The following is a 72089-nucleotide window of genomic DNA, read 5'->3' as shown; positions in this document are numbered from 1 at the left end:
CAGAAACCCTACAGGCCAGAAGAAAATGGCATGATATACTTAATGCAATGAAACAGAAGGGCCTCGAACCAAGATTACTGTATCCAGCATGAATATCATTTAAATATGAAGGAGGGATTAAACAATTCCCAGACAAGCAAAAGTTGAGGGAATTTGCCTCCCACAAACCACCTCTTCAGGGCATCCTACAGGGACTGCTCTAGATGGGAGCACTCCTAAAAAGAGCACAGAACAAAACACCCAACATATGAAGAAGGGAGGAGGAGAAATAAGAAGGGAGAGAAATAAAGAATCATCAGACCGTGTTTATAATAGCTCAACAAGCGAGTTAAGTTAGACAGTAAGATAGTAAAGAAGCTAACCCTAAACCTTTGGTAACCACAAACTTAAAGCCTGCAATGGCAATAAATTCATACCTTTCAATAATCACCCTAAATGTAAATGGACTGAATGCACCAATCAAAAGACACAGAGTAATAGAATGGATAAAAAAGCAAGATCCATCCATATGCTGCTTACAAGAGACTCACCTCAAACCCAAAGACGCGCACAGACTAAAAGTCAAGGGATGGAAAAAGATATTTCATGCAAACAACAGAGAGAAGAAAGCAGGTGTTGCAATTCTGATATCAGACAAAACAGACTTCAAAATAAAGAAAGTAACAAAAGACAAAGAAGGACATTACATAATGATAAAGGGCTCAGTCCATCAAGAGGATATAACCATTATAAATATATATGCACCCAATACAGGAGCACCAACATACCTGAAACAAATATTAACAGAACTAAAGGAGGAAATAGAATGCAATGCATTCATTCTAGGAGACTTCAACACACCACTCACTCCAAAGGACAGATCCACCAGACAGAAAATAAGTAAGGACACAGAGGCCCTGAACAACACACTAGATGGACCTAATAGACATCTACAGAACTCTACATCCAAAAGCAACAGGATACACATTCTTCTCAAGTGCACATGGAACATTCTCCAGAATAGACCACATACTAGGCCACAAAAAGAGCCTCAGTAAATTCCAGAAGATTGAAATCCTACCAACCAACTTTTTAGACCACAAAGGCATAAAACTAGAAATAAACTGTACAAAGAAAGCAAAGAGGTTCACAAACACATGGAGGCTTAACAACACGCTCCTAAATAATCAATGGATCAATGACCAAATCAAAATGGAGATCCAGCAATATATGGAAACAAACGACAACAACAACACTAAGCCCCAACTTCTGTGGGACACAGCAAAAGCAGTCTTAAGAGGAAAGTATATAGCAATCCAAGCATATTTAAAAAAGGAAGAACAAGCCCAAACGAATGGTCTAATGTCACAATTATCGAAATTGAAAAAAGAAGAACAAATGAGGCCTAAGGTTAGCAGAAGGAGGGACATAATAAAGATCAGAGAAGAAATAAATAAAATTGAGAAGAATAAAACAATAGCAAAAATCAATGAAACCAAGAGCTGGTTCTTCGAGAAGATAAACAAAATAGACAAGCCTCTAGCCAGACTTATTAAGAGGAAAAGAGAGTCAACACACATCAACAGAATCAGAAACGAGAAAGGAAAAATCACGACAGACCCCACAGACATACAAAGAATTATTAGAGAATACTATGAAAACCTATATGCTAACAAGCTGGGAAACCTAGGAGAAATGGACAACTTCCTAGAAAAATACAACCTTCCAAGACTGACCCAGAAAGAAATAGAAAATCTAAACAGACCAATTACCAGCAACGAAATTGAAGCGGTAATCAAAAAACTACCAAAGAACAAAACGCCCAGCCCAGATGGATTTACCTCGGAATTTTATCAGACATACAGGGAAGACATAATACCCATTCTCCTTAAAGTTTTCCAAAAAATAGAAGAGGAGGGGATACTCCCAAACTCATTCTATGAAGCTAACATCACCCTAATACCCAAACCAGGCAAAGACCCCACCAAAAAAGAAAACTACAGACCAATATCCCTGATGAACGTAGATGCAAAAATACTCAACAAAATGTTAGCAAACCGAATTCAAAAATACATCAAAAGGATCGTACACCATGACCAAGTGGGATTCATCCCAGGGATGCAAGGATGGCACAACATTCGAAAGTCCATCAACATCATCCACCACATCAACAAAAAGAAAGACAAAACCACATGATCATCTCCATAGATGCTGAAAAAGCATTTGACAAAGTTCAACATCCATTCATGATAAAAACTCTCAGCAAAATGGGTATAGAGGGCAAGTACCTCAACATAATAAAGGCCATCTATGATAAACCCACAGCCAACATTATATTGAACAGCGAGAAGCTGAAAGCTTTTCCTCTGAGATCGGGAACTAGACAGGGATGCCCACTCTCCCCACTGTTATTTAACATAGTACTGGAGGTCCTAGCCACAGCAATCAGATAAAACAAAAAAATACAAGGAATCCAGATTGGTAAAGAAGAAGTTAAACTGTCACTATTTGCAGATGACGTGATACTGTACATAAAAAACCCTAAAGACTCCACCCCAAAACTACTAGAACTGATATCGGAATACAGCAAAGTTGCAGGATACAAAATCAACACACAGAAATCTGTGGCTTTCATATACACTAACAATGAACCAACAGAAAGGGAAATCAGGAAAACAACTCCATTCACAACTGCATCAAAAAAAAAAAAAACGTAGGAATAAACCTAACCAAAGAAGTGAAAGACTTATACTCTGAAAACTACAAGTCACTCTTAAGAGAAATTAAAGGGGACACTAACAGGTGGAAACTCATCCCATGCTCGTGGCTAGGAAGAATTAATATCGTCAAAATGGCCATCCTGCCCAAAGCAATATACAGATTTGATGCAATCCCTATGAAACTACCAGCAACATTCTTCAATGAACTGGAACAAATAGTTCAAAAATTCATATGGAAACACCAAAGACCCCAAATAGCCAAAGCAATCCTGAGAAAGAAGAATAAAGTAGGGGGGATCTCACTCCCCAACTTCAAGCTCTACTATAAAGCCATAGTAATCAAGACAATTTGGTACTGGCACAAGAACAGAGCCACACACCAATGGAACAGACTAGACAATCCAGACATTAACCCAGACATATATGGTCAATTAATATTTGATACAGGAGCCATGGACATACAATGGCGAAATGACAGCCTCTTCAACAGATGGTGCTGGCAAAACTGGACAGCTACCTGTAGGAGAATGAAACTGGACCATTGTCTAACCCCATATACAAAAGTAAACTCAAAATGGATCAAGGACCTGAATGTAAGTCATGAAACCATTAAACTCTTGGAAAAAAACATAGGCAAAAACCTCTTAGACATAAACATGAGTGACCTCTTCTTGAACATAGCTCCCCGGGCAAGGAAAACAACAGCAAAAATGAACAAGTGGGACTGTATTAAGCTGAACAGCTTCTGTACAGCAAAAGACACCATCAATAGAACAAAAAGGAACTCTACAGTATGGGAGAATATATTTGAAAATGACACATCCGATAAAGGCTTGACGTCCAGAATATATAAAGAACTCACACGCCTCAACAAACAAAAAACAAATAACGCAATTAAAAAATGGGCAGAGGAACTGAACAGTTCTCCAAAAAAGAAATACAGATGGCCAACAGACACATGAAAAGATGCTCCACATCGCTAATTACCAGAGAAATGCAAATTAAAACTACAATGAGGTATCACCTCACATCAGTAAGGATGGCTGCCATCCAAAAGACAAACAACAACAAATGTTGGCAAGGCTGTGGAGAAAGGGGAACCCTCCTACACTGCTGGTGGGAATGTAAATTAGTTCAACCATTGTGGAAAGCAGTATGGAGGTACATCAAAATGCTCAAAACAGACATACCATTTGACCCAGCAATTGCACTCCTAGGAATTTACCCTAAGAATGCAGCAATCAAGTATGAGAAAGACCAATGCACCCCTATGTTTATCGCAGCACTATTTACAATAGCCAAGAATTGGAAGCAACCTAAATGTCCATTGATAGATGAATGGATAAAGAAGATGTGGTACATATACACAATGGAATACTACTCAGCCATAAGAAAAGGGCAAATCCTACCATTTGCAACAACATGGATGGAACTGGAGGGTATTATGCTCAGTGAAACAAGCCAAGCGGAGAAAGAGAAATACCAAATGATTTCACTCATCTGTGGAGTATAAGAACAAAGGAAAAACTGAAGGAACAAAACAGCAGCAGAATCACAGAACCCAAGAATGGACTAACAGTTACCAAAGGGAAAGGGACTGGGGAGGATGGGTGGGTAGGGAGGGATGGGGGGAGAAAAAGGGGGGTATTAAGATTAGCATCCATAGGGGGGTGGGAGAAAGGGGAGGGCTGTACAACACAGAGAAGACAAGTAGTGATTCTACAACATTTTGCTACGCTGATGGACAGTGACTGTAAAGGGGTATATAGGGGGGACCTGGTATAGGGGTAAGCCTAGTAAACAAAGTATTCATCATGTAAGTGTAGATTAATGATAAAAAAAAAAAGCAGTTCCTGTGTGGTGACCTCCAATGAGTTCTACACAAGGGTATAAAGGGCATATAAAAGTGTAGGCAAAGGGTCTGTTTGTGTTTATACAGAGGATCAAAGCCTAATTGGGCTACCCCAAAAATGAACTAAGATAGGATATGAAAAAGAACTTCCAACATCAGCACTCTCTGGTAGACTCATGCCAGAAGATGATCATCAAAAAACCCCAACAAAGATCCACACACTGCTACAGGTGTAGATGCGCTCATCCCACCAATTCCTGGACTTGCCATGGGAATGAAGGAGATATCTAAGCTGGCCTGTGCATACAGTAAAACAACAAATTTGACTGGATGTATACTGTTGGAACTCAAACAAGAATTAGGAGAAGTGCAAATTGTAGCACTCCAAAATCTTACAACTACAGACTATTTACTGTTAAAAGAACATATGGGATGTGAACAGTCCCCAGGAATGTGTTGTTTTAGTTTATCTGAATTCTCTCAGACTGTTCAAGTTCAGTTGGACAATATCCACCATATCATAGATAAGTTTTCACAAATGCCTAAGGTGCCTAACTGGTTTTCTTGGTTTCACTGGAGATGGCTGGTAATTACAGGTATGCTTTGGTTATGTAACTGTACTCCTATTATGTTAATGTGTGTGCACAATTTAAGTAGTAGTTTAAAACCTATACATGCTGAAGTTACTCTACAAGAAGATATGTCAAAGAAATAATCAATCTTCCCAGGTTTTCTTCCGCCTGCTACTTCTATAGCTTTTCTTCTTCCTACCTAATTACAACCCTTATATAGAATTCGTGCCACATATCGAATTTACTGAGTATCATAATTCTTCCAAGTGGTAAAGACACCTCAAGACAAATGCTGGGCATAGAAGCCACAGGGCATAAATATGCAAAGAAGTAAAAAGCTAACCTTTTCAAACAATAAGGCTTCTCTCTCACTTATGAACTTTACATTTCCCTTTATGGCCCCGGAAGATGACTGGTTAGCCAGAGACGGGTAAGATTCCTCAAGGGAGGAACAACCTAAGACAGGCACAGTCGCAGGGGGGCCATCAGGTGAGAAAATGGGGATCAGCAGAGGTGAGGCTTAGAACCTCCCCCCTCCTGTTGTGAGAGAAATCTTCTGCATACGTGGATGTTTTATTGCCCTTGTCTAACTCGGATTAACACATAGTCTACAGGCACACACCTGATCATCTACATTTGCTCTCTTACATCACTAAACTATGTTTTCTACCTTTATCTTGTATCTACCTACCACTTCAGCATTTTATTAAAAATAATAATAATAAAGAGAGAAATGTGGTATCCACATATAAATCAAGTATAAAAATCAAATGAATATTCATATTTGAACTGACTCTTTATAGTTCATAATGCATGAGCAAAACCGAAAGCTTCTGTGATGACTGCCCTTGTAATGTTCACCATGTAACTTATTCACTATGTAAGAATTTGTACTCCATGTAAGAACTTGTTCGTTATGCTTCAGAAGATTGGAGACTGACAAAAATTAGGCTTGGGGTGGATTAATGATTGTGCATTGAGCATTGACCCCCCTATACAGAATTTTATTTTTGTTAACAACCATTTGATCAATAAATATGAGAGATGCCCTCACACACAAAAAATACAGAAACAAAAACAAAACAAAACAAAACAAAACAAATATATATATATATATATACACACTTCCAATTGTAAAATAAATAAGTAACCGGGATGTAATGTATAGCATAAGGAATATAGTCAAAATATTGTAACAACTTGGTATGGTGATAGCTGGTACCTAGAATTATCATGTATATAAATGTTGAATCGCTGTGTTGTACACCTGAAACTAATGTAATGCTGTGTGTCAACTACCCTTCAATAAAAAATAATTATCCAGAAAAAAAAAAAAACCAAACAAAATAATAACAAAAACTTTTAGTGAGAGCTCGAATCCTGGCCAAATCAAAATAAACACTGCATTTTATGGAAAAAAAAAAGTGCATATTTAGCATAAATAGGATCATACTTTACATAGATTCTTTGTTTCCTTGTATTTTTCACTATTAGTGTCTGCTAGAACTTTCTGCAGTGATAAATGCCTAATACAGAGGCTTTTAGCTACATTTCAAGAGGCCTGTGTGGCAAAGGGACTAAATTTTAAATTTTATTTAATTTTAATTAATTTAAATGTAAATAGCCCTTTCTGGGTAGTGGCTATCTTATCGAATAGCTCAGATCATATCCTGTCTTTGAACTTCATAAGCTTTTGTAGCACTCAAAATATTGCTTTACTCTTTTCTCATAGGACCTATGCTTCTGTCCACCACCCACCCAGGTCTCTGAGGTCCTGATACTGAAACAGGGGAGCCACCTGTATTGGTAACTTCCTCTGGCCCTCCAGAGAGTGACTGATTACAACAAAAACCTGCAAATCGATCTCTTTAATAGTACCACCAACATAGGTTGGTGATCATCTGGAGGATGATGCCAGTAAGGACAGAGACTCCATTTCTTGAAAACTTAATGTCTTATGTAGATGAACTCTGTTATTTCTGTCAACAACATTATGACTCAATTTTTATGCCCATTTTACAGATAAGGAAACCAAGTCCTGGAGAAGTTCATTATCTTGCTGAGAGCACACAGCTAATTTAGTATTGAAAATGGCATTCCAGCCCTAGTCTGCCTGACACCAGTGTCCATGATCTTGGCCTGTACACATGTTGCTTCTGCCACTCTTCTCCCTATGAGAAGTTGTATAAAGAAATCAAGACATTAAATAGAGGTGGGGAGACAAAAGTTGGCCTCTGTACTAATTTGGGAATGCTAGTGACTATAATGATTAAACCTCCAATTTCGGTGGCTTAATACAGTAAAAATGTATTTATTACTCATATAAAAATCTGATGAAAGTGTTCCTGGTAGGTCTGCATTCAGGGTCCCAGGCTTGACTCATTTCTTGGCTCTACCACTTCCACGAGGAAGGAGGGAGAGAAGAAACCGCGTACCCTCTTAACTGCCTTGGCCGGAAGTGACGCACATCTGATGGCTCACATTCTATTGGCCAGTCCTAGTTACACGGCTTTGCATAGATGAAAGGACACTGGGAAACGTTTTGCCTCCCTGGGCAGCCATTTCTCAGCACCAGTTCAGCACCATGGAAACAGGAGCATAAAAGGTTTGGCCAAAAATTAATTATTTCTACCCCAGTCTCAATGACTGTAAGTTCCTTCTATCCCACAGGTTGTATAGATTCATAATTTAATTTGGATGGTATACATGGGAATTTGATGAAGACTTGAAAGTCCTTTCAGTGTGGCAGTAGTTGGTGTGAGAAATGATCAAGACATAAAATGTCCATGGCAAGCGCACTCTGTGGCTTGGTGTTTCCAGCTTCCGAAAACCAAGAGGGTGGGATCTTCCTTCCATGTTCCGGTCAGTGTGGTCCTTTCCAGCATTCCAAAGGAGGGCAAGATGGGATCCGGAGGCAGCAGCCTTGCTGAGGCTCCATGACTCACTGGGGAGAGAATCATGTACTCAGAGGCATGGCTTTTACATAATGTTTAGAAATAAGCATCTGAGAAGTGTGGAAACATGCCGTCCTGATGTACTCATCTCTGTCGTTAAGCGCTGGCATTATCACCATCTGCCAAATGTGGAAGTTATTTCAAAGTGAGTCACCTGGCATCCAAAACTATTTCTGCACAGAACCCTCACCCGCAACCCATCTCTTGCTGTCAACGAAACGTCTCTGCTGCTTCTTAAGTTCTAAGAAGGCGAGGAGCACATGAGCTCCCCTAAAGTAGCATTTGGTTATTTATCCCAGTTCAAGAACATCAATCTCCTTGGACCTTGTTGGTACACTGGCTCTTCAAGGATGGTGAATTATGTCGCACGGACGTAATTATTCCATATTATTATTTCCAAGTTCCTATGAGCACTAGCTGAATTGGTCCCCTTGGAGTCTCTTTCCCATTTCCTACTCTGTGTTTTTTTGATAGGTAGCAATTTAACCAATGAGAAATGCTATGGGTCAAAACATAACACTGCTTGTCTCATACATCCCCAAATACTCCAAACCTCTCAGGAGTAAAATATCCAAAGTCCCTTTTGCCATTTTGGGGGGATGTTCATTTCTTTTCAAGGTGAGTCACACCATTCCTTTGATATCCTGTAACTTAAATATTGAACTATAAGGTTCACTTCTATTGTACATCTTATGTTAGATTGGTAGGGCAGTGGAAGAGTGGAAAATTGGTTTGTATACAAGCAAATGTATTCTTGTCAAAATAAGGGAGAATGCTCTTAACTATTACAGTCCTGGTTTCTTCAAGTGATCACGTGGTGGTATTTATAACGGCCTCCCTCCACTCCACATTCCATATTGTCTTTGCCCTAAGCAAGCACTTTATTCATGGCTCCTTGCCAGGGCCCCAGCCTTCATTCCGAACCCACTAAGTGTGTAACCCCAAAAGCTGTCAGTTTTAATGTGGAGCCTAGAACATGAGACTGTACTTTAGGCCTGGGCTGCTGACTGGATGGTGTTTGAAGTACAGAATTACTGCATGCCCTTCGAGGAGATGTTGTTTGGAGCTGCTGGTAGACCTCCTCTAGGTGACTCGCAGCAGAAACCTTAGGATCTGGGGGCAAAGCTGTGCAGATAACTATTCTCCTTTTAGAGACTATTTGGGTTTGCTCCTGGTCCACTGGGGACACTGCATGCTTCATCCTGAACCCCCAAGTTACCCCACAACCTGAGCTGACCATAGGAGGTGGGTGTTTCACTGGCTTGTTCTTCATCAGTTGTGAAATATCAGAACATGGGTCAGCCTTTAAGAGCTCAGCCAATTTTGTTACAAGGAATTCTATGAAAATTATTAGTAGACCTGAGTTATGGTCCTCACCTGTACTGCCAGCCATTGGGTGACTTAAATGTCCACCTTCCTTGTCTGTAAGTAAGGGCACTACATGCATGGAGAAAGGATCAGGCAAGCCTGGCATAGAGCAGGATTCAATCAACTGGTTCTCTAGAGCAGTAGATTTGCTCAACAAGAATTTCTCCAAAAGGATTCTGTGGTCATATCAGTTTGCTAAGCTCCATTATGGCAGCTGGTTTCTTGTATGACTTATCATCCTTAATGTTGTAATGCATACATGGTGGGTAGGAGAGGTGAATATCTGTGGGAAGAAAACATACATTGTTTCCTGAACATCACAAAATATATATATCTGTGTGTGTGTATATATATATATATATATATATATCTATATATATATAAAATATAAAATACAAATATATAAACCTCTTTTTATTGTAGACAACTATTAATATCACCTGGAACCAGGCTTCCATGGAATACAGGGTAAAAAATTCTGTTATCTAGCACTGTATTAAAATGATAGAGTTGGTAAGCTGATAAAATTAGTAAGGTCACTGTCTGGATTTATACATGATAATTTTTATAGAATATAGATTTAAGTTTTAAAACAAGCCAAAGATGAAACTACATGTGCATATTGATGACAGGAAAAATTGTATCAAAGTACTTTGAGGCAGAGAGAACATAAGAGATAGGTCATATTTGACAAGTATGGTACTGTTTTTCTATACTTGAGGTCAATGATAATCACTTTAATAAATTAACAAGTGTGAGCCTAGATGTGTGTTTTTTAAACAGTGCCCCAGGTGGCCACTGGTAAGGCCAGGGGTAAGGACAGAATGAGCAGAGCTCTGAGGATGCACCCTCTGTTTTAATTAAAGCAATTCTGCTTTTGCCTGAAAGTAGAGACATAGACTGTAGAGTCAGGAAGTCTGCCTTTAAATCCCACTTCCCACAATCACTGGCAGTATGTCCATGGACTCTCTCTGACCCTCAGAATCTTCTTCTGTCAAATGGAGAAATGAAGGAAACCTTCTTTGTAAGCTTGTGGGCAGAATAAAATGAGATAATCTAGGCAAAGGGCAAAGCACGGACCAGTCATATAGCCACTGACTTAATCAATGGGAACAATTATTAAAATTCTTTCACTGAATGGGTTTCCATGTGAGTGTGTGAGCAAGGAGTGTCACAACTAAAACGCAGGACTAGATAAATAGATAAATAAACTGTGGTCTATCCAGACAACAGAATATTATTCAGCATTAAAAAGACATGAGCTACAAGGCCATGAAAAGACATGGAGGAATCCTAAATGCCCATTACTAAGTAAAATAAGCCAATTTGGAAAGGCTAGTTACTGTATGACTCCACCAATATGGCGTGGTAGAAAAGGTAAAACTACTGAGACAGTAAAAAAGAAAAAAAGAAAAAAGACAGTGATTGCCCAGGGTTAGGGAAAGGGAAGGAGAATGGATGACTAGGCAGAGCACAGAGGATTTTTAGGTCAGCGGAAATACCATGTATGATATTGTAATTATGGACACATGTCATTATACATTTGTCCAAACCCATGGAATGTACACCACCAAGTGTGACCCTAAGGTAATCTCTGGGCTTTGGGTGATTGTGAGTTGTTGGTGTAGGTTCATCAGTTGTAACTCATGTGCCACGCTGGACACTGAGAGTGGGCGAGGCAGTGGGTATATGAGGACAGGGGAGATAACTAGAGAAACTAGAGAGTTGCTACCCAGTTTTGCTGTGAACCTGAAAGTGTCTGCAAAATATAATCTGTTCATTAAAAAAAAATCCCAGCTGGGTGTGCTCTTTCCATGAGTATTGTACACCCGATGGATACACACTGAGTAACAGTGGCATCACAGGGATGATGGCAGTAAAGGAAGAGAAGGGCAGAGACAGCCAACACTGAGCCAACCACTGTATAAGACAGTACTGGATCTGGGTGTGAGATACACAGACTCAAAGCAGCAGTGGCCTGAACAGGAGCCACGTATTTCCCTCTCATGTAAAATCCTCTATATGCTTATCTTTAAAGGGAGTAGCTCATTTGGTCATTATGAAGTCTCAGTGAACTGACCCATGAGAGCTTCCTGGCCGAGGGAAATTCTGCTTTGAACTAAGTAGGATCGGATCTGATTGCTGCTAAGAGAAGTAGAATATCTCCTCCCCCATCTGCCACTCTTTCTTTCCCATTAAAGAAAACAACCCCAGAAATTCTATAACAATACCAAAAGTGAAGATCTTCCCCATTATTTACAAAAAACTTCTTGGCACGGTGGCTAGCATATAATAAATATGCCTCCCCCCCATACCTGCCTTGCATCATTCATCATTTTGATTCTGTTACATGGACCATGAAGTTCCTTAGTGATGTGCTAATGCAGCTTTTTATTTTATTTAATTTTTTTACTCATTAGTCTCTTGGTAGCTGGTTTTGGAGGATGGAATCACTGGACAACCAGGGGGATTAGTGGCTAAGGAAAGGTGGTAAAACAGCAATTTAGGATCTGAGATCAGTGAGGTGTCCCACATTGGTGACCTCTTGGTTAGATGCTTTGCAGGACCTAGTAGTTCCCTAAAATTATTTTTAAGTATCCATTGTCTATTTTATTTATTTATGTATTTATTAAGGTATTATTAATATATACTCTTATGAAGGTTTCATATGAGCAACATTGTGTTTACTACATTCCCCATATTATTAAGTCGCCCCCATACCCCATTGAAGTCACTGTCCATCAGGGTAGTAAGATGCCACAGAGTCACTACTTGTCTTCTCTGAGCTACACTGTCTTCCCAGTGAACCCACACACACCATGTGTACCAATCATAATACCCCTCAATCGCCTTCTCCCTCATTCCCCACCCACTCTCCCCTCCCCCTCCCCTTTGGTAACCACTAGTCCCTTCTTGGATTCTGTGAGTCGGCTGCTGTTTTGTTCCTTCAGTTTTGCTTTGTTGAGACACTCCACAAATGAGGGAAATCATTTGGTATTTGTCTTTCTCCGCCTGGCTTATTTCACTGAGCATAATATCCTCCAGCTCCATCCATGTTGTTGCAAATGGTAGGATTTGTTTTCTTCTTATGGCTGAATAATATTCCATTGTGTATATGTACCGCATCTTCTTTATCCACTCATCTACTGATGGACACTTAGGTTGCTTCCATGTCTTGGCAATTGCAAATAGTGCTGTGATAAACATAGGGGTGCATATGTCTTTTTGAATCTGAGATCTTGTTTTCTCTGAGCAATCTATTGTCTATTTTAAATGATGAGAGCATTTAGCCTCTGCCAAGACAGAGCATGTCTGCATCTTCCAATGTAGGGATAATTCATCCATTAGTAGCCTGGGAGTTGGGGATCTAGTCGGGGCTAATACACTTTCTGTGGATTAACAGCTCCCAACTATCCAGAACACTGGACAAAAGCAAAAGCAGAGATCATTCAGAAACAGTGATACTACATTTTAAAATCAACATTTGATGCCAACCATCATCATTTGGGATGTAGTATTTATTCTGAATAAAATTATTGAAGAAATTCCCAGGATGTACAGCAAGGAGCAGGAAGAGTGAGATCCACGGTGTGGACCATGTCAGGGCTGGTGTGATGCTTGTCCCCTGGCAGCAATGGAGCTCACTCCTTACACACTAGGAGCCAACAGGGTCTTGAAGTGGTGCACAGGAGGAGTCCAGTGCAGCAGACGAACCCCAAACCAAGTGCCTTTTCAACCCCTAAGCATTGTGGACCTGTCTCAGAGTGCCTCCCATACCGCAATTCCATAAGATTATTGCAATTTTGAGCATGGGGAAGCTTTCTTTTTCTTTTTATTTATTCTCTTCCCTCTCTTCTTTCCTTTTCTCTTCCCCCACCAAACATAAATAGGAAGTTATAATGATTTATTGTCACGACTCTGGAGATTCTCCCATACCAAATCCTGTGTGATGAGTTCACACTTTGACAATCACAGTATACAGACTACCAAGAAAAAGATAATAAAGGAAGAAAATTCTTAATGTGGAGAACAGATTCAAGCAGTATTATCGAAAGCCAAAAAAAAAAGCATTTAGATTTTCCAGGGCTTTAACATTTTAAAAAAAGACCCAAGATTTGGAATGATTTATGACCTTGCATGCGTGATAGGGTATTGGCAGTATAGGACTTGAACATTTATTATATACTAATGAGATAAGAGCTGCTGTTCAAAAATACTTATAGTGGTGAAACAATCTATCTCTTGTAAATTTGGGCATCAAGCCGAACCATCAGAGGGCGTGTTTCTTAGATTGTCTTGGTCTCTGAAGGATCCCTTTTATTAAATTATGCTTTGGCATAATGCTCATGGCTTGCATTGAAGAAAAGCCGTAAGAAACAGCTGAAAGTGATTTACTGTTATATTTTCTTTAGAGATGTTGACGATATCTCCATTGCATCAGGCAATATTCCCTTCATGAGGACTCTGGGGAAAGTTCTCTCAGACATTAGGGCCAATAATTCTTTCTCCTGAACAACTGGTACACTGGTATATATTTTATTCACATATATATATGTATATATAAAAAATAATATAATAATAATATATATGAATATATACAGATATGGTAAGTGTGTGTAAAAATCAGTTAAAATATGTTTTGATCTTACATTCAATGGGAAAAATCAGTCTTGAAAAGAGCTGTGTTTTCCTTGTTTCTTTGTACCTGGAAGTTTAGCACTTAATTTGCTTCCTAATTTTAATAATTATACACGGCTGGAAAGCATGCCTTTCAGGATACTAACATTTCATAGCTTTATTTTGTTATTGAATCTTGACTTTTCCTACTCTATTATACTTTAAAGCATGAAAGAAAGCCTTGTGCAGTTGCATGTATTTTTTTTTTATAAGCAGCTTCATGTCTGTTTTAGAATTAGGCTAGGTAGCATTTTACAAATAAATATACCATTTCCAGTATCCTGGAATCCATATGAATAACAAATCATTACAAGTGATGGACATTTTAAAATGCATAAGCCCTGGAAAATCTAAAGACTGTTGACACTTACATCCTGCAGTATTTTCTGTGAAGTCTCTCCAGCTTTCATTTTTAAATCTTGGAGCCAATAAATGGCATTTCTTGATTCCCTTCCCAGCTCAAAACAGTTGGGAAATAGACCCAGGAGATAGACAAATGGAGATAAAAACTGTCATCTCTATTACGGGTAAAGGTGACTGCAGACCATCACTTCAGAACTGTGTCCCAAAGGGCTTGCTAACACTCCACTGAAATGAGCTGGGGCTCCCATGAGGGCAGAGCCTGCTGGACAGCCTACCACCCACAGCAGAACCTGCTCAAATTCACCCTTTCTTCAGGCTACTGGATCCCCAAGAGAATACTCACTCCTTCCCAGGGCTGGGAAGGAGATGAACAGAGACCGGAGGCGTCCCCTGCTGAGGTGTTTCTCAGTGGTGAATGTTGGCATGTTGAGCAGCACAGTTCTTGGCTGAACCGTCTTACACATTGTAAGATCTTTAACATCCTTGAATTGCGGGTCAGTTATTTAACATGTGTCCAATGTACCTCCTTATCCCACAGGGTTGAGGACCTTGCTTGGGAGGAAGCTTCTTCGGGGAAACAGGAGGCCCATGTGTGTGTGTTTGGGGTGGGGTGGGGGGAGTGGGAGAGGGCAGGCATGGAAGTTCCTTGCTAACATTCATGCCTGTGTTATTATTCAATGTCTATGAGCTGTAAAATTATTCACTAATTCCTTGGAACGACAGTGATGCAAGCCGGCATCCCTCTGCCCCTACCTGGCCCCCCCACAAGCATCAGGAGTAGCCATGTAGGATGTGAGCTGGCCTGAAGACTTGCTTCAGCGGCTTCTACCCCTCCGAGTGGTAATTCTCATATGTGACCTCAGGGCCAGTCACCTGGGAGGCTTGGTGCTTCGGATCCTGACAGGAGTCGCCAAAACAAAGGAAGCACAGGTGGGGAAGCGAAAGTGCTCCTGATGTGACTTCTGAGACTAAGTTGCAAAGGCAGTACAGTTTCTGCCTGGCTCTCTCTCGGGGACACGTCCCTTTGGAGTCCTGAGCTGCGGTGGAAGGAGCCCAGCTGCCCTGAAGCCACCACACAGGAGAGACCATCTGAGAAAAAACAGAGACAGAGATGCCTGTGGAGCCCCTGGGGGTCCAACCCCTACCTTTGAACTGCGCCAATGCTGAGAGGAGCAGACAAGCTGCCCCCATTGAATTCTGCCTGAATTGAGGATTTATATGCAAAATTCTGTTCCCTTTAGGGTGGACTCCCTCAAGCTTCTCTTGTCCCCCTTGGGAAAGATGGCTCTTTATTCGAGGGCTTTCCCTCCACCCTTCTCCACCCATCAAATTCCATTTCCCTTCTCCCTTTAGAATTCCCCTACATTTTAGCTGTGCTCCTGGCTCCCTTATTTTGTTTTCCTTTGTAATAATGGCTTCAGTGGTATAAAAAAATATATATATATTTGTCTTCTCAATAGGCCTTGGGAGGCCAAATCCTGTGCTGAGTTGACCAGAAGCCTTGAAAAAGCAATACACACACACACACACACACACACACACACACACACACACACACACACATAAACTCTGAGAAGTCTCTGGGAAGTTCCCTTTGGGAATAAGAGGAAGGCAAGTGCTGCCATTTCCATTGGGGCAAATTCCTGCTGAGCCCACACAGAGGCAAGCCCTTTGAGGAGGGATTCCTTTGTGGGTGGATGTCTGTAAGAACTGGGTTTAAATACTGCGAGTGCAGTGGAGCCCACCCTGGGTCAAGACTGGCACCCAGAGAAAAGAAGAGACATGGTCCACCTTTCTTCAAAGGACCCACTGTCTAGGGCATGAACTTGGGCCAGCAAGGAACCACACCCACAGTCAGCAGCCCTACTGACAGACAAGCCAGGAGCAGGGCTAGCTGCACCTGAAAGCACAGGGTGCCTATATGGGAAATCAATATATTGCAAACTTCTGTAATGGTTGCTTAATAGCCAGTGCCTCCGTTGTCTCTCCTCTCAAGTGTCCCCTCTACCCTGAGCACTTTCACACGGCTCCCTCTCTCCAGTATCAATGGTCTAGTGATCAAAGGTTAATGCCAGGCATGGCAGGGGGCCCAGCACCTTGCACTGGCATTACAGCTGCCTTGTCTCTTGACTGGCTGGTACCCATGCAATACAGGTTAGATGTAAACATGCTATACATTTTAGGTCATACTGAGACAGGGACCATGAGTGTAGTCAGAGTAGGGTGAGGGCCTCTGGAAAAAGACCCCTACCAAAACTCTGTATTAAACAATTAAGCAAAGTCAAAGTCACATTAATTCTCTAAAATAAAATATCAAACTAGGAATATAAACATTCTTCAGTGAGATTAGTTAAGAATAAACAGCCGGGAGTAACTTGGCTTGAATATCCCCAGAAAAGAAAATACCTCAGCATAGCCCATGTCTTCATTGTATCAATTAAGTAAGGCTATTGTAACATTTACTTTAACCTGCTAAAAGCCCAGCTTATCTTCTTTAACTTTACTCATACACTGCTTTTCCTCCTCCAGCCCTAATCAAGTCATATATAACCTGGCAACTAATAAATCAAGCAAGCCCAGTCACAAATAACATAGTAAGAACAAGAAAGATTCCATCTTAAAGATAAGATTGCATTTTAAAATTCAAAAAGAAAAAAATAGGTTTCTTAACATAACAGACAATAACTCAGCCCGCCTTGGGAGCAGGACAGGCAGTCTTGATTGATACCCTCCCAAACCAAGAAGCTGCTATTCTGGGAAAGAATCCAAGCAGTAAATTTCTTGTGTTAACTCTGAAAAATAATCCAGAAAACTGATAAGAAACTTAGTGTCTCTTCAAAGATAAACATTTAGAGACCATTTGGTGGGTCTGCATCCCTAGCCCTTTGTCTCTCAACTGCCTATAAATCCTCTAGACAACGTACTACCACGGGTGCCCTTTTCCCCTCCTGGTGTGAGCCAGGAGCTCTGTCCTCTCACTCTCACTGTATCTCTCAGTAAAAGCCTCTCTCTGACTCTCTTACCATGGGTGTTTGCTAAGTTCATTCTTTGACTCCGCAAGCAAGAACCCCGGCATCAATACCTATAGTGGTGACTAGCTTCTGACAATGATGTCAGTGGTAGCTCAGAACATTAATACCCTGATAAACTCTGGACTGAGAAGTCAGGATGCTTCTTGTGAGAAGTCAAGCAGACTTCCCTCTTGGATTCTGAGGTCTCCTCTGGGATCCTGGCATGCCAAGGTAAAGAGAGCACCCCAAGAGACAGATACCAGACTCCTTTCTAATTTTGATATGTAAGGTTGCAAGCTGGTCCTAATTCAATTTCACAAATAAAGACAGAAAATTGCTACTAACCCAGGGATCATGAGGCAGTTCATAGTGGTTAAATAAGCATAAGAAATTGCATAAGAATTTTTATTAAATTACCAAGTATTTGCCACTGAAGGGTTGGTGTGTAACTGAAAAACAGATCATCAGGAACTATGGTGTTGCTGGCCTGTTTGAAGTTCAGACCATTAGAACAGACACTCCTAAAGGGTTTTCTTTCTTCTGTTTTGCGCACTGATATCCCTGTACTTAGGACAGTGCCTGGCACATAGTACATTCTCCACAAATATTTGTTGAATGCAGCTACAATTTCAAAAAATTCTGAGTTTGTTGTTTGTTTCAGCAGAGGCAAGAAGGTATCAGCAAGAAATACTAAATCTATGTTCTACATGGAAGCATCAGCATCCAGAATCCCTACCTCTTGTGACAATGGTGGGAACCTCTGATGGAGCTTTAAAATCAGTGGTTTCAATTTCCAACCTCTTCTCCTGAGGGCAACTGCAATCTAGTATTTTATGAAGGAGTAGTACCCCAAAGATTTGAAAAAAAATAAGTGTGTCCACATTATTCCAGGTTGGTAATTGAGCTCGGTGAGAGAGCCTTTCATTAAAGGCTCCCTGGGTGACAGGCTCTTGGCAGACCTCAGCTAGACCCAGAACCCATCTCAAGAGGCCAGAGGGATTATGGGTGAGGCGAGAGCCATCAGACTTGATCTCCTGTTGTCAGATATTTCTCTTGGGATCTCGCTTATTTTGCATTCTTCTGTTTGCTTTTCGGAGCCTCAAGAGACAGTGCCTTAATCATTAATTCCCAGCTGTCTGTTTTTTCCCTTCTCTTTCTGAGTCCACCACAACAAAACCCTAAAAGCAAAACACCCAGACAGAACTGGCCGGCCATTTAAATTCAGTAGATTTTAGTTGTTTAAGGACAATCACATTAAATTAAAACAAACAAAAAACACCTCCTTTAATGATGGTTTACCTGAACATTTACTAGTAAGGCTAGTCATGATATGAGTAGTTGTAATTTCTTGAGTACCAATTATGCACCAGCCAAGAACTTTATGTATATAAGTTAACTTTCACGTTGATAACCACTGAGGTTAAGAGAGAAACTGAGGTTGAGAGAGATTGACTTGCTCAGTGGAATGGAGCAGAATCATAAATCCTGATATAAAGGTGCCTATAGTATGTTCAGTGCAAAAAAGGCAAGTTTCACAAAAGCATGTTATACTTACTTAATCTCATCAATAGTAAATATACATGAACACATACACATGCACTCACATAATACATTTGTAAACACATGAGAAAAACATGCAGAAAGCTGCCCAAAGTTTGGTAAAATTACCTACCTTCTGTAAGCCTTGATTTTTACATCTGTAAAGCAGGAGTAGTAAGTCTCCATCACATAGAAAGGATTGAGGGTCAAATGAAACGGGTCTATGTAAAGCATTTAGCACAGTGCCTGACACCAAAATGAGTCCTTGATCTGTTTTTTGCTATTATTATTATTACTACAACTACTACCATTACTAAGGAAAACTCACCAAACTGTTAACTGTTTAGGGAGGTAATGCTAGAGAGACAGGCAGTGAAGCTAGAGAGACAGGCAGGGGCTGGTGATTCGTGTTTTCTGCTTCATACACATCTGGGTTGCTCAAAGTATTTACAACAATCACATGCTGCTTCTATTACATATATTATGTAAATTATTTAAAAAAATACCTCTCACGCCAAAATTTATGCCCCCAAACGTCTTTCTATTCTGCTACAAGCAACCAGGAAAATAATAATGGACTCTTTTCCAAAAAATGTGAAAGGTCTATTCAAGTGCTTCTGTCCCATAGCACATTTTTGGCCCCAGAGCAGTGGGGATCCCAGTGTTGTTAACAAAGTTTTCTTTGGATGCCCTGAATCAGTCTTCCCCCAGCACATCGGCAGAGCAGACCACCTGCCTAGACCTGGTCAATGCCCTGGGTATTTTGGACTGACGTGTGGATCCTGAAAGCTTCCAGGCTGCCTTTGAACTCGGCCTGGCAGCAGATGACAGCCTCCCGGCCTCCCTGACGATCCTGCGGCGCGGTCAGAACACTGGTCCTGCCTCACACAGCCCTGGGGAGACCCTGCCCCGCGCCCGGTTGCCGCCAGCCAACCTGAGGACCTGAGCTGGACAGAAGTTCACTGACCCGGCCGTTACTCCTTCATTCATTGGGGAACATTGACAGACCCGTTCGGTACCAGGACGCCAGACCCGGAGCAAGACGCAGGGGATGCCAAGTTAAGTAAGACAGTCCCTGCCTTCAGAGGGCCTCAGTGGGGTTAATAGTAACAGGGTGAAGGAACCACTTTGTTCTGTTTTTTTCTGAAGCCCCCGAATAAAAGATGTTACAGGTCAACGTGATGCGTGAGATGGCCAAGCAGGACTCGCAAAAGGGATGCTCTGAGATGCTGAAAGCTTCACTCCCAGTGAGGGTAGGAAAGGGACCCACGGGGCTAAATTAACAAAAAAGATAGTGTTTGGAGAGAGCTGTTGAATTGAGTCCTTCCTCCACCCTTTCCCCCAGTGAGGGCTGTGTGGGGGTAGCTCCTTGTCTTCTTAAACCAAGGGACAGAGGCTTTTAAGGGACCCCTTAGGGAGTCTGGGGGATGCCGTGAACTCCTGCCTGTCACCTAAAACACGCAGCCCTGGGGTTGGCCTGGGGTTCCCACTGAGGAGCCAGAGGGTGTTACCACACTGGGGGCTGTCTCATCTCTATGGCTTATGGGGGCAAAGTACAGTGGTGAGTGTTTCTAGGGGACCAGATGTGGGTCACCTGTGGAGAGAAGTGGGGTGGGGCCATCTTATATCTTGTCCTTGGAAGCCTCTTGGTGGGGTTAGGAGACCTCAGCATAAAAAAGTAAACTCCTGGATGCTCCAGTCCTAAAGGAAAGAAGCCTTAAGCCACCTGCTGGAATTGAGGTGCATTCACCTGACTGCAGTGAAGTGCAGGTGAGAGTCCACTAGAGAACAAGTCAGCCTGAAACACCTGCCACGCCCAGAAGGTGCCAGCATCTACTGTGGCGATGTTGGTCAAGCCAACACTTTCTGGTCCACACACCCCACTCCCTGCCTCCACTAGGTCTGGTGCTTCACACGTAGGGAGAACATACGTCCCAGTCTGACCAGGACACTTCTGCTTTACACCTCAAATCCTGGCATAATTATTAACAACACTCCCTTCCCCTCTCAAAAGGGTCCCACTTTGGATGATAAATTACATTTTCATTCTTCTGATGGAAGAATAGGGATAGCCACTGAGGCAGGTGTTACAGATTCAACTGTGTCTCCCAAAAGTGGTATGTTGAAGATCTAATCTCCAGTGCCTGAGAATGTGACCTTATTGGGAAATGAGGTATTTACAGAGGTAATCAAGTTAACATGAGGTCATTAGAGGGGCACTCTCATCCAATAATACATGACTGATGTCCTGATGACAAGAGAATGGAATTTGGACACAGAGACAGACACGCACCCAGGGAGAATGCCATGTGAAGATGAAGACAGAGATGGGGTGGTGCATCTATAAGCCCAGGAAAGCCATTGATTGCCAGCATCCCACCAGAAGCTGGGGGAGAGGCCGGAACGGATTCTCTTCCCAGCCCTCAGAAGGAATCAAACCTGCCCACATCTCCATCTCAGACTTGTATTCTCCAGACAGTGAGACAATACATTTGTGCTGTTTAAGCCACGCAGATCATGGTCCTTTGTTACTGCAGCCCTAGGATGCAAACACACTAGGAAACAGGAGTAGCCAGAATGGTCCTCTGTCCCTTCCCAGATGTCCAGTCGGCAGCTGGCTCAAACTGGGTAGCAGGACGAATTTTCACCTGCAATAACTTTGTTGTTTTTTTCCATGTCTAAAGATTAAGCATATTTGTGACTGAATCTGATGTGTGTGCAGTGATTTAAAGTGACAGCAGGATGTTTTTGTAACACAGGTGGTGTGACTGGGACAGGGGAAGAATGGACATGTGGAGCAATGGCATCCCAAGGGGGCTCTGGGTGTTGCAATAAAAGGGTGCACTGTCTGCAGAGAAGGGAAACTCGGTAATCAACGGGTGACAGTTGATCTGCTTTTTATTACATCTCTCCTGGCAATACTGAATGAAGTCAGTGATAAAACACTCCTTCTGCTTGGGGGTCATTCTCGCTGCTCCCACCTGTTGGAATGCTATTGCCCTAGAGTGGATTTAAAGGCCAGGAAAGTGGGAAATAGAAAACAAAGCAAAAAAAATCTTGTTGAATCTAGTGGTTTTCAGCCAGAGGCAAGTTTGCAGTTTCCGCAAGGACACCTGGCAAGGTCTGGGACGTTTATTCATTGTCACAACTGCAGATGAGGGGCACTCCGAGTGGGTGGAGGCCTCAGCTGCAGCTAAAAATGCTGCACAGGACCACATAGCACACAGGATGGCTGCCCACAGCTCAGAATCCTCTGGCCCCAGGGCCAGTAGTGCTGAGGTAGCCATGCAATGGGTACTAACTGCTCCTAACGTGCTGGTAGGGAGAGCCCAGAGACGACTCCCAGGATCTGTTGTTGTAGAATGTGAACTCTTAGAAGGGGGAACTGTGTCGCTCATTCTCTGTGTAGCATGCCTGTCACAAGAACACACAAAAGGGAATTTCCACACTGGCTCTGGATGTGAAAGTAAGGACCCTGGTATCTAGTGAGCACTTTCTCTGGTCCAGAATCCAGGGCTAAGAGATTTTCTTACATTGTTGCATTGGGCTCTAAGTGACCACCCTGAAAAGTGGGTATTATTTCCATTTTCGGTTCAGAGAGGTGAAGTAATTTGCCAAAAGTCAGAAGTGAATGAGAATGCAAACCCACACGTGCTTGGCTCCCAATGCAAGCTTCCCCCTTGAAACACTAACACTGACTGGGAATTAAATCCAACCCAAACAATGATGATCTGGATGAAGCAGAGGAGAAGCTGAGATGGAGGCAGACAGCTTCCTCCCGAGACGCTGCATCAGGACTTCCTACTGTCAACATGAGATCCTTTCTTCTTCCCTTTACTCTGGCAGGCCCGGAAAGAGAATGTCATCATCAGTACCTCGCAGACCATTGCTAAGGGGGGTAACCTCTGAGATTTAGAGCAAATTCTTATATCAGGTCCACTTACATGCAGATTTTTTCCCCCAATAAATATATTGGCAAGTTTTTTTGAGATCTGTGACAATTTGAAAAAAAAAAAGGTTTCTTTTCTCTACCTTACTTTATTTTAAGGATACAGCTTATGATACTTATAGCATACAAAATATGTGTTAATCAATTATTTATGTTAGCTGTCAGACTGTTAGTCAACAGTGGGCTATTAGTAGTTAAAGTCTGGAGGAGTCCAAAGTTACAGGCAGATTTTCACCTGTGTGGGGGGTCAATCCCTGAAACACCCGAGGTGTTGAAGGGCCTACTGTATTTCCTTTCCCATGTAGGAATCCTTTCCCAAATATTTCAGTCAGATTGCTATGAAATCATAAGGTTTTAGAGATAAGAAGCTCTTAAATTTTACTTTATCCAAACCCTTCACTTTATAGATCAGGAAACTGAAACTCAGAGAGGGGAAATGACTTACCCAAAATCACACTGCTATTCTGGCTTTTTTAAAGCCACAATAAGAACTTTTTATGCAGGTTAAGGCTTTTCCTTCCTAATAAGAGTTGTGTTTTTAATTCCTAGCTGAGTGCTCTTCGCACCCACCCCACACTGCTCTGAATGTCTGTTTTCTATCTTTAGAATTCTCATATGATTGGTTTTTCTTATAATGGAGTTGACTAGGTCAGTTTTAAAATAATGAGGAATATTCCTTCAAAAGAGAACTCCATAACTGGTTTTACCTTCTCTTTTCCTGAGTCTGATGCTCTGCTTTTAAAAAACAGAGCTGACATTATGCCCTTGCAGATTTTGGAGGGCCTATTTATATGACTGGAGTGACATCAATGGCTAATGAATAACTCTGGCTCCTCGACTGACTTGGTCAAAATGCAGAAATGTCCCATGGAGAAGGCCCAGGTGCTGTGACTTTGGGATGCTATGAAGCTGATAATCAGGCCAGTGGGAACATATGGATTCTGTGACACCCATTTTATTCTTTGGCCAAAACTATTATCCTATTACACAAATGTGAAGCTAACAAAAGGTATGCCCGAGAGACAAGATTTCAGAGTCCCCATACTGACTGGCTCAGTTACCTAAAATGGCTTTGTTCATTTAAGTAGTAATGGTCCTTGACCTTCAAAAGGTTGCAGTTGAAAGTCAGTTCCTCTGTTGTGCCTCAGTTTTCCCACAGCTTAAACTAGAATGGTCTTCAGGGATGTATTCAGCTGATTCCATACAATTTTACCTTTCTTATCCAGCAGTCATAAAGCAAACACATCAGTCAGTTTTATCTCTTGTCCCTGTTCTCCCCATCTACATTCCCAGAACACTAGGATTCCTGACCTTTACACATGACTTGTGAATGTATCCTAGCACATGATTTTACAATCTCATTCTTTTAACTTAATTCCAGACAACGTTCAGAGGAATGAATACAGCAATAGGACTGTACACTCCTGAGCTTGACTCCAGCAGATAATGCCTCTTCAGTTAAAACATCAAACAAGGGCAGTATCTTTATCCCTATTTTGCAGATGGAAAAACTGAGCCCCTGAACTGTTAACCAATTGGCCTGAGTTACTATGAAACTTTGTTCCAGAAATAATAAATAGTGAATGTTAATGCTGTACCAGGCACTATTTTAAGAGCTTCATGTGGATTCATTTATTTACTCCTCACAAGAATCCTTTGAGGCAGTTGACAATATTCTCTCTCTATAGTAAATGGAGACATAGAAAGGTTGAGCAACTTGCACATTTCATATATCAGGTGGGTAGAGGAGCTGGTATGAGAATCTTGTCATTTTAACTATGTAGGCTATATGCAGTAAACATACCATCTGGCCTGTCCTTACCTTACTTAATCTAATTCTGTTTTATTTAATCCTCATTCTAATACTGTGAATTGGGTATTATCAGTGGTGTGCTAGTAAATGTCTAACAACCAGCTCTCTGGGGAAGGGGAATCCTGATTTGTAGTGTTTTCCAATTTCCATATGGCTTACTATGGCCAATCTCAGTCTACCAATGTGACATGGATGAACACAGAGTTGGAAAGAAGTGTTCAGTAGCTCCGTTATATGGTATATCCATTATGTGGCTACAATAGATGTAAAAGTTACATGTTCCCATTTTTGCATGTGAGAGAAAACTCTAGGCCCCACATATGTGCATAAGTGTTTATTAGAGTAAAAAAGAGTAAAATGTTAAAATGGGTTACTTCAGAGATGGGCGATTGAGAATGCTAACAGATAAATTGCCTTTTTCTAATCACACCTCTGAATGGTTTGATTTTTTTTATGACCATCATATTGTGCTTTTATAAAAAAAATTATAGTTTTTTTTAAAATGGGAAATTAGAATTGGGAGATAAGAATGACTTACATTACATTAAATGATTTTAGAGGTGAAGAGAATTACAATAATTGTAATGATGGAGGAATGTTCATTTTCTCTTTGAAATCAGTTTGTGGTCTTGCCCACCAGAATGGAAGCTCTGGGATGGTTAACACCTAAGTGGTCCCAGCCACCATCATCACTTAAACTAATGCAACAGCTTTCTAACCCATCTCACTGCTTCTGCTCTTTCCCTCTTTATTAGTTTTCTAGGGCTGCTGTAATACAGGACCATAAACAGAGTGGCTTAACAACACAGAAATACTGTTCTCACTGTTCTGGAGGCTAGAAGTCCAAGATCAAGGTGCTGGCAGGGCTAGTTCCTTTTGAGGCTGTAAGAGAGAATCTGTTCTCTGTCTTTCCACTAGTTCCTGGTGGTTTGTAGGCCATTCCTTGGTGTTTCCTGGCTTGGAGCTCCAACGCTTCAGTGTCTATCTGTCGTCACAGATGACATTATATAAGGACACTGCTTCTTTTGGATTAAGGGCCCACCCTATTCCATCCAATATGACCACCTTCACTGGCCCTATTTCCAAACAAGATCACATTCTGAAGTGCTGGGGGTTAGGACTCCAACATATCTTTTGGGGACATAATTAAGGACACAGTTCAAGTTGCCACAATGCTTTCTTGCAGTCAGTTCTCCATGGAGCTGCCAGAGTGAACTTTTAAAAATATAAATTGATTCCCTCTCCTAGTTCCCCATCACAATAAGAGTAAAATCTGGACTAGGGCCACTATGAACTATTTTCTCTCTTCCCTAGCTCTTTTTCCATCCCCAACTCTTACCACTCCTGCTTGATCGGTCTGAGGCAGCCACACTATTTCTAGAGCATTCCATGCTCCTTCTCCATTCAGGGTTTTTGCTGCTCCTTCTATCTGCAGTGTGCTTCACCAGATGTGTGCCTGTCACTTCCTTAAGTCTCCTCATCCAGAGCCACCTCCTCTGACAGGTCTACACTGATAGCACTAGAGCAGGTGCCACACCTGTGTCCTCTTGTTCAGTTTTCTTTATAATACTTGATACTACAAGGCATTATATCCTGTATTTATTTGTTTATTATATTGCATGTCTCCTCACTAGGATGTAAGCTCCATGAGGTCAGGGATTTTTTCCTTAATTTGAAAGCCCTGCAGATATTTTTATTTACTTTTTAATTAAATTAAACTTTTGAACAGGTAACTCATTTACATGGTTGAAAGTTAAAATGGTATAAAAAGATATCCAGAGAAGCCTCATTCCCATTCCTGCCCCAGCCACCCAGTTTCCCCTACATCCATAGGAAGCCATATTTATTAGTCTTCCCGTATTTCTTTATGGAAATATAATACATATTTGTATATATGTTTATCTGTATGTATTCTTTTCTCATCTTATAACAAAAGTATCATTGTATACATAGTCTACCCTTTACATTTATATTCCTTGAAAATATTTCCTGGGCATTATTCCACATCAGTTTATAGAGAACTTCCTCATTCTCTCTCGCTCTCTTTTTTAACAGCTGCGTGGTATCCCCTTTTTAGAACACACTAGAGTTTATTTAATCAGTTTCCTACTGATAAACACTTGTGGCTTCTCATCTTTTGCTATTCCCAAAAATGTCGGAAGGGACTTTTATTCCATGCTGAATCCCCCAGAGTTTTGAAGCCTTTCTGCACATAGTAGATTGTCAATAAACAATCGTAGAAAGAATGATGAATTAACAATACGAAAGAGGGAGGAGTGGACGCCCAAAGCTGGCCCGAGGGCAGCCCGTCGGTACAGGGTGCTGCGGGGAGGCCCCGCCAGGTGGCGCTGCAGGCAGCCGACGCGCCTGGCCGGGCGGGCCTCGCCGCTCTTGCCGTGGGCGCGGACGGCGGCGCGGATCGAGCGTGGGGGTGGGAGTAGGACGAGTCATATGACCTGCTGGGCTCCCTGGCTCCGGCCGACGCCGCCCGCCCGTGTCTGCCCGCGTAGTGCCGGGGCCCCGAGGAGCCGTTGGGGGGTCCGGGCCGAGGCCCACCTGCGCCGAAGTCGTCGCTCCCGCTGTCCGCCCCGCCGCCCGCCCGCCCGTCCTCCCCGTCGGCCGCCATCATGCTGGCGCTCATCTCCCGTCTGCTGGACTGGTTCCGCTCGCTCTTCTGGAAGGAGGAGATGGAGCTGACGCTCGTGGGGCTGCAGTACTCGGGCAAGACTACCTTCGTCAATGTCATTGCGGTGAGTGCCCTGCCTCCCGCCCGCCGCGGCTCCGCAGCCCGCGGGCCGGCCCGGCGCTCGCCCGAAGGCCCGGGTCGGGTCTCCGCTCAGCGCGGTGGGGCGCGGGCGTCGAGGGGGCAACGCGAGGGTCGGGGTTGGGATTTCCTTCGTGTGGGTGCCCGCGGTCGGCGGCTGAAGGGTTAATTCCAGGTAGTCAGCTTCAGGGGGCTGTGTCCTCCTCGCTGCCGGGGCTTGGAAAGGGTGAAATTGGCCTTGCCACATTTTTAAAGCATTTGGGGGATTGGGGTTTCCTTCGGATTTGCTCTGTGCGGGCAGCTGAAGGGTTAACTCCAGCCCGTCACTTTTCCGAAGGGTGGGATTTGGCGAGGCTGTCAGTCCTGAGAGCTTCGCTCAAGCAGCCACTCGGGACGAAGAGCTCCGTTGTAAGGAAAGCAGGAGACCACTGTGGCTGCTTCCTCAATTTTGTGGGCGGCTGGTCCCCAGTAATTCAGTTATTGCTTTTCACTGGTGTTTTTATGTGTGTGTGTGTTTAGAGCTGACCGTCTTAAGCGAAGGGATAAGATGGATCTGCAGTCAGCATAAAGTTAACTACCTTTAAAAATACGGGTGGCTCTGCTGAAGAGAAGAGCAGGGACTGGGCATTAACGTGGCTTATTCCTGGCCCTGGGAATGGGTGTCTGGGAGGGAAATTGCCCTGGGAATCTATATAAAATGTGGTGTTTATTCAGCGGTGATTGAGTGGAAGGATGATAATTAGATTTTGCTTGTTTGGTTGGAGGGAGGAATAAGAACGATAGGGTCTTGTCAGTCTTTATTTAGAGCCCAGGAGTTGCTGTGACTCAGTCTGAGTTTATACTTGTCAGGGATGAGCTTAATGCTGTTGTAAAGAGAGATGGCAGCAGTTCTTTCACCTTTTAGATGATGGTTGAAATCCTTACTTAATAGGAGAGCTAGCCGTCCAACTGGTTTGGTTACAGGAATGATTCAAACACAGCTTTGTGTTGGAGAAAAAATGACTTGTGACTCTTAGTCCCTGAGTTAATAGAGCAACAGGGATGAGTAAGACTTGGAGAAAAATAGATTAGTAGAAATCCATACTTCCTTTGAGGAATGTTGCGTGTACATACAAAGAAATGTACCTACGTGTTTGGCACTTTGGTATTATGATTTAGATTTTTTGGTTTTTTTTTTTTTTGGCTTGATATGACTATCTTTTCGACAGGTATAGTAGAGTGGGTCATGTATGTACTACCCCTAAAATTAATAAGGAAAAGCTTTGAACTAAGTGTCCATATGATATCTTTTATATGATAATGAAAAGATCAGCCTGAGTGCATCTGAGCCCAGTGTACTGTAACTTTTCTGGTATTCCCTTCAGATAAGAATCGGAGTCTCCTTGTAAAACCTATCCTTTTGACAAGACTGATTTAGTGTATAATGTTGGTTTAAGTACATTACTACAGCCAGTTGTTGTATTTGTTGCAGAGAAGTGATTATGCTTGGAAAACCTGAAGAAGTTTATTAAATCTTTGAGGAACTTCTAAACACATAAGCATGATTTAGTGGACGATGTAGTTTAATACAATTAGCATGAACTTTGAAAGTCAAGAAGCCCTGGGTTTGCAGTCTGGCTCTGCCACTTAGCAGCTTTATATCCTGTTTTAGCCCTTGGCACTTTCTATTAAATGGAGATGATAATATGTTTCTTACAGTTGCTCTGAGGAGTAAATGAAATGACAGGTATTAAGTACTAGCACCATGCCTGCCCCTAGGAAGGGCTAGGTGAATAGTAACTGTGGATGTTACTTGTAGTGACTATACTTGTTTAATGAAAAAACGTTTGAAAAATATTCATCTGGGTGATAGCTTTTGAATCCGTGTATGTATCCAGATGTGGGGTATGGCACTGTATCTATGGATTGTGGCTAGTAATCACATCATGCCGACCCCCTCCCTATTTTTCATTAGATTATTTTGACAGCAAAACTCATAGAAAGCTGAATCAGTGGGTGGGTCTGCTATTACTTAAACATTAGACTATTCCCTGATGTGGTAGGCTCTTATTAAGAAAAAAAAACACTTGTAACTGTAATTGGCTATGGCCTTTAAGATGCTAAAAAAAGAGATATCAGTAAATTTCATAGCTTGTTTTAAAAAAAATCTCAGAGTCCAACCTAATCAGTGATTCTTACAGAATATAATGAGGGTGAGGAAAAGGTTAGTAATTAAAGGTGAGTTTACAGACTTTCAGATGGAAACACTCTGTCCAAAATAGTAAACTTAGCTTTATTTTATTTTTTTAAAAATCAGCTGCACTATTATTTGTCTTCTATATAAAATGTTTGATTTATAGACACGGGAATAATGATGTATTGAGTACTATGTGTCACTTTAGAAAGTTGGCCATTTGTTTACTCAAATTCAACAGGTATGAAAAGCTTCAGATGAGGCCAATTTTCTTTTGGTAAAAATCAACTTTTTGCAAACATAAAATTAAAATGTGGCTGTATCTAAAATTAAAATGTGGCTGTATCTTCTGTCTTAAAAGTTAAGAAAAATTTATGGATGTCATTTAACTCACTCAAAAGGTTTGTTTAGCTGAATTACTTATGTGTATGATTTGGTCTATTGTGAAATTAGGCAGTTTACTTACAAGAGATTCAGTTCTAAAATTCATATTCTTCATGTTTTAAAACTCAAATGATGCTTCATTTTATGTAATATTTTATGTAGAGACACTTAACATACATAGTATTCTCTTTGTTCTAGACATTAAAAAAAACAAAACAAAACACCTCCAGTTTTTTTTTTTTCTGATTAGTATTAGGAAATGAAATACTGCCCTTTGCTGTGTATTCTGGCAGTTATTGCCTAATAAATCATGTGCCCTCTATGTGTAATGTATATTGAGTAATTTTATTTTAACTGAGACTTTTAGAGTATTATAAGATAGTTACTAAGAAATGCTTAATAGGGTTTTCCAAAATGTGATAGGATAAGTTTTATAGACAGTGTGTATTTTTGAAATGAATAGTATTGCAAAAATCTGTCGACATTTTTGTGAAGTGTTGATACCTCAAAGCCATCTGAGAAAATGTTTATTACTGATGAGAATTAGGAAAAGGAGATATTTGGGAAGATGGTAGAAATCTGAACCTAGAATCATTTTTAAAAGAGTTCGTGGAAACCTTAGGTAAGTGGATTAATTGTATACTCATTTTATAGATAAAGCTAGGAGATCCAAAGAGGTAAGTGAAATTTCTATAATAAAGCTAACTAGTGAGCTAAAATTAGAACCCAGGGCCAGTGCACTACTTCCCTTGTCTGCCTCTGTAGATCCTGCTGAGGGTAGAATCATACTGCTGTGATTTGGGAGATCTTAATCCTTTAAGAATCTTTTGTATGTAAATATACTCCTCTTATGAATCTGGATAGCATTTTAAATCCAAATGTCTTAAGCATTATTGACTAACATTTGAGGACAATATGTGTGTATCTACATATATCTATGTATATGGAGACATGAATTAGGGAAAGATATGATAATCTATGAAAAGTATCGTTAGTAGAGTATTATGTTTTGACATTTAGATATTTGGTTAACTGGCATTATTGGGTTATTGAACTACATTTAATATCTTTAAAAAACAGAAATAATTATGTGTGCTCAGAGTGCTTATTCTTTAATTACTTTGGGGTAAGAGTGCCAAAAATAGTTTTAAAAGAAAATATGCTGTGTCTCAAGTCTAAAGTTGAACAAATCTGAACTTTTACTGTAGAAGTTAGCTTTCCAATAAAGTAGTCTTCAAATATAGATTCAGAGTTGTGGAACACGAGGCATACTGCCAAGAAAAATCTTGTCCAACTTCTTTGTCCCCCCAACCCCTTTCCTATTATTTTCCCCATGCAGACCTAGTATTTCAAAAGCCAAATGTTCTCATAAAGAAGCTATTAGAGTGCAATAATGCATTTTAAATTACTGACTTAGAGGATATTTGACAATTTAAAGCACTTATTAAGTTTCTCTAAGATAAAGGGGATGGCACTGAACATGGATACCAAAAGCATTGCACCTATAAAAAATATTTTATTATTGCATATCTTGTGGATGTGCCATAATATATTTGATCATTTCCTCATTATTGGACATTTGAGTGGTTTCCAGGGTTTTGCTGTGGTTGTACATCAATTTGATCTGCCTTCCCTAAGGATGGTTTCCAGAATTGGCACTCCTGGGTCAAAGGACATGAACATATTTCATGTCAAATGGCCAAATGGCTTTCCACAGTGCATTCACCTCTACTTAGAAGGTCTTCTGGACAGGCTTCATATATAAAGTTGGACTTCAGTTATTCACTTTGTTCTTTGGTATTTTTAGTGCAAAACATACTTAGTTTTCTTGAGAAGGTAAAATAAACCAGCAGTATTTTTAAACTATCGTGGTAGATAATTGCTGTTTCTGTTTCATGTTTTACGAGGTACTTCTTTATTTTCAGCAACTGCTAGAATTGAGACTACAGAGAACATAATTCCTTTTTCAATTTTCTTTTTTACTGAATTTTGTAGGCAAGCCATAGAAATACAGCACATCCCCTTTAGCTATTGTGATCTGATTTATCTTAAATTTATTGGTTGATTGCATCAGGAGTTTGGATTCCAGAATTCTGGCATATTTCCATGCAGTCCTTACCTAATTTGTCCTATTATAGTGGGATGCTGCTTTGTTTTTGGGGGTGGGGTGGGGTATGTTAAAATATACTCTTTTCTAAACCATATTTTAAGGAAGTTGCCAAGTAGACTACTTTTTGAGGCTATAGCATGTGAATTAAAAAAAAAAATCATAACTTGAGTGTTATTTTATAATTGTAAAAGTTGATTCATGTTCTTTGAGCTCTTATATGGAAAAAATTAAGGAAAAAAATTTAACCTATTGGGGAATAGGTCAAAATTAAATGATAATTTAAGACATTTAGTATTCCTGAGATGTGACAAATCAAAATTGAAATCTCTGCTGGAATAATCTGAGTTAATTTCTTTCTTCAAAGTCAGAATCACAAGCCTTACATTCTGTAGTGCTATTTTTTTTTTTAGAGTTACACTCTTTCTTAAATTAGACATTGTATCTTGTATTTGGGTCCAGTTTCATAGTTTGTCCAGTTTTATACATTAGAAAAACATTCTTATTTCATGTGTTGAACTTTTTTAAAAATTTAAAAAAATCAGCAAAGCTTTAGGGTTCATTTAAAAATCATCTTTAAGTATATTATATTTTTTAAACATTATACTACTGGCAAAATAATTTTAGGTTTCAAGTATCTAAGTAGTGACATTTCTGCTTCAAAATTGAGGCCTTTCTTCCTAAACTGGCTTAGATTAGAAATCATTTGTTGTAAAAAAGAAACAACCCAAAAAAACCCTTTCATGATGATTGGCAAAATGATATGAAAAATGTTTTTTGTACCTATTTACATGATAACAATTACTTTAACATCTGCCAAAGTAATGATACTGTAAGAATATATTTTTTAGCCTAAGTTTGTTGGCATCTGAATGAACAGTGTTCAAAACAAGGCATATAATGTGCAAGTGCTTCATAAATGTTGGCTGCTAGATTACTGTAATATGATCTTGAGGACAGTGATTTCTGTTTTGTTCACCGGTGTATTCCACATGCCTGAAACAGTGCTTGCACACACTAGGTGGTCAAATATATCTTTTAATGGGCAAACATTTTTATATTAAAAATAGAAATTTAAGAAAAAATGTCTTTGTGAGTCCATATTCATATTTCAGTATGCAAAGTGTACCATAGAAAAAATGAGAGTCCTGGAGTCTCACAGAGTTGAATCTGAATATTGACTTGGCCATATATCATTTGTGTTAGAGTCTTCTTGTTTCATTATATCCTCTTCAGTAAAACATAGATGACCATAGAACTAACTGCCTTGTAGAGTAGTTGTCAGAAACGAATGTGTGCAAAATGCTTAATACAGTGCCTGGCACATAGAAAGCTGTCAAAAAATGGTGACTTTTATGCATCAGGAGTAGTATTAGGTATAATCATTAGCTTTTATGTTCAATTTCCATTTAGATTTCTGTTGACTGTATTTTAAATATTAGTAACTTTTGCTTGGGAAGTAAGCTTTTTCTTATTTTTGTTTTGTTTAATTCTTTGAAAAATTTTGAGCATGTTATTGTTTATCATGTCGGATTTAATTGATAGCAGAAATGGAGTAGTGGAAAAAGTGTTCTGGCCTCCAGGATAGGCTAATAATTTTTGATGGACCTGCTGGTATAGTTCTTCATTATAAAAGATGAAATTCGATCTGGTACAGCTCTCCTTGGTCACTGTATGATTACAGTATTTGTTGTGGAAACAATTCCAAACAGAGGGTTGGAAATGTGAGTTAGCCATTTGCTTGCCCCACTGTCGACTAACAGTAGGACCTGTAGACAAGTCATTCAACTTGTCTTCAGTTTTGACATGGATGAAGAGTGAATGATCCCTGAGAACTTTGCTGTTGCAGAGTCAGTTGTGCTTCCTTGACCTGGAGTTCTTAAGGCAGAGACCAGAGAATTAAAAGTATTAAGGCTCAAAATAAGGTGCCTGTTATAAAATCCCAGGCTCTGTGCAGAAGAAAAACTGAGATTGTTTGCAGCTTTATATAAGGGGTGGAAAGGTAGACTGATCATGACAGGAAGGAAGAGTGGCCTTTAGCAGTAATACCTGCTCTCTAAAATTTAGGTTGCCCTGAACAAGTGTGTGCTTAAATTACAATTTTAAATTTGGACAAGACCATAATATTGCTGTCCATTTGCATGTGTTGTACTTTTTTAACCAGGATTTAAGTTCAGAGTGGGTTTAACCTCTGTTGAGAGCTCTAAATTTGCCAGCCCCTGCAGGCAGCCATAAGCTGTCTGTGTCAGCCCATTCTCTCTCGATGAGAAGTAGGCCCTCTGGACTGCATGCAGGCTGGGCCAGAAAGAGCTTTTGGCAGAAGAGTTTCCTCTCTTAAAGTGGCTTAAGGTCTGAATTATACACTTAACACTGGGCCTGCTTTTTATTTACGTTTTTCTTGTAAGCTCATTTTGTCTGGGGAATGTTTTAATGCAAATATATAGACTTCATCGTTTCTCAGTAGTTCTTATCAGAGGAAAAATGGAGGAGACCCACGTTTATTTTTCCTCAAAACTAGTTGTTTCATTTCACCAGCTTTTGGTTTCTTTACTATTTCTTCATTCTGTTTGATACTATTTATCTTCCTATTGCTTCTTCATTCTTCCTATTTCTTCATTCAGTGCAGAATTTAAAAACTTAACACATTTTTTTCCTACAAAGAATACATATAATCCATACTGTTTAAAAAAATAGTGTAGCTATACAAACAGGAAAAAAATCATCTTTAATACTATTAAGATTTAGTTGTGTTTAATATTAAGGTATATACCCTTTTTTCCCCTTATCTTTCATATGTAAAAAAATATGCTATTTTTTTGAAATATAATTGACACATAACATTATATTAATTTCAGGTGTATAGCAATGTTTCTGTATCTGTATGTTATGAAATGAGCATCACAGTAGGTCTAGTTAACATCCATTATGGCACATAGTTACAGTTCTTTTTGTGTTAAGAACTTTTATGATTTACTCTCTTAGTAACTTCCAGATATACAATATAGCATTATTAACTGTAGTCCCCATGCTGTACATTACATGCCAGGACTTACTTATTTTATACTGGAAGTTTGTACCTTTTGACCCCCTTTACCCATTTTGTCCACCCCCCACAATCTGTTCTCTGTATCTGTTAGTTGAGTTTTTGTTTTTTTTTTAGATTCCACATGTAAGTGCTTTTCTCTGTCTGATTTTTTCACTTAGCATAATGCCCAGTATATGCATTCTTGAGAACAGAGACAGGATCATGCCGTGCATAGTAAATGATCTCATGTGGTCTACTTGATTTATTTACTTTGATCGCTAATAGACAAGTATAGTCAGTTCACAATGAAACTCATGATCTCTTCTTTCTCAGTCCAAGGAACCAACATTTGTCCTTTCCTTAAACATCTAAATTGAGTGGATGTTAACCCTTATATGTATGTTTTAGTTGCAGGCATTATTTTCCACTGTTGAGTGATTGAAATGTTTGTGCCTAGGACTTACGGTTTTATAATTTATTTCAGTGTTCCTGAAAGTTGGCCAAAAGGGTTTTGACCAATTGTTAACCTTTAGGTTTACCTGCATCCTCTCTATAATAGGTTCTTCCTAAGTCAGGATTACTCATGTCACCTCCATGATAGTTTTCACCACACTTGCCACCACAAGAAATTATTTTATTTGTCGTCTTCATGTCTTTTATGAATGTAAATTCCATAGGGTCAGGGCTTTGTCCTTTTTTCAGTGCTTAATCCTACTGCAAAGAAACTGCCTGGCACATATAAACTCTCTAAATGCTCAGTAAATGAATGAGTAAATGTACCAACAGAGTGTATCTATTCTGTATATACTTGAACTATGTACGAAGTATTGTAATAGATGATTCATAAGTGTACCAGACAAGGTTATTTTTGTTAGAGTATGTCCCTCATAGTAGCCATGTGTAGGATAGAAATAATAGATGCATTAACACTGGGACAAAATGCTGTGGGAATCTCTCCACCCTCACCTCACTAAGACATCAGGGGAGTTTTAGAAAGGCAGTTTGCTGACTTCTGGTGGGACTGTGGTGGGAATGGCCCTTGACATGAGCTTTGAGAGTAGAATGGTTTTCATTCATTCAGTGAGTATTCCAGTGTTCTAGGTAGCATAAATATAATGAGAAACAGAACACATGGGTGTTTCCTTCCTTTGTGGAGCTTTCAGTATCATGGATGGAAGGGAAGATACTCAAAAACAAACAGTGGGAGGAGCAAAGACACAAGGACAAGAAATTTTATTGGATTATGTGTAATCTGCACTGGAAAAGAAAACTCCCAAAAGGCTGGAAAAGTAGATTCAGTTCCCAGGAAACCTTGACCGAGTTTGAATCTGTAGGCATGGGGAACCAGTGAAGATTTTTGTTCAGGTGAGTGGAGTAAGTCCTGTGTTTACAAAGGATTAAATTAGTAGCAACATAGAGACCATCAAAAAGGAACTTGGTTAGAAGGTTATTAAAAAGGACTAGTTGAGAGGTAATGAGAAGAGTTAAGGAGTAAGGGAAAGATGAGCTTTATTATTGATATAGAATGAAAAGAACTTAGCAGTTGAATCAGATGTGCAGGGCAAAGTTGAATTTGTGGACATTTTTTAGGGATTTGAGTGAGTGCTGGGGAATATGGTTGTGCTGTCAAGTAGGGGGTAAGGGGTGAAGGGGGAATGGTTTGAGAAGAGAAAGGGGTGAGTTGGGTATACAATGTTTTATATAGCTAACGACATAAAGGGAATGCTGTTAGGGAAGGCATTAGTGCTGTCATATTTAAGTACAATGGGACAAAAACTGGAAGTTAAAATTTCATTAATTAATGCTGTTATCCACAGGAGTAGTAAGAGACTTAGAAATAGTTGAGAATCCAGTCCTGTTCAAAAGAGCTTGGTAGAATATTTTTTTTCTAGTGATTCCTGTAGACTAGCCTACCCACCTGATTATTTGTTTTGCCATTGTTTTGTACATAAGGACTAAGCAAATATTCTCCACTCCTCCAAATCATAGTTGGGCTATCTTGATTTATTTGTCGTGCTTATGTATCTTATTCTGGGACCAGATTGCAGGCTACCCAGAGGAGGTCCTAATAGTAGGCCCTTTGGGCAGCTGAATGAAGGCTGTATATTAAAAAAGGTTCAGACTTGCATCACTCTATTAACAAAACCAGACAAAGATACCACAAAAAAAGAAAATTACAGACCAATATCTCTGATGAACATAGATGCAAAATACTGAACAAAATATTAGCAAACCGAATTCAAAAATACATCAAAAAGATCATCCATCATGATCAAGTGGGATTTATTCCAGGGATGCAAGGATGGTACAGTATTTGAAAGTTCATCGACATCATACACCACGTCAACAAAAAGAAGGACAAAAATCACACAATCATTTCAATAGATGCTGAGAAAGCATTTGACAAAATTCAACATCCATTCATGATAAAAACCCTCAACAATGGGTGTAGAAGGCAAGTAACTCAACATAATAAAGGCTATATATGACAAACCCACAGCCAACATCATACTTAACAAAGAAAAGCTGAAAGCTTTTCATTTAAGATGGGGAACAAGACAAGGATGCCCACTCTCCCCACTTTTAGTCAACATAGTACTGGAGGTCCTAGCCATGGCAATCAGACAACACAAAGAAAAGGCATCCAGATTGGCAAGGAAGAAATTAAACTGTCCCTGTTTGCAGATGACATGATATTGTACATAAAGAATCCACTCCAACCCTACTAGAACTAATATCTGAATTCAAAGTTGCGGGATACAAAATTAATACACAAATCTGTTGCATTCCTATACACTAATGATGAACTAGCAGAAAGAGAAATCAGGAAAACAATTCCATTTACAAAAAACTGCATCAAAAAGAATAAAATACCTAGCAATAAACCTAACAAAGGAGGTGAAAGGCCCATACCCTGAAAACCACAAGACACTCATGAGAGAAATTAAAGAAGACACCAATATATATGGAAATACATTCTGTGCTCATGGATAGGAAGAATTAATATTATCAAAAATATTGATATTGTCAAAATTTAGCCGTCCTGCCTAAAGCATCTATAGATTCAATGCAATCCCTATCAAAATATCAACACCATTTTTCAACAAACTAGAGCAAATAGTTTTAAAATTCATATGGAACCACAAAAGACCCCAAATAGCCAAAGCAATCCTGAGAAAGAAGAATAAAGCTGGGGGATTATACTTACCAACTTCAAGCTCTAGTACAAAGCCATAGTAATAAAAAAAATTTGGTACTGGCTCAAGAACAGACCCATATATCAATGGAATGGAATAGAGAGCCCATATATTAATCCACAAATATATGGCCAATTAATATATGATAAAGGAGCCATGGATGTACAATGGAGAAATGACAGCCTCTTCAACAACTGGTGTTGGCAAAACTGGACAGCTACATGTAAGAAATGAATTACTGTCTAACTCCATACACAAAAGTAAACTCTAAATGGATAAAAGACCTGAATGTAAGTCATGAAACCATAAAACTCTTAGAAGAAAACAAAGGCAGAAATCTCTTGAATATAAACATGAGCAACTTTTTCTTGAACACATCTCCTCGGGCAAGGGAAACAAAAGCAAAAATGAACAAATGGGACTATATATCAAGCTAAAAAGCTTCCGTACAGCAAAGGACACCATCAGTAGAACAAAAAGGCATCCTACAGTATGGGAGAATATATTTGTAAATGACATATCTGATAAGAGTTTAACATCTAAAATATATAAAGAACTCACATGTCTCAACACTCAGAAAGCAAATAACCCAATTAAAAAATGGGCAGAGGATCTGAACAGACAGTTCTCCAAAGAAGAAATTCAGATGACCAACAGGCACATGAAAAGATGCTCCACATCGCTAATCATCAGGGAAATGCAAATTAAAACCACAATGAGATATCACCCCACACCAGTTAGGATGGCCAACATCCAAAAGGCAAGGAACAACAAGTGCTGGTGAGGATGTGGAGAAAGGGGAACCCTTCTACACTGTTGGTGGGAATGTAAATTAGTTCAACTATTGTGGAAAGCAATATGGAGGTTCCTCAAAAAACTAAAAATGGAAATACCATTTGACCCAGGAATTCCACTCCTAGGAATTTACCCAAAGAAAACAAGATCCCAGATTCAAAAAGACATATGCACCCCTATGTTTATTGCAGCACTATTTACAATAGCCAAGACATGGAAGCAACCTAAGTGTCCATCAGTAGATGAATGGATAAAGAAGATGTGGTACATATACACAATGAAATATTATTCAGCCATAAGAAGAAAACAAATCCTACCATTTGCAACAACATGGATGGAGTTAGAGGGTATTATGCTCAGACAGAGAAAGACAAGTACCGAATGATTTCACTCATTAGTGGAGTGTAACAATGAAGCAAAACTGAAGGAACAAAACTGCAGCAAACCCACAGGCTCCAAGAAGGGACTAGTGGTTACCAAAGGGAAAGGGGTTGTGGAGGTTGGGTGGGGAGTGAGGGAGAAGGGGGTTAAGGGGCATTATGATTAGCATACATAATGTAGTGGGGGTGCATGGGGAAGGCAGTATAGCACAAAAAAGACCAAGTAGTGATTCTATAGCATGTTACTACGCGGATGGACAGGGACTGCAGTGGGATGTGTGTGGGAACTTGATAGTATGGGTGAATGTAGTAACCACAATGTTTTTCATGTGAAACTTTCATAAAGATTATAGCAATGATACCTTAATTTAAAAAAAATGGCACAGACTCTTTTGTGGGCTTGGAAGCCTTTGCTATTTAATTTGAAGAGGAATGTTTCTAACCCTGGGAAGTTGTTTAGGTTTGTGTAGTCCTTCTACTGAAGAGAAAATTTGGTGTAATCTCTGTGTTTCAAACATTAAGGATATATCTGATCTTTTGGGATTTAAGTTGGGATTTTTCTTAGGTGGTTGATAAGCACATAGATAGTATGAGACTCAATATCTTACTTCTCTCTTATCAGGTTGTGCCGCTGATTATTTTACTGTATGGTTGAAAAGACAAAGTGTGATCTTCAGTTCTCATATCCTAGGGAGGCGGTTTGATATCTGCTTAGACAGTGTAGTCTGTTGTGGATTTATAGTGCTCGAAGTGCTCACAGACACTGGTTCATCTTGAAGCGTGTGGACATCACCATGAAACAAGACAGGAAATGGCTGTACCACTCACTGTACCTTGTAGTAAGGGTAGTTAACATGAAGAATGTTTCTAGACATCGTTTTGTTTCTTAATGATTCTTTTCTTTTATTTCAAACACAGGGCATTCATTAAAAATCTTTTCATGTATTTAGTTAATGAAATAGTTGACTCTTTTATGAAGTGCTTTCACTAACAGTAAATTGTATGATTCTTTCAGCCCCTATTCTTTGGTAGTTTTTTGATTACCGCTTCAATTTCGTTGCTGGTAATTGGTCTGTTTAGATTTTCTGTTTCTTTTTGGGTCAGTCTTGGAAGGTTGTATTTTTCTAGGAAGTTGTCCATTTCTCCTAGGTTTCCCAGCTTGTTAGCATATAGGTTTTCATAGTAGTCTCTAATAATTCTTTGTATTTCTGCGGGATCCGTCGTGATTTTTCCTTTCTCATTTCTGATACTGTTGATTTGTGTTGACTCTCTTTTCCTCTTAATAAGTCTGGCTAGAGGGCTTATCTATTTTGTTTATTTTCTCGAAGAACCAGCTCCTGGTTTCATTGATTTTTGCTATTGTTTTATTCTTCTCAATTTTATTTATTTCTTCTCTGATCTTTATTATGTCCCTCCTTCTGCTGACCTTAGGCCTCATCTGTTCTTCTTTTTCCAATTTCGATAGTTGTGACATTAGACCGTTCATTTGGGATTGCTCTTCCTTTTTTAAATATGCTTGGATTGCTATATACTTTCCTCTTAAGACTGCTTTTGCTGTGTCCCACAGAAGTTGGGGCTTAGTGTTGTTGTTGTCATTTGTTTCCATATATTGCTGGATCTCCATTTTGATTTGGTCATTGATCCATTGATTATTTAGGAGCGTGTTGTTTAGCCTCCATGTGTTTGTGAGCCTTTTTGCTTTCTTTGAACAGTGTATTTCTAGTTTAATGCCTTTGTGGTCTGAAAAGTTGGTTGGTAGGATTTCAATCTTGTGGAATTTACTGAGGCTCTTTTTGTGTCCTAGTATGTGGTCTATTCTGGAGAATGTTCCATGTGCACTTGAGAAGAATGTGTATCCTGTTGCTTTTGGATGTAGAGTTCTGTAGATGTCTATTAGGTCCATCTGTTCTAGTGTGTTGTTAAGTGCCTCTGTGTCCTTACTTATTTTCTGTCTGGTGGATCTGTCCTTTGGAGTGAGTGGTGTGTTGAAGTCTCCTAGAATGAATGCATTGCATTCTATTTCCTCCTTTAGTTCTATTAATATTTGTTTCAGGTATGTTGGTGCTCCTGTATTGGGTGCATATATATTTATAATGGTTATATCCTCTTGATGGACTGAGCCCTTTATCATTATGTAATGTCCTTCTTTGTCTTTTGTTACTTTCTTTATTTTGAAGTCTGTTTTGTCTGATAGCAGAATTGCAACACCTGCTTTCTTCTCTCTGTTGTTTGCTTGAAATATCTTTTTCCATCCCTTGACTTTAAGTCTGTGGGCGTCTTTGGGTTTGAGGTGAGTCTCTTGTAAGCAGCATATGGATGGATCTTGCTTTTTTATCCATTCTATTACTCTGTGTCTTTTGATTGGTGCATTCAGTCCATTTACATTTAGGGTGATTATTGAAAGGTATGAATTTATTGCCATTGCAGGCTTTAAGTTTGTGGTTACCAAAGGTTTAGGGTTAGCTTCTTTACTGTCTTACTGTCTAACTTAACTCGCTTGTTGAGCTATTATAAACACAGTCTGATGATTCTTTATTTCTCTCCCTTCCTTTTCCTCTTCCTCCCTTCTTCATATGTTGGGTGTTTTGTTGTGTGCTCTTTTTAGGAGTGCTCCCATCTAGAGCAGTCCCTGTAGGATGCCCTGTAGAGGTGGTTTGTGGGAGGCAAATTCCCTCAACTTTTGCTTGTCTGGGAATTGTTTAATCCCTCCTTCATATTTAAATGATATTCGTGCTGGATACAGTAGTCTTGGTTCGAGGCCCTTCTGTTTCATTGCATTAAGTATATCATGCCATTCTCTTCTGGCCTGTAGGGTTTCTGTTGAGAAGTCTGATGATAGCCTGATGGGTTTTCCTTTGTAGGTAACCTTTTTTTTCTCTCTGGCTGCTTGTAATACTTTGTCCTTGTCTTTGATCTTTGCCATTTTAATTATTATGTGTCTTGGTGTTGCCCTCCTTGGATCCCTTGTCATGGGAGTTCTGTGTACCTCTGTGGTCTGAGAGGCCATTTCTTCCCCTAGTTTGGGGAAATTTTCAGCAATTATTTCTTCAAAGACATTTTCTATCCCCTTTTCTCTCTCTACTTCTTCTGGAATACCTATGATTCTTATATTATTCCTTTTCGATTGATCACTCAGCTCTCTTAAAATTCTTTCATTCCTGGAGATCCTTTTATCTCTCTCTGCATCAGCTTCTCTGCGTTCCTGTTCTCTGTTTTCTCGTCCATTAATGGTCTCTTGCATCTCGTCCATTCTGTTTTGAAGTCCTTCCAGAGCTTGTTTTATTTCTGAATTCTCCTTCCTTAGTTCTTGCATATTTCTCTGCAAGTCCATCAGCATGGTTATGACTTTTGTTTTGAATTCTTTTTCAGGAAGACTGGCTAAATCTATCTCCCCAGATTCCTTCTCAGGGGAAGATGTAGCAGATGCCGAAGCTGTCTGGGTTAGTCTTGTCTGGATCATATTTTTTTGCCTTTTCATGTTGACAGGTGCTATTGACTGTCGGCTGGGAGGGCCAAACTTTTCACTTGCTACTGGCCTTTCTTTACTGGGACAACTGCGACCCCTAGTGGCTTGTGTTGGGTAATTGCGTGTAGACTGGGTCTTTGTGTCTTGCCTGGCCGGAAGGGAGAAATTTCCCTTTCTGTGGGCGGAATTTGTCTCAGGCTGCTTCTCTGCTTTCGCAGCGCCCGGTGGGGTAATGGATGGGGGGCCTGCTTGACTGTTTGCCTCTGTGAGGGGTCTCAGAGCTGTTGCCCAGGGAGTTAGTGCACCCGGTTTTCCCTGTAATTTCCAGCTGCTGTACTGTGACCTGGGTTGTTTCCGTCAAGCTGTTAAGTCCCTGTCCCTTTAAGACTTTCAAAAAGCCCCCGCTTTTCTTTGTCACAGGGGCATCAGCTTCGGCACCCGCTCAGAGGTCTTACTCCCTGTTCCCCCAGTATCCAGGGCCCCCTGGGCTCGTACTGTGTCTGTGCTCTGGTGGGGGTGGCTGGGGCTGGGTGTTCAGCAGCCCTGGGCTCCGTCTCCCTCCCGCTGTGCCTATTCTTCTCCCGCCGGGAGCTGGGGGGAGGGGCGCTCGGCTCCCGCCGGGCCGGGGCTTGTATCTTACCCCTTTCACCAGTCGCTGGGTTCTCGCTGGTGTAGCTGCAGTCTGGCCACTGTCCTACGTCTTCTGGTCTCTCTTTTAGGGCTAGTTGTGTTTGTTGTATTTTCAAAAGTATATATGTTTTTGGGAGGAGATTCCCACTGTCCTACTCACGCCGCCATGTTGGCTCCGCCTCTAGTATCTTAATCTCTTCCATCTATTTTTTAACTGGAATTTTTTTTTTTTCATGGTGGTATGAGTTCTTTATTTTGGGTATTAACCCCTTATCAGATATATCATTTGCAAATATTTTCAGTAAGCTGTTCAGTAAGGTGCCGTTTCATTTTGTTGATTGTTTCCTTTGCTGGGCAGGAGTTTTTTAGTTTCATGTCATCCAGTTGTTTATTTTTGCTTTTGTTGTTTTTCCTTGTTGTTTCAGGTTTACAAAATCAGAATATATCATTTATATCAGATATATCATTTGCAAATATTTTCAGTAAGCTGTTCAGTAAGGTGCCGTTTCATTTTGTTGATTGTTTCCTTTGCTGGGCAGGAGTTTTTTTAGTTTCATGTCATCCAGTTGTTTATTTTTGCTTTTGTTGTTTTTCCTTGTTGTTTCAGGTTTACAAAATCAGAAGACCTGTGTCAAGCAGTTTACCACCTAGGTTTTCTTCTAGGAGTTTTATGGTTTCAGGTCTTATGTTTAAATATTTGATGTATTTTGACTTAACTTTTGTGTGTGGTATAATATAGTGGTCCATTTCATTCTTTTTCATGTGGCTGTTAGTTTTCCAGCACCACTTATTGAAGAGACTGTCCTTTACTCATTGTATATTCTTGACTCCTTTGTTGTAAATTAATTGACCACATGTATATGTGTGGTTTTATTTTGGGGCTTTATTCTGTTCCATAGATATATGCAGTACCATTCTATTTTGATTACTGTAGCTCTGTAATAGAGTTTGAAATCAAGGGGCATAATGCTTCCAGCTTTGTTTTTTCTCAAGATTACTTTGACTATTCAGGGTCTTTTGTGGTTTTATTCTCTTTCTTTTATTCTGGGTTTTTAGTGACATTAATATTAGACATTTTTATGTTGTCCTGCAGATCTCTGAGGTTCTGTTCATTTCCTTCCTTTTTTCCTCTCTTCTTCAGCTTGGGATAATTTCTATTGATCTGTCTTTAAATTCATTGAGTTTTTGCCCTGTTATCTCCATTCTTTCATTGAGCTTTTCAGGTGAGTTTTTTTGCTTGTTAAATGTTTTAGTTCTAAGATTTCCATTTGGTTCTATTTTATAGCTTTTATTTACCTGCTGAGACTATTCCATTCATTTCGTCCTTGGAGCATAGTTATGATAGCTAGTCTTTGGTATTTTTAACATTTGAGTCATCTTGCTGTTGGCATCTGTTCAGTGTCTTTACTACTTGCTGGTTGATGAGATTTTCTTGATTCTTCATTTAGTTATTTTGGACAGTTTGAATATTATAAGGCTTTGAGCTTTGTTTAAATCCTGTGGAGAATGTTGATTTGTTGTTTTGTTTTCTTTTGGCAGGCAATTGACCCAGTTAGGTTTTGTCCACAAGATCCAAACTGCCTTTTCTGTGGGCTTTGGTTCTAATGTCAGTCCAGTTTTCAAAGCCTCGGTAATAATAATTGGATCATTTCTGCCTATACCACCCAGGGGTAAACCAGAAATGTGGTTAGTGGTCTACCTAATAGTTTAGTTCTCAAGGCCTTTGGTATGTTGTTTAGGATTAAATTGACATATTACAGTCTGAGGATGAGCCCGGGAGTTCATATACAGCTGTATGGAGTCCATTTCTCTAATTGCTTTATGAATTTCCTCATATTCTCTGGCTCACAGTTGTAATGGTCATTCTACCCCATGTCCCTGCCCCAGTACTCTGGCTAGAAAGATGGGGTTGAGCATCCCAGCTTTGCTTTGTCTTTTTCACGTGTGAATCTGTTTCAGGTGCCAAGAGAATAGAGACCAAAAACCCAACAGGGATTCCATCCTTAATCTCCCTCCTCCACCTTCCACTCCCAGGCACTTTTTTGGACCACAGTTCCTATGGTTAAAGAGGATTCCCTTCACTCTAGGTTCCTGCCTGGCCATAGCTGCCACAAGACTTGGTTTTGTTAGGGGGATATGACAGGAGAGAGGAAAGAAAAACCGAGGGGATTTCTCCTACTTTCTCTGTCCTATACGTCCTCTCCCCCTCATACCATACACACACAGACAGACACCTGTTTCTCAAATCCAAAAGAGAAGGTGCTTTTCTTCAACCTTCTGGGTTCATTCCTGTTATACACATCTGTCAGTTGGGTTGCCTTTGCACCCAGGCCGGGAGATCCTGGAGGAAAGGAAATCACCTACCCCCCCCGCCCCCACATACACACCCCCCCTGGATTGCTTGTGCTTTGAGTTCCGTTTTTCTTCTTTAATCTACCTGCTACCACTGACTTTCAGAGTTCTGCTGCATGTATTCTGTCCAGGGTTTTTAGTTACATTCAGTGGGAGGGACAGGGTAGAGTGTGCTTATTACCTAATCTTAACCAGAATCCTGTTAACTACCTTTTGACATCATATTTCATGGTCCCTGTGTGATGGTGATGATGGTAGTGAATATTAAATGCCTTCTCTGTACCTGAACCAATGCATGAAGCACACATTGTTTAAGTACTGTCTGTGTTCTAATTTCTGAGTATTTAAACAACTCTATGAGATTTGTTATCTCCATTTTTCATTTAGGGGACGTGAGTCACTGCAAAGTTAAGGAACATGCGAGAAGGATATACAGCTAGGCAAGTCATAAGCCAGTTATAACCTAGTATAACTGTCTCTAGAGTTTCAGTCACAACCACCTGACTAAAACTACCTCTATTTCAGTGTGTTTAATATCCATTACCTGAGAAAATGAACAGGATCTCCTATAGTAACTCCACAGCCACTGGGGTTCTTTAAATTTTACTCAAATGATTATTAATCAGCTATGTAATTTTACTTTTCTAGAATGGGCCCTATTAATTAACATCCAAAATTTTCTTTTATTATTATTTAGATTTTGGCTTACTTGAATAGATAGTAATAAAGATCAGGCTTTTTTATTTTGTTTTAAAGAGGATGAAATTCATTTTACTGTTTGGAGGTTAAAAATTTATTATGTATGATGAATTCTTTCCATAATAGGGTTTTTCTTAAAGACGAAAGGACTTTTGTTATATACATAACTTACAAATTTGTAACATTTCATTATTTCTAAGAATCCCCCTTTTTCAACTCAGTAATAAAAATCTATTTTAGGATTTGAAGGAAACTTTATGTATTTTTAACAAGCTATTCATGTGCCCAAAGAAGGGCATAGAGTGAAAAATCAGTATCTTTCTTATTCTAGTTCCTTTAATATTCAGTTCTTCCCATAAATAGGGGAAAAAACTTTAAGTATAGAAAAACACTTTCTTTATGAAAAAGTAAGTTAGAAAAGTAAAAATTTAATAAGTAGTTGAAATGTCTAGAGACCAGCCAGTAGAACAGTATCATGGCCTAAAAACTCATGCTCCTAAATTTAGAACCTGCCATAACCTACATATGAAGATTAGTAGTCTTTTTTTATATAAAGATACAAGTATTTGTTAATTTATGGTGGACTCTTGATGTTCATGGGCAATATGTCCAGACATAATAGTGATTTGACAGGTTAGCAGATGCTGTATGTGCTGAAATTCTCCAGCACTGATATCTTTTGGGGTCTCTATTTACATTGTTATTGCATCATCAGAACTTCTGAATATCTGAGTGAAAATGCTGCACTGTGGTGTGGCTGCTGAGTGGTTGACAAGGAACGCTTACTAGCAAATTGTTTTACAGACAACCAGGTTGAGTTTCTCTTCAGCAGTTCCATGGATATGGGTTCAGTAAAACCATTACTAAAATGTTGTTAATGAGAGGTATTGAACATAGGAAATAGTTATTAGAGACCTTTTGAAATGCATTTTCTTCAGGAATAGAGGTTCACAGGAATGAATTTTCAGGTTCCTGATTGAAATTATTTAAGAACATTTTAACCATCAAGAGCTGCCTTTGTAAATGGGAATGCTGCAAAGTAGCTCTGTTGGTACTAGCAAGCAGTAAGGAATAATTCATTGTTTGAAATGACTTGAAATAGAATGACAGGCATTTAAGTTAGAGTTCCTTATGCCATTACGCTTTACAAAAAGTTTTTATCTAGAGAATTTTCATCTGTTACATTCAGTTTTCATAGTCTAATGTTAAAGAAAACATAATGTTGTTCACTTGGTATTAATATTGCCACCCAAAAAGACCTATTTTAAAATCCTTGTTGCTACTGTTGGTGGTGTTATGCATCCTGACAGTATAAATAAGCCTACCAATAGTTAACTTGCAAAATAAACTATCCACCCCTAAACTCCTCAGGCAAACCTGATTGCTTGCCAAATTACCACCAATTTGACAACATTAAAAAAGGATAGAACAAAAAAGTACTGGCAGTTTTAACACTAAAACCTGGTGACTTGCCTTTCTGGGCCCTCCTTAGAGTTCAGGAATGGTCGTCAGTCCAGAAGTACATCAAGAGCGCTTCTGACAGCAGAGAGGCAATGCTCAAGTAGTTTGTGAGGACCAGTACAGCAGCTAAGAGTTAAATATTACATCTCCTGGGTTGGAGTGGGACTCTTTTGCCTCGCAGATGAAAGGAATGTACTTCTTATTAAAGGCCAGCTCTTGGGGAGCAGAAACTCTTTATCTATAGTAGCTTTTGAGACTCAGGAAAAAAGGAAGACAGAGGGAAGGGAATAGTAAGCACTTGGGGTGATGGAGGAAGTGAATTAGCAATAGATATTTAGAAGCAGCTATAAGGAAAGAGACGGAACCTTTGCATTCTGAGTAAGAGGGTTTTTAAGAGTTGTCTGTGTCTGTATGTAATAGAAAGTGACATAGCTAGCTTGAAGTTTAAATGTCCTTACTAGTTTTCAAGAAGCACAATAGGTAGGTGATTTGCAGAAGCTGTCCTCTTATCCTAGGTAAATTTTAAGTTATCTTTAGAGGCTTATTTTTAGTTGCTACTTCTGGGAGGTAATACCCAATTACCCCGTATTCTCTCCTTTGTTTTAAATAGCATGTATTTATTGTGTGATCATTTTATTGTGATATTGTGTGATAATTTCCAAGTTTTCTTTTCTTTCCCTTCCCTCTGTTGAATAAATGAGTGAATAAATTAATGAATGAAAAAAGGCAAGGTAATCAGTGGGATTATAAGACCATAGAGGAAAGGGTGAACAGTGACAGGAGTTTGTGAGTCAGTACAGCACAGCAACACAGATTCCCTATCTTTGTTTGATGGAATTATCTGTGAAACTGGCTTCTGTAATTGGCCTGCCCATAGTAGAACACCTAGGCTAGTGTTCATAAATGCCTAGCAGGAGAGCTGCAGCCACTTCTCCCTCACTGATCTGTGTAGACCATACATGAAAGAAGAGCACCTCACTCACTGAGCCCAGGTCAAAGCCACTGCTTTGGTTTGAGTTGGCAGACAGATGAAAAACAGTGGCATCCATACTATGGTCTACATGGGCGGCCTGTCTGTGCAAGAATCTAAGGATGCCTTTATCTGTTTGGCTACTGTTTTTTGAAGAGTGAAAAGTTTTTTTGAGTCAGTGTTGTTACAGATTTTGTCATTTTTGAAGGATAATCTTGGAATTTTATGACTTTGCAGAAAGTTTTTATTATTTGATTTGCTTCAGAGAAATAATTTCTGAGTCTAGTTTTTTTGGAAAGATGGCCCTTCTTGAGAATTTGGGCCATTTGAAGAAAAGACACCTTACTTGATTTTGCCTCTAAGGAACCTGAAATTTAAAAATTTTCCAAGCTACTTAATACTGTATGGTAAGAACTAAAGAGAATCCCTTCCTCCCAGAACAAACCAAAAAACACAAATACACTGAATTTTAAAAGATGTTATTCTTTGGCTATTTAGTAAGAGTAAACTGCCCAAATGAATCTTTTAACATGTGTTTTAAACTGACATCCTATGGGAAGGAATTATGTCTGCAGTTTGAAGTAAGTCCAGATTTACACATAAAACAGAACAAATCATTGTTTTATTGGAAATTAAGGAAAAATTGTCCAAAGTGTTCTGAAATTGGGAGAAAATGAACATTATAGGATCTGTGAAATGCTACTGTGGTGAGTGAGTCTAAGTTTTCTAGCTCCTTAAAAAAGTATTATAAAGGAGATAGTCTCAGATATGATGTATATGTTCACAATGGTAACTACTATGTTAAGTGCTTATAAAGAAAAAAAGAGGGAAATACATTGTAGGTGCCAAGGGCAGGCTTTCCCAAGATGTACCATTTTGGCATGCAGACTATGTTGAGCTGAAAATAGTCAAGGTCCAAAAGACAGAAACTTTGACCTTCCCCCAACTGTCTAAAAGAATTTAGGTAGCGCAGGTCCTCTATAACTACATTATAACATAGCTTCAGTGTGGTGGACAGGGAGGAATTTAGCCTGTTTGTCAGAATTCTTCTCTCTGTCCCATGTTTCTTTGTGGCCCAACAAACATTTGTTTACCAAATATTTGGTCTTTCATATTCCTGTGAATTGCTCACCTTTTCCTTTGAAGTCCTAGACCCTTCTTCCCTTCTCCCCTTCTTAGTTCAGGATAACATATATGGCTCTTTGTCCCTGTCTTTGGAATCTCATGTCTGTGTAGATTCCCCACATACGTAACTAAATTCGATTTTCTTCTGTTAATCTGTCTCATTCCGGTTTGAGTCTTAGAAGAACCTTGAAGAGCAGAAGAAAAATTTCCCTCCCCAAGCAATGTTGAAGTGGTATAATTTTTCTAAAAACTCAGAGGACCTTAGATTTCGAAGAATACATTGTATCTAATCCATTTCCCAGCTTGTAAATAAATATGAAAACATTGGAGTAGGTTTTAAAATGGCTGTTTTAAAGCCCAGAAGCTTTTACCTTATACCAAAACTCTCATTTTGCTATTAGCAGATATTTGTAAGTTAGTATCCTTTTAGAATATTAAAGTACAGAACAAGATTAGCAATGTCTTGTTCCTGAACTAGTTGTCAGAATTCTTTATGACTTTTCATGAATTTCACATTATTGTAGTAGGTAGTAGTGGCATGGCTAATTAATCTTTTAATTCTAGATGTCCTTGATGTAGTATAGAAGAAGGTGATGTTTGATTTTCCCCATTAAAAAAGTTGCTATTGAAAAAATGTATTATTTGGAAATCATTTCAAATTTACTCAAGAGTTTGAGGATTGTAAAGAATATCCACATGCCCTTTACCTATTTAGGTAACATTTTACCTCATTTGCTTTGTCATTCATATAGCGTGTGTGACATTTTAGGTAAGTAAGTTATTTGCACAATGGCTCTTTATTTCTAAATACTTGTATTTTCTAAGATTAGGGATATAAATTCTTTCACATGACTAGTTTAGTTACCAACTTCATTACATTAAAAAAGGATACTGTTGCCCCGGCAGCCCCATCTGGGGAGGTCTCTCACTAGGCAGGCAGTATGTCTGCCTGGACAGCGGAGTGCTCTTGACTGATTGGGAAAAATTCAAGATCAGGTCGAACATGTGCCAGCAAGAAAGGAGTTCGTTACGGCAAGAGCAGAAGTGAATGTCAGCAGCCAGTAGGGCAGCAGAGAGCAAGGAACAACAGAGGGAGGAAAGGAAAGTCCATGGAACTCCTGCTCAGCATAGGGCAGCTTCCAGCTTCTAAAGTCAGGGTCACCTGGCACCTAGTGTTCGCTTGATCTGCATGGTATGGGAATTATATTCCAGCCACTCCAGAATCTGGGGGAACCCTGGAGCCCTGGCTGGAGTTAGTTTATGTTCTGAGACCTTCTAGTTCCCTATTGGATTGAAATAAAACAGGGAGAGAGAAAAAAGATTATGATGAGAAAGTGGAAGGAAATAGCAAAGTGATAAAGACACTTAACATGGTAGGTGGAGGTCAGTGAGTTCTCGTCTTTATCAGGAAGAATTCAGAGACAAGTGTAGTAGGCTTATGCAGCAAGAAAGTTTACTTGGTAAGAGTCACATTGAGACTGAAGTATGGGTGACCTCAGAGGAGGCACACTTAAGGATTTAGGGTTTGGGGTGTTACAGGGCCTTTTGGGTAAGCATCAGTATAAAGGATGATGTGTACAGGTGATTCATAGTTCCTTTAAAGTTTTGTCTTAAGAATAGGGTTATTTAGGTGACTGTGTTGATCTGGATCTCAGCATTCTTTACCCACGTAGGTTCTTTGCACTCTGGAGGTCTCTCTGTTGTCTTGGTTACAAAGTTACTTAATTGATTAAGGGGCTGGAAGAAGAGGAAGAATAGTAAGATTAAGTTAAAGCGTAAGATGGGCATTTTTTGCAGGCTAAGTAGATTTTACAATGGCATGACCCATGTTCCATTTCCCAGCTCTGTCTCAATACCTCACAGATTTTATTCCTATTTTGTCAGTTGACCCAATAAAGTTGTTTATAGCAGTTTTGTCCTTCAGTATAGGATCCAGTCCAGGGCCAGATACTGCATTTAGTTGTTATGTCTCTTTAGCCCCCTCTAGTCTGAAACATTTTTACAGCCTTTAATGACCTTGACATTTTGGAAATGTGCTCCTCTTCCCCCTTAATGGAATGTTCCTCATATCAGGTTTGATGTTTCCTCATGATTAGATTTAGTTTATGCATTCTCAGCTGAAACACTACATAGGGGATATTGTGTCTTCACGGCGTCACTTCTTAGTCACATGATGTCTATTGTGGTGTTGATTTTGATCACTCTACAAAGGTGTTGTCTGATTTTTCCATTGTATGATTACTCGTTTTTCCCCCTGCAACTAATAAGCAGTTTGAGGGATACATTTTATTTATAAGACCATGGAAATACCTGCGCCTCATCAAATTTCCCCCTAGACCTACCTTTCATTTTAAGTACTTCACCAGCAAAAAATAGGATGTCTGTTCTTTTTTCTACTAATGTAAATTGAAATATGAGTAATATTATTACCAGTAACTACTAATTAATGAAATATAAGAAGCATAATAATGCTACTAACTAGATGAATGAGCAGTAGTAGTAACCATTCATATTTGAATCAAAAGTTCTTGGAAAGAAAAGTGACTAACATGTATTTATTAGCCCTATCTTCTCACTTGTCAAGTGGGTGAATTTTGGCAATTAAACAGTTGAGTCATAGTGTGCGTTGTTTAAAAAAGGAAGAGAAGACCACTGTCCTTAGTATGTGGAAGTAGTTTCTTCGGGCAAGAGAAGAAGTTTAGTATGAGGCTGTTGTGCTCCTCATTTCATTCTGCCTTTACAAATTGGCTTGATGACCAAAGCCTTAAAAAAATGATTCTTAGAGAAAAAACCTGAGATGTTTGTCAAAGCAAGTGCTTTTCCACATGTCTTTCCAAGTTTATTGGATTGGTTGGATTGCTGCTGTAGGTGGACAGATCAAGCAGAGCAAAACTTCTTTGCATTTTGTCAATAGCTTGCTTTCTTCATTTGTTCGTTTAAAATAGCAGTTGTAGAATATCTAATCCATTTAGAATTCCTACTTTGAAATACATGATTATTTCACTGTGTTCTCACCAGTGTCAGATACCACAGTTTATGAGCAGCTCTTGTGTGGTGCACCTCTGGTACATTAATCTGTTCACAAAAATACAGGCTGCCCTCCCCACTCTTGCTGTCTTAGGCCAAGGTCAGGGGCTGCCTTGGTGAGTACAGGCCGGCTGCCTCAGCTGTTCTTCCTTCCTGGTGTTCACATTTGCCTTGGTTCTTCACTTTTCTTTAAATTCCTTCCCCTTTTCCATTGGCCTCATTTCTAAGATCTGCAGTAATAAATTAAGGTCTGTATGTTGGAGTTGACTCTAACAGAACTTCTTGGGACAAGGACTGCTTTTAGCCTTGTATGTTAATGAAATTAGGAAAAAGAGCCACATTTCTTTACTGTTGCAGGCATTCATCTCTTTCTTAAATACATTTTAAAAGAGAGGCCTATGAATAAACATAAAACCATAAATGTTAGAGTCGGAAGTGTCTTTGGAATTACTCTTCCAGTTCCCTCTTTTAGAGAAGGTAGATTAATTCCAAAGGTAAAATGACTTACATGTCTAAGTAGAATAACTGGTAATAAGATTCCCTGACTCAGAGGCCAGTCTTCTTTTGACCTTCTTACATTGCTTCAAATTTATTTTGCCCGACCACACAAATTGCAGGAATACTGCCTTGTGAGCTTGGCTTATAGAGTTTGCATTGATGACTACAGTTCTATCCACCATCACAAAAATCACAGTGTGTGCCATTCATATAATATTTATTAAGTGCTTATAATAGTCCTTGGTTTTATTTAAGTGCTTGTTAAATTTGTAAACTAAATAGAATGGTACACAATTAAGTAATATATCTTCAGCATCTATTTCCTAAATTGCTAGTCTCAGTTTAGTGGCATTTTGATAGTGTAGAAGTAAGTTCTGTTACCCAGAGCACAGCTGCCAACAAGTGGTTTAGTCATTCACCACAAGCTCTGAAAAGTGATGATTAAGATTTGACACTAACAAAGAAGTAGAAAATGCTTCCAAGTCTATGAAGTAGTTATACCACAAAATCCATGCATCAAAGTTAACTGATACTTAGTGAATATACTGCTGTACTCAAGACATTTTGGGATTAAGAACCAAAGAACTTGATTACCTAATTTTCAGCCCTTGGAGAGTACCAGTAGCAACCGAATTAGGGGAAGTTATTTAGCATCTGCCAGCAGTAAGAGGTAATGGTGAGTAAAGAGATGAATGAATGTCTAAGAAAGTTCAGGGACACCTCAGTACACTGCAGCCCCTTATATCATTTTATCATGGGGTGGTACTATAATTGATGTTCATAATCATAAAATTTTACTGCCAGAAGGGCCCTTAAGGGTTATGTAATTTAGTTTTGTTATTTTGCAGGTGACAAAATAACCCTCAAACACCGAGAACACATTAAATCATGTTCTGTAGACTGTGTGTGAGAAGTTAGTCAAGTAGTTTTGCATTTTAGGAATGCTTTTGTGCAAGTTACTTCATAAGTTTTGGTGCCTAAAAAGTTTTGCCAGCGTTTCTGTCTTATTCATTATGTAAGACACGTATATCCTAATGATACCAACTAAATGAGGCATTGTCTCACACAGACCTCTCCTCGGAGAATAAGTAAAGCCAATTAGAATACATATAATTGCAATGAAAATCTTTAAGAAAAGTATAACCAACCACTGTTGAGCCATGTGGCCTTGAGAATTGATTACTTTTTTATAAAATAGTAGTGATAATTGCCTGTCCTTATATCATACTAGCTTTTTAAAAAAAATTGTGGTAAGATACGCAAAATAAAATTTTCCATCTGAACTATTTTAAGTGTTCAGTTAGTAGTATTAAGTACATTCGTATTGTTGTGTAACCATCACCACCATTTTGTCTTTCCACACTGAAATTCCCTACCCACAGAGCAGCAAATCCTTTGCTTCCATCTCCCTATCCTTCGGCAGCCACCATTCTACTTCCTGTCTGTGAATTTGACTTCTCTAGGTTCCTCATATAAGTGGAATCACATGGTACTTGTCTGTTTGTAATTGGCCTATTTCCCTTAGCATTGTGTCCTCAAAGTTCATCCATGCTGTAGCATGAATAAAGTTTTTAAGGCTGAATAATATTACATTGTAGGAATAGATCACATTTTGTTTTTTCATTCATCTGCGTATGGACACTTTGATTGCTTCCACCTTTTGGCTATTGTGAATAATGTTGCTGTGAACATGGGCGTACAAGTATCTCTTCGAAGGCCTGCTTTCATTTCTTTTGGGTATATACCCAGAAGTGGAATTGCTGGATCATGTAGTAATTTTTAATTTTTAGGTTTTTGAGGAACTTCCATACTGTTTTCCAGAGCACCTGTATCATATTACAGTGCACTAACAGCAGTGCACTGGGGTTCCAGTTTCTCTACACCCTCACTAACATTTCTTGTTGTTATTATTTTGTTAGTAGTCGTCTGTTAACCTTAAAAATAAAACTCATTTTGCCAGCAAAAATGGGTTTATTCAGGAATAGCATTGGATTGCAGTTTGGGACATGCAAGCTATGGCAAAGCTATAGATAAGTCCCAAGAACAAAGGAGAGGAACATTGTTTTATAGAGGAAAGAGTGGAGTTGGGAGGCTGTTATAAACAAAAAGTCCATTGCAGTAAACTGGGAGTTCTTTGTTTAGTGGCTTCTCATTGGCTGCGTTGTGACAGTCTCTCATTGACTGGGCTGTTGCCTAGGGAGGAGAAAAAACTTTCTTCGTGTTGTGGTGGTAAAGTAGTAACTAAAGCAGTATCCCCTTGCAAGGCCCCTCTCCTCAGGTGGCATCTGCAATTGAGTGGTAGAGCATGAGGGCCCCCTTGCTGATCTTCTGGCTCCATGTCAATGAAGTTCCCTTTATTTTCATACGTGCTAATGGGTATGAGGTTGTATCTCTGTGGTTTTGATTTGCATTTCCCTAATAATTAGTGATGATGAGCATCTTTTCATGTATTATACATTTGTGAATTTCCTTTGGAAAATGTCTATTCAAATCCTTTGACCATTTTTCTTTTCCATTTTATTAAGACTTTTAAAAGCAGTTTTAGGTTCACTGCATAATTGAGGGGAAGGTACAGATATTTCTCATATACCCTGTGCCTCTACACTCACAGCTTCCCCACATCCTACAGCAGAGTGGTCCATTTGGTATAACTGATGCACTTATATTGAGATATCATAATTACCAAGTACATTATGGCTTACTCTTTGTGTTGTACATTCTCTAGGTTTGGACAAATGAAATGTATGACATGTATCCATCATTATGGTATCATGCAGGGTATATCTGTTGCTTAAAAAATCCTCAGAGCTCTGCCTATTCAGCCCTCCAAGCCCTGGCAACCATTGATCTTTTTACTGTTTCCATAGTTTTGCCTTTTTCAGAATGTCAAATTTTAGAATGATACATTATGTAGGCTTTCCAGATTGGATCTTTAATTTAGATACACATTTAGGGTTCCTCCATGTCTATTTTTGGCTTGGTAGCTCATTTCTTTTTTGTGGTGAATAATATTTCATTACCTGAATATAATACAGTCTGTTTATTCAGTTGCTGAATGACCTCTTGGTGGCTTCCAGGTTTTTGTAATTATGAATAAAGATGCTACAATCATTAACATACAGGCTTTTGTGTGGACCTGAGTTTTCAACTCCTTTGGGAGTTGAATATACCAAGGATCATGATTGCTGGGTTGTATGGTAAGAGTATGTTTGGTTTTATAAGAAACCACCAAACTGCCTTCCACAGTGGCTGTACTCTTTTGCATTCCAACCACACATGAGTGAGAGTTCCCGTTGCTCCACGTCCTAACCAATATTTGGTGTTACCTGTGTAATAAAGTTTGGCCACTCTATTAAAGTGTGCAGTGGCATCTGATCATTTTAATTCCCCGATGACTTATGATGTGAAACGTCTTCTCATGTGCTTTTTTGCTGTCTGTGTATCTGCTTTGGTAAGGTGTCTGTTAAAGGTCTTTGGCCCATATTTTAACTGGATTGCTTGTTTTCATATGTTGAGTTTTAAGAGTTCTTTGTGTATTTTGGGTAATAGGCCTTTATTGGGTGTATCTTTTACAAATATTTTTTCCTATTCTGTGGCTTGTCTTGTAACTCTCTTGACAATTGTCTTTCACAGAGCAGAAGTTTTTAATTTTAATGAAGTCCATCTTATTAATTATTTATTTCGTGGAGTGTTGCCTTTGCCCATTTTTAAAATCAGGTTATATTTTTTGTCATGACTAATTTTGATATATGTGATTATGATATCATGAGTAGGTTTTTACATATAAATGAAATATGTGAAAGGTCTGAGAATTACAGTGTCTCATAAAAATGAAAGTAATGATTATGGTGGTTTTATCATTCCGAAATCAGCACCAAAGAGGTAGTAGCACTTGTTGAAGTTATGTAGAGGAAATTTGTAAAATTGAAATTCATTGTGCTCCCAACTTGTGCATTGTTTTGGAATGTGTGTGGCTAGCATAAGGTCACAGCAAACAACTGGCCAGTGTTAGAGCCTTGAAAATAGTTCTATTTGTTTAACCAATCCCTTGTTGAGATAGTTCATGATCCTGGGCTATTTACTTAAAATGTAAGTATCAGGTCAAATGAGAAATTTATATTTTGTAAATATAATATGTAAATATGTAAATATATAAAATCACTATTAACTGTGACTTATTAGATGTACTTCACAATTGTAGTTAAAGAATATGCCAAGAAATGTGGAAGACCTGTTATAAGAATTATAATACTTTACTGAAAAGGATATAAAAGATTTGAATGTTTGAGTGTGTAAACCATGTGCCTGGATGGAAAGACTTGATAGTGGTTAAATATCAAGAATTGATATGCTATTAATTGATACAGTATCAAGAATTGATAATTAATACACTTAATGTCATTCTAGTCAATATTTTAACAATTATTAATTTCTGAAGTTTATTTGGAATGTAAGATATGAACCAATTTCAAAACATTCCAAATTTTTGATCTGTTACGTAGAATAATATGTAGTATAAGCTGCAGTATTTCATATAGTCCTAATTTAGGAATAAATAGACTAAATGGAAAAGAATTGAAGACTCAGACATAGAAATGTCTCTATATGGAATTTGGCATATCACTTCAAATTAGTTAGGAAAGTGGATTTTTTAATGAGGAATGGGAATATTTATTGGTTATCCATTTGAAAAAGAAACTTTCTTGCACTGTATCATCAAAATCCAGATGGATGAACACTGTACATTTGAAAAAGTCACTCAAATACTATTAGAAAATATTTAATTTTAATCTTTTGATAGGAAGGCAGTAAACCAAAAAGAACGGAATTGATTACATAACTTCTATATGACAAAACATTTTATAAGCCTTGTTAAAAGACAAACTCGGAAAAGCTATTTAGCAGTTGATATTAGCAGTTATTGTCAGAATAATTTAAATGCTAAAAATGGAAAACTTTGAAGCTTTACTTTTGATTTTCTTCTATTTTATGTGTGAAAATTTATGGATATGTTGGGGAATTAATAAATTTTCATATATTTGTAATATACAATATATATATTTTTAAACTTAAGGGAATATGTTAAAAACAATACTTTATTTCAAAAATATATTGTTTTAATGGGAGAGTATATCTTTTTATAAACAACATAATGTACCTCTTTGAGAACTGTGGGTATAAGGAATGTTTTCTTAGGGCAGATTGTTAACACTACTACAAAATTTGTTATTTACTAAAATTGGTAACTGTTGATGCTATAAGGTTATGCATTGCTGTATGTCTTAATAAATATTGATTAGTCTAACTTCAGATGTTTTCTTTTGTTCAGTCAGGTCAATTCAGTGAAGACATGATACCCACTGTGGGCTTCAATATGAGGAAAGTAACTAAAGGTAACGTCACGATAAAGGTATGTCATCTCCTTGCCATACTTGACTTAAATTGTTAGCATATACAGCTAGGGGTTTTTCTGTTTCTTTGTTTTTTTTACACGAATATCAGCAGTTCTTAACTAATGAATGAGCATGTTCCAAAAGACTGTAAATCAGTTTTTTTCTTTCTCTAATATATCAAAATGTATGAGTTGAAATGTTGTTAAGTACCCATAAAAAAAAACAGCATGTCGGTTGACAGAAGTAAAATTGGGGATTTAGTTGTTCCAAGGAAATAAAAATCACATCTTCAGAGTATGTGGAATGTGGTATTACATTATTTTGTGAACAGCATTTTATTTTGAAGGAATTTTTTATTTATAACATTGCTAACTTAATATTATATTTGTGATAACAAATATGATAACTCAGTTTTCCCTTTCGTTACTATTAAGCCCTAAAATACTGCAAAACTGGAAGAAGTTAACTAACATAATTTTGTTCTTAGAATGAGTTTGACAGGTTTAAATCCTGGACTGTTTACTAGGGGCCATATTTTAGGCTCTTTTGCGTGAGTACAGTACTTCATGGGAGTTTACTTCTACAGCCTGAGCCCTTATGGCCATTTCACCCAATTCTTGTGGCTCACAGAAGCTGTTTACTAAATTCTTTCTGTAGCTCATCCAATGAAGCTTCTAATTTTTCATGTATATGTCTCTTGGTGCATGTGACCTGTGTCTGTAGCTAAACTGGAAGCCTTTTGAAGATAAATATGATGACCTAAAACATTTATGTAGCTCAGTGCCCAGAACATTACTCTACAGAGCAGGCATAACAATTAAGTTATTGTGAGTAGTGGCTTTTATATGAATACAATAATTTTATGTAAGAAAAACACGCAGGTAGGAATGTCTGTTGGCTGTGTTTTTACAGAATAATTAAAAACATTTAGGCATTAATGTATACCCAGTCAGACTATTAAACTTTAATAGATTCTGAATGAACTGTTGTTTTCAGTAATGGCATTCAAATCTGGCAAATGCATAATTCTGTAGATTTCAAAAATGTTATCTTAATGGTATGTATTTTCAGTATTGGAAATTTATTGGTTAACAGGCAAAGAAAGTATTACACAAAGACTCTATCTTTGCTCAAGCAGAACTTATTAGATCTAGTATAAACATTAAATATGAATTTCAGGCTTAGAAGTGGCCCTAAGAACTCCCAGATTAAGAGCTTGTTTGAGCTCAAGTTTTTTCAGGAGCAATAGGCTCTAACACTGTGGACATGAGCGATTCTGACCAATCTTTCTTCCTTCTGCTTTTTCCTTCAATGTATTGTTTGAAATATCTTTAATAATAATTGTCTGTTTTCATTTTTTTTCCTTCAATGTATTACTTGAAATACCTTTATTAAGAATTGTCTGTCTTGATTTAAAGATTTGGGACATAGGAGGACAGCCCCGATTCCGGAGCATGTGGGAACGGTACTGCAGAGGAGTCAATGCTATTGTGTAAGCACTTTTTTTAAAAGTCAATTTAGGTTTCAAGGAAAAAAATTTGTTTTTAATACTTCCCAAAGGCTCAAATTTTCAGGCAATATAAATATTTCTTAGATATTTTCTTAATGTAATCCCGTTAACATGAAGCTCAAAAAAATTTAATAACAGAATGAGAGTTTTGTTTTTTGCTTATGCAGCTAAGAGCCAAAGGATATAAATGTTTTATTATCATATATTGGCACCTAAGAACAGCCTGTTTAAAAGTATTTTTGGGTGCTGAGCTTCCCCCCAACCCAAAGCCCCACCCTTTCCTCTGTAGCAACCATCTTAGTTTATTCTCCATGTTTATGAGTCTATTTCTATTTTTTTTTTTAGATTCCATATATAAGTGAAATCATACAGTTTTTAAATCTTTTCTGTCTCATTTATCTCACTTGGCATAACACCCTCTAGGTCCATCCATGTTGTTGCAAATGGCAACATTTGTTCTTTTTCATGTCTGAGTAACATTCCATTATATATATGTACTACATCTTACTTAGGTTGCTTACATATCTTGGCTATTGTAAATAATGCTGCAGCAAACATAGGGGTGTCTTGTCAGATACATCATTTGTAAAAACATTCTTCTATTCCGTAGGTTGCCTTTTTATTCTGTTGATATTTTCCTTTGGTGTGTAGAAACTGTTGAGTTTGATGTAGTCTCACTTATTTTTGCTTTTGTTTCCCTTGTCTGGGGTGATATATCCAATAAAAAGTTTTACAAAGGCCAGTGTTCAAGAGTTTATTACCTATGTTTTGTTTTAGGAATTTTATGGTTTTAAGTCTTACATTTAGGTCTTTAATCCATTTTGAGTTTATTTTTGTGTCTGGTGTAAGACAGTGACCCAGTTGCATTCTTCTGCGTGTAGTGTCAGTTTTCCCAACACCATTTATTGAAGAGACTGTCTTTTCCTCATTGTATATTCTTGCCTTTTTGGGACTTATTCTTTAGTGCTGCTTTAACATTTTTCTCTTTGAGGTTGTCTTAAATTACTGTAAGTGGGATGGATAAAATCAGAAAGAATAAAGTCTCAGAAAGTACAGTCTTGTTAGCATTTGCCAGATTGTACAATATGGAATATTTATTACCCTAAAATTTCAGTAGGTGTTTTATAAAGAAAGTATCTATAGGGTCATTTAGGAGGATGTCTACCATATATTGAGACCAGTCCTGTGTTAAGCATTTCATTTCCATCAGTATCCGTCAAGGTAGGAAGAGAACTAGGAGTATCTGATCTTTCAGAAGCAGAGAGAAAGAAACTGTTTCATGAAAGGAGGAGGAAGACCAAAATCTATCAGGATGACTGACTAGGCTTTTATTTATCTAGGATTTTATTTTGGTTAACAATTTCAGTAGTGTAAATCTTAAGAAAAATATGTTGTTAATTGTGACCATCAAAGAATATGGAGAAGGCAAATTGAAATCACTTTTTTTTTAAGTTACATGATAGATGCTGCAGATCGTGAAAAGATAGAAGCCTCTCGAAATGAACTACATAATCTTCTAGATAAACCACAGTTACAAGGAATTCCAGTAAGTATGGAGTATTTGTTATTGTGTATTATATGATTATAATATTTATAATTATAATAATATAATTAAATTATGTAATTTTAAATTACAATTATGTGTATTATGTTTGAAATTAGTAAAATGTCTTCTGTTTTAAATTCTGGAAGGCTTATATTTACTGAGTATCTGCCATATACTGGACGCTGTGCTATTATTCATTTCTTAACCAGCTATTTATTAAACTATATGCAGTAGGAACAGTGCTTAGGCCTGGGGATATAGTGATGAGCAGAGGTGGATGGAAACACGTTTCCTGATGTCATGGAGTTTGTGGTTGATAAAGTAAGAAAGGTAGATAAAATGAAATTACTTGAATAATAACAGCTGTTCTAAGTGCTATGAAGGAGAGGTACAGGGGTGTGAGAGTTTTAAGTTAGAGGGGAGATTTGATGTAGTTTGAGGGAAGAAAGGATTCCCTGAGGAAGTGATGCTTCAGCTGAGATGTAAGTGTTGTGTGGTCATGTGAGGGATGTGACAACTGGAGGAAGAGGGAGTTTCAGACAGTGGCTCTTTGGTAGGAGGAAGCAGGGCCCTGAGAGGAGGACGGTGTCTCCAGAGCACAGAGCAAAGTGGGGAGGGTGGGGCCCACTGCGGCGAGCCCTGTGGCAGCCAGGCCATTGTTGGGGAGTCTGCTGGGTGGACTGTGTAGTAATGATCAGATTTATTTTTGAAATCAGAAAATGATTTCAGTTTAAGAATGGATTGAAGTGTCAAGAAGGAAAATATAGAGGACAATTTTCGGAAGCTGTTGAAGTTGCCTTGGCAAATTACAGTAGTATGGATTAGTATGGTAGTAGATAGGATGGTGAGAACGAAACAGATTTTGGTCATATTTAGGAACACAGTCCACCTTGCTAATGAGTTAGGAGAGGAGAAATGGAAAGAATAATTCCTAATTTCTAGCTCTGTAGTCAGATGGAAGGTGGTGTCATTTGTTGAGCTAAGGAAGGCTAGAAAAGGACCAGGCTTTAGCCTCAGGACAAGCTCATGAGTGTCAGGTACTTGAGGTATATTATCTCCGTTAATCCTCACAACTTATTGAGGTTGATGGTGTTACCCCTCCCTTATAATAGTTGTTATTCACTGAAGATCACATGACTACTAGTATTTTGTGTATCCAGGTTTTGAGTCCATATCTGTCTGACTTCAAAGCCTATTTTTCTTTTGTATTAAAAACTAATTCTATATACTATAGGTAAAAATCAGTCTTATCTTAGTCACTGTAATTGCTAGCAATAGAAAGCCAATTTAAGTAGAAAGGACTTCATTGAAAGGCTGTTGGGTAGCTCAGAGAGTCTCTGAGAAGGCTGCATTTCACTAACTTGGAACAAAGGAAGCTAAACAGTTGCCAGTATCACATCCCATCTCACAGCCTAAAACAAGCCTGGTGACCACATGCAGTTTCTGAACACCAGACACGATTGCTGTGATTGGCAGGTCATCTTCTGAAGCCCCTTGCCTATCAGAATGGGTTCTCTATCCCTGCTCTTTTGTAAAACTGACTCTGCACTCAAATTTTTGGTTGATCTAGATTATGTGTTCATGCTCTAGCAGAAAGTAGAGCTGGGAAGAAAATTATCTATAGAAGCAAGTAGCTTTATTGGGATGCAGGTTCTTAAGGTAGGAGATTTCTTAAATGTAGGAAGAGGGCTAAGATGCCAGGCAACCCCTATAGTGACAGCTGATTACAAATGACCGCTGGTGTATTATTGGAAGCTCAGGCATGTCCAGCTTGGGAATCTGTAAGAGTATGGAGAGAGTTAGGAGCTGGGGGAGGGAAGGCAGTCTACCAAAGCTGCTGAGATTTGACTCTTGGCTCTCTAACTCCCTTAACATTCTCTTGAGAGCTCCCCTTGCCCCTGGCTTCTTGTACCTCTGTCCTAGTTTCTTTGTCCTTTGTATGAAATAAGAGCCTAGGACCTATGAGTAGAATTGGTCAGGGGTGGGGTTGGGGTGTGTTAAGTGAAAGATAGGTATGCTGAGATTGACATGGTGTGTACTTTATTGGGATGGGTGATAGATAGAAGTTCTTAGAAAACACTAACCTAGAGTATGGATGCTGTGAAATCATTAGAGCACTCACATTTTTTGCTTTCTGCAAGGCAGAAAGGATGGATCTGGGAAAGAGTGGTAACTGGGAAGCCCATCTCTGTTTTCCTTTCTTTTCAAAGCACATCAAGCCATCAGATGACCAGAGTTACTCCCAGAGTTTATAGTTGTTGTCTTTATCCTGGTCCCCAGATTTATCCATCTTGTTAGAATACTTGTACATGATAGTCTGTAGGATGGATCTGGAATTTTGAAAGCTTATTCATGTGTTCACATGATTAATGGTTAAAAAAGTCATTCTTTCACCATTGATTGTTAAGAGCATATTCACATTTTGGTTAAGATTTCTTAAGAAATAGTATAATGCATACCATAGGCTTTAGAATATTTCAAGTAGAAGTTGGCAGCCACTTACTGAATTAAAGACATTTCTGTGGTAGCAATTAAAAGAATGGTAATTTGAACGATTAAATGATATAGGCCATATCATAATACTAAATATGCTTTAATATTATGGCATATTTTTACGGGTAACATTCCAGTTTTAATATCTACAGATATGAATATGGTATGCTCTGTGACATTTTCTTATATAAAATCTTAATATCTTTTCTTTTTAAAGGTGCTAGTACTTGGAAACAAGAGAGATCTTCCAAATGCCTTGGATGAGAAACAACTAATTGAAAAAATGTATGTTTTAAGAATGAATAATGGTGTTTAAAAAAAAATCTGATTCTAAATTATACTATTTTGCCCACTACTTTGTTTAGAATTGTTACTTTATTCAGTAATGATCATAGCCATGGTAGATAAACTTGGCCTACCAGAGAAACAAATTCCTAAAATTTTAGTAGTAGTAAGGTAATTTATTCAGTATAGTAACAATAAAAAACAAGTAAAGAATGAAAATATGACAGTTGTTTTAAGCACAGACTTACTCTCTTAATTCTGCTTCCTGTAGGAATCTGTCTGCTATTCAGGATAGAGAAATTTGCTGCTATTCAATTTCTTGCAAAGAAAAGGATAATATAGGTAAGAACTGACTGGTTGTTTTTGGAAGAACTGTGTATATTTGGCAGGGATGTTTAATGCTTCCTACTGTGTATTATCCCCATTTCTATGTAAGTTCCTTTACAGACTACTGTTGCTTTTGCTTCAGGAAAAAGAATAGATGTTATCCTTTTTGACAGTAACTATAATATCCTGAATTCTACCCTCTGCTATTTAAAGAAGTAAATGCAGTAAAGACATAAAATTAAGCATTAAGTGATACCAATTTATTGTATTAATTTTTGCAGAGCTCATATCCAGCTGTGCTTTATGACAAAATGACGTTTTTGAAATAAGACTTTACAAAACTTGGTTTATTGGCAGTATAACAATTTTTCATTATTGAACCCATATATTACTGCAGCATGTTAGTACTCTATTGAAGGTATAAGCCATTATCTACTTAATGTCTGTATTAATTTCCTAGGATTGCCATAGAAAAGTACAACAAACTGGGTGGGTTAAAACAGCAGAAATTTATTCTCTTAAGTTTAGGAGGCTATTAGTCCCAAATCGTGGTGTCAACAGGGCCGTGCTTTCTCTGAGGCTCCTGGGGATCCTTCCTTGACTTTCCTAGCTTGTGTTGGTTGCAGGCAGTCTTTGGTTTTCCTTGTCTTGTAGATACATCACTCCAGTTTCTGCCTCCAGCTTCACATGGCCTCCTTCTCTGTGTGTGTCTCTTTGTGTCTGTCCTCTCTGACCGAGATACTTGTCATTGGATTAGGGCCTGTCCTAATCCATTGTGATCTCATTTTATATCTGTAAAGACTCTATTTCCAAAAAATCCTGAGGTTCTGGGTAGATGTGAATTTTGGGGGGACACTAAGGATTCAGTACAGTATCCCTAAAGAATGTCTGGCTTAACTTTAGTCTCTTAAATATGGTAAGGGATTATTTAATAAAAGTATATTGGAATGGGGAAGAGAGTCAAAAGGTAAAAGAACAAAAAAAGATGAATGGAAGCATTTGACAGGATGAAAAGCCATTCAACATGTAGACAGCTACGTAAGTGAGAAGACCTATCACAGTGCAATAAAACATTCTCACACTAAAGGACACTTTCATGACTAAAGCTACTCAAGTTAAGTCACCCAGTTCTTGTGTGGCATGATACACTCACCAGAGTTTGAAAGAAGAGTTAAATGAATGTATGTGCTTTGAAACAGATGGGTAGATGCCTAGGGATTTTCATGGCTCATTCACTTCTCACAGTTCAGTGGTCACTGGTGAAAAAATCTCCCTGGGTCACACTTTCTATGACCATTTTCTGTGGGTCATAGAAAAATGAGGCTGTCCATCAATTCTGACAGTGGACTAGAAACAAAATGGGCTTTGGAGTCAGGTAACTCAGGCTGAAACACTTGGTCCAAAAATACCTTCTGGTTGGCCTTGGACAAAGCACTTAACTTCCCTGATCCTCCAGTGTTTTATCATCTATAAAATGGGGATAATGGCAACAGCTTCAAAACTCTACTGTGAGAAGGAATGAAAAAATGGGTTGCAGTGTTTGACATATGGTGGACATCAAACGGCTGTATTAGTTTTCTACTTCTGCTGTGAGAAGCCTGTCATGGATCTCACTGAACTGTAATCAAGGACTAAAGTTACAGGTTGTGCTCCTTCTGGAGACAAGGGGAGAATGCATTTCCTTGTACTTTTTGGCTTCTAAGGACTGCTGCATTTTTGGCTTAGGGCTCTTCCCTCCATCTTCAAAGCCAAAAACATTATATCTCTCTGACACTTCTTCCATGGTCACATCTCCAATTAAAAAGAAAAAAAGTGTATTGGAGTAAGAGGTAATAAATAAATCCTGCCAAAATATTGCATTAAAAAAGTATTCTAATATTTTTTCTTTAGTCATCATTCAATATGTATTGGTTCTCAGGGTACTTAACTTTCTTTCCAAGTTAGTTCCACATCTCAGTTCCTTCTCCACCCTACTTCAAGCATGCTCTGATGTGGTCAAAGTATTGATAATCTTCTGGTTGATTTGGGGTTTCCTTTAAAGACCACCCAAAGCAATCTGAGCCTGATACTTTACTGATGGACACAAACACTCCTCTTAAATTAAATGAATAGAATTAGTGACTTGTTACTTTGGGAGCTTTCAGTTAATTTGAGAACAGATTGTTCAAACACTTAGGGTTAGAGTTATTTATTTTTTATCCACTCTTATGAAGGTTTCACATGAGCACAATTGTGGTCACTACATTCACCCATATTATCAAGTACCCCCAACACCCCATCACAGTCACTGTCCATCAGTATAATAAGATGCCACAGAGTCACTACTTGTCTTCTCTGTGTCACACCATCTTCCCCATGACCCCACCTACACCATATGTGCCAATCATAATGCCCCTCAATCCCCTTATCTCTCCCTTCCCACCCACCCTTCCCCACCCCTCCCCTTTGGTAACTGCTAGTCCCTTCTTGGAGTCTGTGAGTCTGCTGCTGTTTTGTTCCTTCAGTTATGCTTCGTTGTTATACTCCGCAAATGAGGGAAATCATTTGGTACTTGTCTTTCTCCACCTGGCTTATTTCACTGAGCATACTACTCTCTAGCTCCATCCATGTTGTTGCAAATGGTAGGGTTTGTTTTCTTCTTATGACTGAATAATATTCCATTGTGTATATGTACCACATCTTCTTTATCCATTCATCTACTGATGGACACTTCGGTTGCTTCCCTATCTTGACTGTTGTAAATAGTGCTGTGATAAACATAGGGGTGCATATATCTTTTTGAATCTGGGATCGTGTTTTCTTTGGGTAAATTCTTAGGAGTGGAATTCCTGGGTCAAATGGTATTTCTATTGGGGAACCTCTGTATTGCTTTCCACAATGGTTGAACTAATTTACATTCCCGTCAACAGTGTAGGAAGGTTCCCCTTTCTCTGCATCCTTGCCCGCATTTGTTGTTCTTGTCTTTTTGATGTTGGCCATCCTAACTGGTGTGAGGTGATATCTCATTGTGGTTTTAATTTTCATTTCCCTGATAATTAGCGATGTGGAGCATTTTTTCATGTGCCTGTTGGCCATCTGAATTCCTTCTCTGGAGAAGTATCTGTTCAGATCCTTTGCCCGTGTTTTAATTGGGTTATTTGCTTTCTGGGTGTTGAGGCATGTGAGTTCTTTATATATTTTGGATGTTAACCCCTTGTTTATGAATATATTCTCCCATACTATAGGATGCCTTTTTGTTATACTATGGGGTTATTTAGAGTTTATTAAAAAAACTTTTTTTCTCTCTCTGTTTTGGAAATTTTAAATTGTGCCCCCAAGAGGGTATTTACCAATGGTTCTCACTGAAGGATTTTACCCCCTAGGAGAGATTTGGCAATGCCTAGAAACATTTTTCGTTGTCACAGTGAGGAGGGTGATGCTGTCATCTAGTGGATGGAGACCAGGGATGTTCTAAAAATCCTATAGCCCTCACAGTTAAGCATTGTCCAGTTGTGGTGAGGATGAAACCCTGTTCTACACTAGCCATGATTTTTAGTACATTGTACTATATACTGTAGGTCTGTTACTCCCTTATATATATCTCTATTTCCTAAAATAGGGGGAAAAAGTTTTTGAAGGGAGGAAGAAAATCCTTTGTTTTACTACTATGACAAACTAGCTAAATGTTTTCCTGGAAAAATCTTGTGAGCTCATTTAGGAATTAATGCCGGAGAGCTGGTGAGAACTTCTGCTGTTTGAAAGCAATCTTCATAGTCTGTTGTCGAGCTCCATAGTCACCAGGTTTGTGACTATAGGACCAGTTCACTCAGTATTATCAAGCCCAAGAAAACTGATCCACTCTAACTAGATTCAAAATGAGTTGTTTGTAAATCAGAATGCATATTTATTTGGAGCAAGAAATGCAACTTACTAGCTGAGTAGATTAGACTCTTTTGGGTAATCAAGTCAGAACACCCTCCCTAATTTCAGCTTTTGTAATGCATTTAGTACCAAATTTATGAATTTTTAAAATTGTTACAAAAAGTATTTCAGTGCACATGGGGTGTATGTTACACTTCCAGGGTCCTAATGTGGTACATGAAGTACCTTAGTTGTATAAGTAATGTGTCCTGATACCACACAGAACAGATTACTTCGGGGAAGATGATCTTTGCAATGATGGCTCATACTTGTGGCCCTGTTTGCCATGGAAGATGACTCTTCCTTATCTGAGTATCTTACTTCTTTCCTGCCTTTGTATCAGGTCTTAAGGATCCATCTGTCTTTAAGATATGACTTCTTTCCAGTGTCCACAAGTTTTTTTTTCTGCTACTTCTTTTTAGTGAACATCTTAAATACTTAAACCTAGTCATTTCACTTTCAGATTTATCTTTTACCCATTCAGTTCAAATAAATGTGGCTTTGCTCTTACTACGCACTGCTATCCTCCTTTTGAAAAGCAAATGACCCACCTCAGCGGTTGGGTTAAAGTGTTTCCACAACTCTGAACAGGTCATGTTTGTTCAGGTCTCAGCTCTAGGCTAGGCTATTCTTCATATGTGTGTGGCTTATAGATTCTCTAAAGCATGTTAGCTGGGAAACTAGGTGACTGAATTTGCCCTTGTCTGTCAGGCTTGGCAGAGTGCTGCTTCTAATAGATAGTTACATACCCTTTATGTGTATAACACATTTTAAAGAACTCAAGGACAGTAACTCAGTGTTTTGATTTGGTTACCTTGTCAGTCGAAGTGCCTTTCCTGGCTAACTTCAGCTCTCATCTAGGCCAGAAAGTCTTTCTCACTGACTGTAATCAGTCCTGTCAGCTCTCTGTAGTAAGCATCCTCATTTGACCCGACTGCATCCCTGCAGCACTTGTTTGCTTCAGGCCTTTATCCCATTCCTATCCTGTTATGACAGTCAGTTTCCATATTGGCAGCCCTCCAGTTGTCCTTCGCCATTGCCGCTGTTGAACTTACTAAAGTAAACTATTATAATTTCTCTGCTTAAAATTCTCCAGTAACTTCTTACTGACTTGAGAATAAAATACAAACTTCTTAGCATCTTAGAATGGCATATACAAGGTTATCCGGCTCCTTCCAACCCTGTGGTTCTCAACTGAGGATAGTTTTGCCCCCCAAGGGGACATATGGCAACATCTGGAGACATTACCAGTTGTCACAACTGAGAATGGAGTGGGGAGTGGGCAGTAATAATAGCATCTAGTGGTAAAGGTCATGGATGCCACAAAATATTCTGCTGAATACACAAAAAAACATCCTTTCTTCCCAGCAAAGAATTATCCTGCCCCAGATATCAAAAGGGTGAAGTTGAGAACCCCCTGCTCTAACCTCAGCCATGAGTGGTGACCCCTTTTCCCACCCACGTGCTTCAGCCACACTTACTAAGTAAAATCCTTCTGAGCTCCACTGTTTCATGCTGCAGTTTATTCTTTTGCTTTTGCTCTTTCTTTTGCTTGGAATTCTGTGGGGCAGTTCCTAACCCCAAATGACTACTTGTAAGTTTTCTGTTTTCTAAAAGCTGTTTGAGGGCACCGAGGGATTCTCCCACTTGTTTGCATTCTTGGCACTTCACGTACAGTTTATAGGCAATCAGTAAACTTTTGAATGAATAAAAGATGGAACACACTGTTCTGTACACATAGAGATTCTTCAGTCTCATAATTCCTCAGATGATCCCCTTTAAGCTCAGGTAATGGAGAACAGTAGGGCCCAGCATGTGCTTTGAAATAGCCTCATTTTGAATATTATCTGTTTAGTTTTTGAACTTGGGTATCTAATGCCTTCACTTTTTCCCCCTCTCTGTCTTTAGATATCACACTTCAGTGGCTTATTCAACATTCAAAATCTAGAAGAAGCTGAAGCATCTCCTGAAGTCTTCCAGTCCTTCCTGGCTATAATCCTAGATTTATTGTCCAATCCTCTGAAGTACTTCCCAGAATACGGTCCTTCCTAAACCCAAGAAATTGCCTTTTTCAGAGTTTTTTTCTCATGTGCACTGCTGAAGATGTGTATCCCTAATCCTTCATAAAGAATCAGCTAGAGTTGTCATGATAAAGCCAGCACACAAAAAGGCTTCTTATACATACTTGTCTTAGTGTGTGGAGCTTTTTTTTTAAAAACAACAACAATAACACTTTAACCATCTTAAATCAAGAAAATAGTGTATTTCTGTTTCGGTCTTTCTGGGCCAGATTTTTGTATTGGTTTTCAGTAAATGTCTATCTATGATATTTCATTATAGAGTCCATTAGCTTAATATGATACTGACTTGATACAGCATGAAGTTTCTAGTGCCACACACAGTATTTAGAAAACCTTTAGCCTGACTCATGTGGGATATAAACATAATGTTTATGTATCTCACAAATGCATGTGAAATGTATAATTACACCTTAGGAATTAAAAAAATGGTCACAAAGAGTGAGCAGAGGCACCAGATCAGTGTTGTTATGGGTTCTTTACACTGGTGAGGTCAAATGTGACGTATTTAAAAAACATTCTGCTTTCTGATAATTCTTCATCACCAGATGGCAGTTGGGGGTATGGGAGGAACTAAGGCATGCTGTTTTCTATCTGTCCAGGTCATTTCTTCTATATTTTTTCTTCTTTTTTTTCAGGTTCAACACTTTTTTAAGGGGTTGGGAATTGAAGATTTTCTCAAAAGCTTTCATGAATTTAGAGCATTC

At 38.8% G+C, this 72089-nt stretch overlaps 1 protein-coding gene across 1 annotated transcript; it reads left to right on the top strand.

Annotated features, from left to right (window-relative positions):
* The first annotated feature begins 27221 nt into the window (after nucleotides 1-27221).
* Nucleotides 27222-71528, top strand: ARL8B (ADP ribosylation factor like GTPase 8B). The gene is made up of 7 exons (XM_036878278.2): nucleotides 27222-27547; nucleotides 59180-59260; nucleotides 60662-60735; nucleotides 62206-62299; nucleotides 65010-65077; nucleotides 65349-65419; nucleotides 71213-71528. The coding sequence occupies exons 1-7, from the start codon at nucleotides 27425-27427 to the stop codon at nucleotides 71260-71262; spliced, it is 561 nt and encodes a 186-aa protein (XP_036734173.1). The 5' UTR covers nucleotides 27222-27424; the 3' UTR covers nucleotides 71263-71528.
* The last annotated feature ends 561 nt before the right edge of the window (nucleotides 71529-72089 follow it).

Source organism: Manis pentadactyla, chromosome 1, assembly GCF_030020395.1.
Source record: "Manis pentadactyla isolate mManPen7 chromosome 1, mManPen7.hap1, whole genome shotgun sequence".
NCBI lineage: Eukaryota > Metazoa > Chordata > Mammalia > Pholidota > Manidae > Manis > Manis pentadactyla.
This window is presented reverse-complemented; position numbering and strand designations above follow the sequence as displayed.

Bases quoted from the DNA above. Each gene is read 5' to 3' on its own strand.
- ARL8B (XM_036878278.2), top strand. From the start codon at position 27,425: ATGCTGGCGCTCATCTCCCGTCTGCTGGACTGGTTCCGCTCGCTCTTC. The intron at 65,078-65,348 runs GTATGTTTTAAG...TGCTTCCTGTAG, and splicing joins AAACAACTAATTGAAAAAAT to GAATCTGTCTGCTATTCAGG. The intron at 65,420-71,212 runs GTAAGAACTGAC...CTCTGTCTTTAG, and splicing joins CAAAGAAAAGGATAATATAG to ATATCACACTTCAGTGGCTT.